Source organism: Notolepis coatsorum, assembly GCF_963971535.1.
Source record: "Notolepis coatsorum genome assembly, chromosome: 13".
Lineage (NCBI taxonomy): Eukaryota > Metazoa > Chordata > Actinopteri > Aulopiformes > Paralepididae > Notolepis > Notolepis coatsorum.
In genome coordinates this window covers 30,025,291-30,097,379 of record NC_140177.1, presented here as the reverse complement: position 1 = coordinate 30,097,379, position 72,089 = coordinate 30,025,291, and the positions used below count along the sequence as shown (strand labels likewise).

At 43.1% G+C, this 72,089-nt stretch overlaps 3 protein-coding genes across 3 annotated transcripts in view; all 3 read right to left on the bottom strand.

The window, feature by feature from the left end:
* LOC311239310 (rho GTPase-activating protein 29-like) overlaps window positions 1–30,544 on the bottom strand; it is a gene marked incomplete at its 3' end in the record, with an annotated part of 43,230 nt that extends 12,686 nt beyond the window's left edge. Inside the window, exons 1-2 of the mRNA XM_084327616.1 lie at window positions 30,408–30,544; window positions 28,796–29,226 (exon numbers count right to left, since the gene is read on the bottom strand). Of these exons, the coding sequence (XP_084183742.1) occupies window positions 28,796–29,111 (316 nt within the window). The 5' untranslated portion in view covers window positions 29,112–29,226; window positions 30,408–30,544. The remainder of the gene's footprint in view (window positions 1–28,795; window positions 29,227–30,407) is intronic.
* Window positions 30,545–36,084: 5,540 nt separating this feature from the next.
* LOC311238910 (activin receptor type-2B-like) lies at window positions 36,085–61,387 on the bottom strand. The gene is made up of 11 exons (XM_084327104.1): window positions 61,223–61,387; window positions 58,728–58,935; window positions 57,734–57,846; window positions 56,000–56,151; window positions 49,860–50,003; window positions 49,018–49,161; window positions 47,535–47,683; window positions 46,048–46,162; window positions 44,802–44,940; window positions 40,679–40,809; window positions 36,085–36,335 (listed from the first exon to the last, which is right to left on the bottom strand). Exons 1-11 carry the CDS (start codon window positions 61,272–61,274, stop codon window positions 36,141–36,143), a joined length of 1,542 nt encoding a protein of 513 aa, XP_084183230.1. The 5' UTR covers window positions 61,275–61,387; the 3' UTR covers window positions 36,085–36,140.
* Window positions 61,388–65,562: 4,175 nt separating this feature from the next.
* LOC311239026 (gamma-crystallin N-A-like) lies at window positions 65,563–69,531 on the bottom strand (the record flags this gene model as incomplete). The annotated part of the gene is made up of 4 exons (XM_084327247.1): window positions 65,563–65,698; window positions 67,011–67,156; window positions 68,738–68,986; window positions 69,511–69,531. 4 exons carry the CDS (start codon window positions 69,529–69,531, stop codon window positions 65,563–65,565), a joined length of 552 nt encoding a protein of 183 aa, XP_084183373.1.
* Between the last annotated feature and the right edge of the window lie 2,558 nt (window positions 69,532–72,089).

Genomic DNA, 72,089 nt, shown 5'->3' with positions numbered 1-72,089 from the left:
CGACTAGTCGATGTAATAAAAAGAGAATCCCTCAAATTGAATTACCCGCGTAATTGTCCTGCAAATTAACACTATTTGCATTTCACCAAATCTCATAGCTGTGGTCAGATCTCTGTGTGTCTGGTAGATAAACACATAAAACCCAGTCTTGAGACGCCAGCCAGGTGCCGCAGGCACTTCCCCCCCTCTGATAACAACAGGCTGATTGGCCTGTCTGGACATGCAGCCCCTTCACATGCAACAAGCCCCAGCAACCCCGGTGACACGATGCCGCTGAAGGAGAAGCCACAGAGCTGAAAGGCCCGGCCCCTCCGGCAGCATCCCCTCTGCTCCGCTCTGGGAGAAGGGGCGGGACCGATCATACAGGATCCTAAGTGGGGACGTTGTTCCCAGCTGACGTGGATCCATCCATCTCATTCCAGGGCAGTGACACACCGCTCTCCGTGCCGAGTCAGGCGCCACCCGAAACTCAGCCAGTCCCCCGAAACAGCTGCCGCTCTCTACTCTTTCCTGGGAGAAACCTGTGGATCAAGCCGGTTTAAAAAACCCTCTGATTTACGACTACAAACGGCACGGCGCTGACTGCTCACTGCCGTGGATCTCTCTGGCGAAGGGAAGAGCTGCAACCTGATCTGCAACAGGTGGAATTGTTTGGTCAGGATTCCATCTCCAAACACTCATTTCCTCCCTGTCCAAACAAATGTAGCTTTGCTGGGTTCCTTGGTGTCTTTCCTTTACCTTGTCTGGAGGACGGAGTGGCCTCCAGACATCACACAGACAGTAAACAACAGGATACTCCATAAACAGCTCACCTGCTCTCAACCTGACGGTCGAGTGACTCTTTGTGAGGTCTGGTATGTCCTCACTCACAGTTCAGACTATTTCATTAATGGTTACTTTACCACAGGCACTTGGTGAGTCACAATTCACCACATAAACCTCCTAACTGAAAAGAGGACATGTCTCTGACGTGGCAACACGACACCTATGTGTAGCCTATTGGGTTTGGTTGTAGTAAGCTAGCACAATGGGTAACAGTAAGCTAGCACAATGGGTAACAGTATGCTAGCACAATGGGTAACAGTAAGCTAGCACAATGGGTAACAATAAGCTAGCACAATGGGTAACAGTAAGCTGGCACAATGGGTAACAATAAGATAGCACAATGGGTAACAGTAAGCTAGCACAATGGGTAACAGTAAGCTAGTACAATGGGTAACAGTAAGCTAGCACAATGGGTAACAGTAAGCTAGCACAATGGGTAACAATAAGATAGCACAATGGGTAACAGTAAGCTAGCACAATGGGTAACAGTAAGCTAGCACAATGGGTAACAGTAAGCTAGAACAATGGGTAACAGTAAGCTAGTACAATGGGTAACAGTAAGCTAGCACAATGGGTAACAGTAAGCTAGCACAATGGGTAACAATAAGCTAGCACAATGGGTAACAGTAAGCTAGCACAATGGGTAACAGTAAGATAGCACAATGGGTAACAGTAAGCTAGCACAATGGGTAACAGTAAGCTAGTACAATGGGTAACAGTAAGCTAACACAATGGGTAACAGTAAGCTAGCACAATGGGTAACAGTAAGCTAGCACAATGGGTAACAGTAAGCTAGTACAATGGGTAACAGTAAGCTAACACAATGGGTAACAGTAAGCTAGCACAATGGGTAACAGTAAGCTAGTACAATGGGTAACAGTAAGCTAACACAATGGGTAACAGTAAGCTAGCACAATGGGTAGCCTATTCTTTAATCCCAGCCGAAGAGTGCTGCCGAGTGCTTCCGCGTTTTCCCTGATTGGCTGCGACACGCCCCGCGGCAGCGGCAGAGCTTGCGGCATTATGTAGCCGTAATCCCTGCTGTTTTTCCATCGACGCTTAGCTCAACTGGTACGCCGCCGTGCTCTGGAGTTGGTCACAAGTTCTAATCACTTCAATTTTTTTTTCTTTTTTACGTTTATCATCTCTCGCTATAAACGTGCATTCTTTCGCTGGTTAAGTTTAGGCATTCTTTCGGAGTTGGTTAAGGTTAGGGTTAAGTTAAGGTTAGGATTAAGGTTAGGCATTATTTCGGTTGGTTAAGGTTAGGGTTAAGTTAAGGTTAGGGTTAAGGTTAGGCATTATTTCGGAGTTGGTTAAGGTTAGGGTTAAGTTAAGGTTAGGGTTAAGGTTAGGCATTCTTTCGGAGTTGGTTAAGGTTAGGGTTAAGGTTAGAAATTATTTCGGAGTTGGTTAAGGTTAGGGTTTGTCGCAGAGAATGCCTGTCTGTCTTTCTTGACGTGGAGGATGCAGCCTATTTCCGCACTGCCGCTCTCTCGCGCTGCCGCGGTCACATGGCCAATCAGAGAAACGCGACGCACTCTTCGGCTGGGATTAATATAGACGCCAATGGGTAACAGTAAGCTAGCACAATGGGTAATAGTAAGCTAGCACAATGGGTAACACATTGGACAATTTAAAAATAAATATGCTTAATATATATAAAATATATTACACATAATGGGCTGAGTTTGTCAAGTCAAAACGAATCATATCTAGATTCAGAATTCAGTATTCTAGAAAACAACAGTCTGGCTCACAAAAGAGTCCCACTGTCAGTAGGCTGCCTGCCCCCCCCCCCCCCCCCTCCTCCAGGCCTAATTATCCATAGCTGTAAATTTCAGCAGGTCGACACAATTGCCATCAGCAACGTCTCCCCGAGCAGGAACTCCATAGGCCCATCCACCCCTCGCCGGGACCGAGCTCCCGAGCCAAGATCCAGGCCCCAGAACCATAAATCCCCACCCCAGGAAACACATCCAAACCGCAGGTCCGTACAAAAACATCCTTCAGCATCACAGGGAAAGTTACTGCCCAACAAATCTCTCCTTTCTCTCTGTTAAGAGCAGCAGGCCATTAAACCATTATGAGCAGGGGCTTCTGCTGTTCTCGCGGGCAGTAAAGGCACCACCCGCAACCATTCGAGAAGCGGTCACTTGGCTGCACAGCCGGAGGCGTGGAGAAAAGCCGGGGGGGGGGGGGGGGGGGGGGGGTGTTAGTGGTCAGGAATGTTTGATATGTCATGGTGGCCTATTAGGATTTTATGTTCTCGATCCGGATGGTGAATAAAAACCTGCCCCATTCATCTGCAAAGTGGGGATAAAAAGAATGTTGTGTCGGCACTTACTCTAATTAGACTGCATGAAGGGAGGAAGTGAGACAGAGGGTTCCTGGGTGGCTGCAGCCCGACGTCCAGGTAAACTACATATTCTTGTAAAAGTAGCCCTGTGTAATCATAGTAATCCTAATAATCACAACTACCTACCTCATACTATAGTCTACCCATATAACTCTGTATGATAGCATACAATAGTGCTGTAATAACCCTTGTTACATATATGTAGATAGATACTAGGGGTGGGGGGGGGAATCGATACATAGTAGTATCGCGATACTTTGCGTGGCGATACTGTATCGATACAGGGACGCCAAGTATCGATATTTAATTATTCATAAGAAAATATATATATATATTTTTTTTTTATAAGGAAGTTGCATTGTTCATTTCAATACCTGTAATAGTACAGTAGTCCACACACACACATGTGCATTCAGTTAAGTTGGAATATGACTGTAATACAAACAGTTCAGTTTGTCAGGTACATGCAACACAGATTAGTGTTACTGTTTACATCTGTCTGCTTGAGAAAATACCATGTTCTGCAATAAAAATTATTGAAGTGAGATGAACAGACTGAACTTTATTTTATTAGATAAAATATGTTGACAAAGTTTTACTTTGCAGTTGAAAAAGGTAATAAATTAAATTTAAAAAAGAAAAAACGCAATATTAATATCGCAATACTCAGTGTATCGCGATATATTTAGTATCGCGATACTATCGTATCGTGACGCAAGTATCGCGATAGTATCGTATCGTGAGGTCTCTGGCGATTCCCACCCCTAATAGATACTATATCTATATCTGTACATCCCTTATCTATGCTGCTGGCCAGTATGACTTACAATCATAGTTTCTTTATACCTGTATCACTGTACATATTAATACTACAACTCTGTACATACTAGGGGTGTAAAGATACACGTATCCGTAGTACCGAACCGAACCGTTTCAGTGTGTACCGTACCGTACCAAACGGCTGTGTAGTGTACCGAACTAATACAGCGGTATGTTAACCACTAACGACCGCCCACCGGGGGCTGTGTTTTTCACAATCTAATATAGTAATTTTTTTTAATTTCTTTTACAAGTCGATTATTAATTTCAATATAGAATATTCGTTGACAGCCCTACAAGTACAATTAGTTACTGCACACTACATCACCCCTGAGTGGAACATGGAAAGCCAAACTTTCCCCCACTGTACCGAAAACCTGACCGAACCTTGACTTCAAAACCGAGGTACGTACCGTACCGTGGTTTTTGTGTACCGTTACACCCTTAGTACATACAGTACATCTGATTAGCACTATTACTCAGTTAGTACTAGGGGTGGGAAAAAAATCGATACGTAGTAGTATCGCAATACTTTGTGTGGCGATACTGTATCGATACAGGGACGCCAAGTATCGATATTTAATTATTCATAAAAAGAAAAGAAAAATGTGTATAAGGAAGTTGCATTGTTCATTTCAATACCTGTAATAGTACAGTAATCCACACACCAGGGCTCCAGACTAACTTTTTTCACCACCGTCCCAGAACCGTCCCGAAATACAATTTTAATCGTCCCAAAGTGAATGTAACCGTCCCAAAAATCAAATGTTGTTTCTTTACTTTGGTTTTGTCGTCTATAGTTGTTATTGCCATAAGAAACACCATTCATAGAAGGGGAGAATAAATTGATTTAGTCAAAAGGCTCCCAGGTGGAAAGATTTCACAAGAATAATTATGATTAAAAATAAATAAATATATATATATAAAAAAAAGTGTTTAACAAGGTGCTAGTATAGGGATATTTGGTCATGGTGCTGTTATAGTCAACCAATTGGAGCCATGTTGATTATTCCTTCCATAGGAAAATATATTTAAATGTATTTGTATTTTATTTCGTTTTAGTTTTTTTTGTTATTACAAATGTGTGTGTTTATGGTTGAAAATGTTAGAGATAAATAATGATCAAATCAAATCTAACTGAATAAGTTATCACTCTTCTAACAAGAAAGAAAAACGAAGTTTAGCTTTACACTATATAATGTCATTGCGTCCAGAGATTCCACCTTTGATAACTAAAGTAATGACACTTGACTAGTAATGAAACATGTCCCTTAGATCGCGCTGTCCTCCTGGTCGATATTAATAACTGCTGCTAAAATAAAATAAAATAAGTCCCGAGTCGAGACTCTGTGCTGCTCCCAACGAATCCCAATAGTATGCAACTGCAGAGCCAGGGGCGCTTTCAGGTCCGGTCACAGGCCAGCTCAACAGCGCCCCCCACCCAACGGCTGAATTGCCAATGGCTGAATTGCCAATGGCTGAATTGGAGTATTGCACTGTGCAATACTCCAATTCAGCCATTGGCAATTCAGCCGTTGGGTGGGGGGCGCTGTTGAGCGGGCCTGTGACCGGACCTGAAAGCGCCCCTGGCTCTGCGGCTCTGCAGCTGCATGCTATTCGCAAATCCAGCATGAGCCAGCTCCCGCTGCAGCCGTCGTTATCAGAACACTACACACATATCATAATGTTTACAGCAAACTGTAGTTGATCACCAGGTATGTTTTATTAACGTAGAATAATTCATATATATATATGCGCGCACTGACAGTCGGCTAATTGACATTTCCTGTGAAAAAAATAAAATCCTCTCCGTCCCGTTTGCGTCCCAAAAAAGATTTCCGTTCGTCCCAAATCAATATTTGATCGTCCCCGGGACGACGGGACATCGTTAGTCTCGAGCCCTGCCACACACACACATGTGCATTCAGTTAAGTTGGAATATGACTGTAATACAAACAGTTCAGTTTGTCAGGTACATGCAACACAAATGACAGTGTTTACATCTGTCTGCTTGAGAAAATACCATGTTCTGCAATAAAAATTATTGAAGTGAGATGAACAGACTGAACTTTATTTTATTAGATAAAACATGTTGACAAAGTTTTACTTTGCAGTTGAAAAAAGGTAATAAATCAAATTTGATCCAAAAAAAAAAAGAATTCTCGCAATACTCAGCGACAGCGTATCGCGATATATTTAGTATCGCGATACTATCGTATTGTGACGCAAGTATCGCGATAGTATCGTATCGTGAGGTCTCTGGCGATTCCCACCCCTAGTTAGTACTAATTTATATATCTTATACCCAGTTTAATCACCTGTACATTGTATATTACTATTACTGTTGCTCTGGTTGGATGGCAAACCTCTTCTCGTTGTACTGTACTTGTGCTGTATAATAATGAATGACAACAAATCTGAATCTAATCCAATCTAATCAATGGGGTTCCAAACCATTTTTCTATCCTCCACTACACACAGAGGTCTGCCCTTCTTCGATCAGAGTGGCGGGTTCAGTGAGAGACTGAACAATGCTGCTCCACTGGAGTCCAGCCAGATCTTATCATCGTGTCATGATGACACCAGCCGTTGAGAGAAAAAAGAAAAAAAGAAAAGAATAAGCCACGGCATTCCTACTGGAAGGAGGACGCTGCGTGAGTCAGTCCGACGTGTTCCTCTCTACGCTGAGAGACACTGTGTGCTTCTTGCCATCCGCCACACTGTGTTACTTTGTAAATAAAATAAAATAATAAATTCACTTGGGCAAAGGGGGTGGGCAAACGTATTCCAGACCACCTGTGTGTTTAAGCAAACTCAACAAATGCCTCGTACACACTGAGCAAACAGGCCCCAGAAACCACACGCTCAACAAGGTACAGTATGTTGACTAAACTCTGCAGTTTAGTGTTGTTTTGAAATGCTTTCGCTTTTTCCCCTCACATGAATCCTAGCGGACTGGGGCTTTTAGGAGCAAACACCTCAAAGAACCAGACTATTGACCGTATACGCACACTGGCAATTTCGCTCTTATGTCATGCTCAGGTTGGGATTTCTTTCCACTCCGTTCCCAACCTGAGCATGATATGAGAGCAAAACGGCCACCATGTGAATATGGTCAATTAGGCTGTGTCCTGACAGTCATGCAACTATTAAATGTAACTATTAAACTACAGCCTCATAGTGGCTTAGGCACCATCCATAACTTATGGATACCACACTTGCATTCCTAAACCTTTTTTTGGCCGATAATTAGGGTGAAACCGCAGAGCCTTTTGCAAATATGTGAAGAATTCCACTCAAATGTGGGGCGGAGAAGCTACATTTTTTTACATAGAACTTATTGACTGTATGTTCCAAGTAGAGATGTTCCGATACCATTTTTCCCTTTCCGATCCGATTCCGATACCTAAGCTTTGGGTATCGGCCGATACCGATATTTATCCGATACCAGTGCATAAAAAAAATTTAAAAAAAAAATTATATAAATTATACTTTTTTTTTTTTCAGATACTGTTATACTGTTTTTTAGTAATAACTAGAACGTATAGTATTTATTCAACAACAGGTGATTGTATAGATTTGTATTAGTATCATTAATCAATGAGTATGGGCTGCAGCACTGCAGATATACCCTACTCCAATGATCCACACGGACATTAAACGGTGTTGCACTCGCTACTCAGTGGCTCTGCAGATATACCCTATTCAGTCTGTAAGCTAGTGGCAGATAGAACGTTCATGTTGTGATTTTTGATGCAAAATAAATATTCAACATTCTCTTTTGAAACTCCGCCTCAGACTCTTATCCTTTGGCACTTGCTGTACTTTGCTTGCAGGTCTGCAGCCATTATTGCTGGATTATGTGAATAGCACCAACTTTAGACACGGTAACGTTATCAAGCTAAGCTAACTGACCTAGCTCGTCTTCCCGCATTGGCATTAAGATAACGTTAGTAATAGTCAGCTAACGCTAGTCCGTAGCTACTTAACTTAAATACAATTCACCGTGGGTGCATTATTGTTGATAGACGGTCACGGACAGTGTTAGGTCCTGGAGAAAGGACAGGCGATCATCTGATTTGATGTAACGTTAAAAGCGGATGTTGTTCCAACTAGCTATCTTTCCAGCTAATGCTATCATAACACCAGCCAAACACATCCCGATTCCCGTCCGAGCTCCCCGTCACACCGCACTGTCGGGGACAATGGAATTTAAGAAAGTGTATCTGCTGTTAAAATGACACAGCATCACACTTTAAAACATGTTCATTTTATAATCCTCACTCTCCGCAGGACTCGGCAGGAGATAAATTACATCATGGGATCGGAGGCTAGAATTTACGTGTACTCGCCGATACCGATACCAGCATTTTAGGCAGTATCGGCGGCATTTCCGATACCAGTATCGGTATCGGAACAACTCTAGTTCCAAGTGGTCAGCGGTCACCCAAGTAAACACGAACCATGTGATAGATGTCAGATTAGATGAAGCCCAGAGCTAGTGTCTGAATGTCCGCATTAAAAAGTATTTTCCCAGGTGATAAACGAGACATTCATTGGCTTACAGTAATTTACAAAACCCTCCTTGGTCTGACCCCTCCTTACTCGATACACATGTTCAAATTGTCATCTACTCACTGTAACACCTTAGCTGCTCACCATGTCTCGCTAGATGTTCCCCATGTTAACACTTCCTTTGGCCAATCGTCCTTCCAATTTGCTGCTCCCAGCAGTTGGAACGAGATGAAAAAGGACAGATTGATCCCCCTCACTACCTTTAAGGACTCTATGGCAGAGCTGTTTGCACACACCTGCAACTGCCACCCAGCCTGTTATGCTTCATGTATTACATACCTTGTAATTTCATTTGATTGTTCATTTGATTGATGTGTGTTCTAATTATTTCCCTTACCTCTGTGATGCATGTATCGTCGTCTCTTCTATTTAATTTGTCCTCTCGCCAGGTTGTCATTGTAAATATGTAAATGTATTCTAAATTTACCATTAGATTAGATTAGATTCAAATGTATGGTCATTATACAGCACAAGTACAGTACAACAAAAAGAAGTTTGGCATCCAACCAGAGTGCAAATGTAACAGTAAAGTGTAATAATAATATACACTGTACAGGTGATTAAACGGGGTATAAAATATATAAATTAGTACTACTGAGTATAGTGCTAATTAGATGTATGTACACAAAGTTGTAGTATTCTTATGTACAGTAGAGAAAACACTATGGTAGTAGTCATACTGGCCAGCAGCGTAACTAGTAAGAGTAGGTAAGGGATATGTATAGATATAGATATAGTACCTATAAACCTGCCTGGTTAAATAAAGGTTAAATAAGCATGTCTTGATAGAGGACATGTCTCTCTCTCTCTCTCTCTCTCTCTCTCTCTCTCTCTCTCTCTCTCTCTCTCTCTCTCTCTCTCTCTCTCTCTCTCTCTCTCTCTCTCTCTCTCTCTCTCTCTCTCTCTCTCTCTCTCTCTCTCTCTCTCTCTCTCTCTCTCTCTCTCTCTCTCTCTCTCTCTCTCTCTCTCTCTCTCTGGGGGAAAAGTCTGCTGTCTGGCGCTGCCATCCTTTGAGATATTCCCTTTGGACTATTTGTAAGAAGACTCTAGTCGCCCATTCCCCCCCCCCCCCCCCAAACCGTCTCCAATACGAACAATTCCCGCTAAGCGTATAGGCTCAATATTTTAAATCGATACGATTTGTAAGAGTTTTTTTTGGAAAGAAAATCTACATCGTCACTGACGTTAAATAAAAGCTGTGACAGGGTGGGTCTGACACCTACCATGGGTCTGCTGAAGGCGCCATAGCCACAAGTGAACATTTGTTCTAGAGGAATGCAGAGCATGCGGGAGGGAGGGTGGGGGGATGGGAGGGGGATGTCAGCCTGGCTGTGTGTGGAGGACTCCCTTTTCATCCCCATTCAAACCATTAGCCAAGCTGTCTTTTTTTGTGTGTGTGTGTTTTTTTTTAAGTAATTTTTTTTGTAAAATGTGGACTAAAGTTGAAATTCAGACTGAATAAAATATAGCCTTGTGAGCACGAGTCGCTCTGTTCCCAATGCGAAAAGCCAAGAATGATAATGTTGTTACAAAATGCCCAAGGCCCTAAGCTACTTAAACATACTAAACCCATAACAATGTATTGGTTGAGTCGCTCAAATAAGGACTGGGTTTTTTCTTTATGAACGGGTAGAAACGGGAGGTTTGGGGACGTCGTTGTGACTAGTGCTAGTGAGTACTGTGTACTAGTGAGTGCTGTGTACTAGTGAGTGCTGTGTACTAGTGAGTACTGTGTACTAGTGAGTGCTGTGTACTAGTGAGTACTGTGTACTAGTGAGTGCTGTGTACTAGTGAGTACTGTGTACTAGTGAGTGCTGTGTACTAGTGAGTGCTGTGTACTAGTGAGTACTGTGTACTAGTGAGTACTGTGTACTAGTGAGTACTGTGTGCTAGTGAGTACTGTGTACTAGTGAGTGCTGTGTACTAGTGAGTACTGTGTACTAGTGAGTGCTGTGTACTAGTGAGTACTGTGTACTAGTGAGTACTGTGTACTAGTGAGTGCTGTGTACTAGTGAGTGCTGTGTACTAGTGAGTACTGTGTACTAGTGAGTGCTGTGTACTAGTGAGTACTGTGTGTACTAGTGAGTACTGTGTACTAGTGAGTGCTGTGTACTAGTGAGTACTGTGTACTAGTGAGTACTGTGTACTGTGTACTAGTGAGTGCTGTGTACTAGTGAGTGCTGTGTACTAGTGAGTGCTGTGTACTAGTGAGTGCTGTGTACTAGTGAGTACTGTGTACTAGTGAGTGCTGTGTACTAGTGAGTACTGTGTACTAGTGAGTACTGTGTACTAGTGAGTGATGTGTACTAGTGAGTACTGTGTACTAGTGAGTGCTGTGTACTAGTGAGTACTGTGTACTAGTGAGTACTGAGTGTGTACTAGTGAGTACTGTGTACTAGTGAGTACTGTGTACTAGTGAGTGCTGTGTACTAGTGAGTACTGTGTGCTAGTACTGAGTACTGTGTACTAGTGAGTGCTGTGTGCTAGTGAGTACTGTGTACTAGTGAGTGCTGTGTACTAGTGAGTACTGTGTACTAGTGAGTACTGTGTACTAGTGAGTGCTGTGTACTAGTGAGTGCTGTGTACTAGTGAGTGCTGTGTACTAGTGAGTGCTGTGTACTAGTGAGTACTGTGTACTAGTGAGTACTGTGTACTAGTGAGTGCTGTGTACTAGTGAGTACTGTGTACTAGTGAGTGCTGTGTACTAGTGAGTACTGTGTACTAGTGAGTGCTGTGTACTAGTGAGTACTGTGTACTAGTGAGTACTGAGTGTGTACTAGTGAGTACTGTGTACTAGTGAGTACTGTGTACTAGTGAGTACTGAGTGTGTACTAGTGAGTACTGAGTGTGTACTAGTGAGTACTGTGTACTAGTGAGTACTGTGTACTAGTGAGTACTGTGTGCTAGTACTGAGTACTGTGTGCTAGTACTGTGAGCGGCACTGCAGATTTACCCCACTCTTGGAATTCTGAAAAGTGCATTACCGGCCAGATCCTCGTAGGGGCGCTGTCTCGATAATGCAGTGTTCCCTGTTACTTTGAATGGAGTTTACTGTTAGCTGGAATCTATACGTGTAGCCTGTAGCTTGGAATATATCATCAGCCAATGGAGATATCGATCTACCAGATGGCGCTCGATAACTGGGAAATCCTTTTGGGGATCCAACCGGCCCACGGTAAGATCTTTTTCACGTAAATTACATGCTGATCAGGCCTTGTTATCATAGCCAACCAGGCGATCAGCGAATGTGGCTACTGAGGCTAACGCAGTTATTGGTAATCAATAATCAGAAACGACGTCCCCCGCCCCCCCCCCCTTTCATGCATTCATGGTGGACCATGAATACCGACAATATGCATTTTGAGTTTTAGCTCTCGATTTAATGTTATTAGCTTAGCGCCCTGTATCTCGCCTTCCAGGAAATATCCCAGACCAAATCCCATATAACGCTTATATTCACGAGGCTATAAAATGAGAACGTATTGATGAAAAAATGATTTCTTTAAGCCATTTTGAAGGGACGGTTTATGGTCTCAATTGACAATGAGAATGGACAGATAGCAATACTATAAAGTATCGATTTAGCTCTACAAACAGCCTCACGCACAATGCAAGTCTGTTTTGAAATGCTGGCCTTATAGAGTGAGATTAGACGGCCCCCAATGGCCGGGAATGTGTTAAAAAGATAAGAAAGACATTTCAAGTGTTTATGGTTCGATGGGGAAATGACAAATGTCAAATATACTATATAGAAGGACTGGGAAATGAGTAACATTTTATTTTCAATTATGATTTTGGCTTCAAACGATTATGAAAACAAGATAATTGACTTTTAGCTGGGTCATGTTTTTAAGACAGGTCATGTTTTTAAGCTAGATTAAAGAATTTGAGCCAGATCATGTTTTTGTTTTTCAAACGTTCAAGTTTTTTCTTTTCTTTTTCAACAAATGCACAATGTTTACAAAGTCAGCGAGCAAATCGTGTTAAATAATCACAATATCAATATTGACCAAAACAATCGCGATTATGACGTTTGCCATAATCGAACAGCCCTACTAGACTAGACTAGGACTAGAATTGCATTCTAACGAAGATCAATAGCCTGATGTGGAGTGGCGAGAAAGGTGGGTTCAAAGGTCAACGACGTGTGTTTGTGAAACGCGCGAGCGGACCCAGATCATCTGGCGGGGACGGGGGACTGGGGGGGGGGGGGGGGGGGGGGACAGGAGGTCATCCGATCAGTCAAAACTCATAGAGCCTCAGCATTCTTCTCCCTCTCCAGTGGACATTCCTCGACAGCTAAAGTTATTGTTGAACAGGCGAAGCGACCTCAGCGCCGCGACCGCGCACTTCTTTCTGAAGCTCCAGATGAGGGTCTTTATGGAGGCCCGGGGTAAAAGTGTAAATCAATACCCCACGATCTGACCCCTGGAAGCCTCTAGGTGTGACTCTCGGCGAGGGTAATGCCTGTGGTGGGTCTGGCTGAACTCAAGCGTAAGCTTTACGGTCACAGATACCGTTCCCCCGCGGCTCTCTGTCAACTGCGCCCGCTGCGCCCAGCGCGTACCGACCCTGGCCCCCGGCCGGCGCCGCGTACCGACCCCCGGCCCCCGGCCGACTTCTGGGGAAAATAAGCATTGTGACCCGCTAATACCTCTGCAAAGTCTTCCCTGTGTGTTATGAGAGAGAGGGGCACCAAAACGTCAAAACCTTCCTCTCTTTATGAAAGGAACATGAGCCCAGACGAAGACGCAGGTAGAGGAGAGAGCATCGTGTGGGTTTTCACACTGTACTCCGGTGACACGACCCGTCTGAGTATGAAAGGAGGGAACAGCATGCGCCTCTGCTTCCTGCTGCTCTCGGCTTTCTCCGAGCACACGGGACCCCCGCCGCCGCAGCACTCCGCTCGTTTCGTCTCGGCACAAAGGGCAGACGCATGCTCCCGGTCCCCTCGCCGCCGCGGCGACACCGTGGGTGATGAAACACCGCTGTGTCGTCATGGGGACGCGGAGCGGAGATGAAGGTGCCAAACCACCGAGAACACCACCAGGCCGACACACAAAGACAAAGCCGGTGCGTCGATGTGTACTCGGTTCATATTTGCGTTTTTTCCACAATTGACCCATCTCAAACCACGCCCCCTTTTTCTTGATCCTCCAATCACAACTGTTGCTTCCCTAACGGAAAGAAGGGGCGGGGTTTGAGATAGGTCAATTGCAATTTTCCACACAATGTGCAATTCTATACTGTAAAAGACAGGGGTGTTGTTTTACCGTTGAAAAGCATAACAAATGTTTATCTTTAGAATAGAAATTTAAAAAAAATTAATGGTTGTTGAATTTACATATTACTTGACAAAATGGGGTCGCACACGTGTCGACAAAGATTTGTATCTGAATGCTTATTCCCAAGGTGGACAGAATGGCCTTCATCAGCGTCTGCAGTTCTTACATTCAGCTTTTTTCATTTTTTTGTTTTGGTTTTAAGGTTATACTTAACGTTACTTAGTAGCCTAATTATGAAAACAAATAAATAAATAAAAACAAATTCTGACCACTTTAATAACCATCGACGTAGACAAAGTAGGCTAATAAACTATAACGTAAAATATAGATAGGCCTAGATAGCATCGTTTCTTTAGCACCCCCCCCCCCCCCCCTTAACTGTATATTTCCCTTTCCAGCTGAATCTCTTTCACCATCATTACAGCTTGTGCTGCTTGTCCGTCTAATGTGCTTATCTCCAACTATAGAGCTACTTTAAATCACAAGAAAACAGTCCCTTTGTGTGCTGCTTTCTCTAGACTAGGCCGACCTGCCCGACAGTGCCCGACCTGCCTGACCCCTCGCACCACAACAACAAACAAGCCATTAATGCAATCCAATTACCACCGCAAACCCTCTCAGAGACGCGCACACAAAAAACAAACGCAGACGACCATCGGTTTGCGCGTGAAAATGTGCACTTTGATTTAATGAAGTCTGCCGTATTATAGTCCTAAGGATTCAGGCGTTTATTATTATTATTAATTATCTAGCAAACGAAGTGAAGACTCTTGATAAAAACGGATTTCCAAAGTAGCCTAACTAACTCGTGACCTACTTTCGCCAGCGCTCTCCCAGCATTGGCCCCTGGACGTGGTCAGACACACCTGGTTCGGGTTTTAAAACCTTCAATTAACAGGGTTATGGGATGACGGGAGACGGCGGGTGACATAACGTGAGAGGGAGAGACTTGGCTTCAACACCTGGCTTCCATTTTCTTATACGTTGTTATAACAGTAGAGATTAGAATTAGAATTCAAAGTTGAACCTCCAGTCCACACCAAGGGAAAAGGAACCCATTGGAGGAGAGAAGGAGGAAACTCTGCTCAGTTCATTTGGACAAACGTTCGGTCACGAGGTCTTCGTATTAACGTCAAAACGTTTTGTTTAAAAAGGTGCTGTGAGTGATATTTTCTTTGTTCAAATAAGTGGTCTACATGTAAAAAAAAATAATAGCTCTACACTCCATCAGCCATCACTGGTATAGAGTGTTTGGTCAGTAATATGGGTCTCCCAGTCCCTCCGCTATGCAGTAAACAGAAAATACATTTCCTGGCATCCCGTCCCCACTTTATCCAATCAGGAGATGGTCTGTCAAAAATAATAAATAATAAACGACTTTTAAGCAAATATGAGCTTGAAACAAGTAAAATAATCTGCTGGTGCAATAAGCAAATGTTGCTTGGTAAGAGTTCTTGAAATAAGTAAAAAGAAAAATATCTAGGGTTCTCTCTCCTGATTGGATAAAGTGAGAAGGGATACCAGAAAATGTATTTTGTGTTTACCGCAGAGCGGAGGGACTGAGAGACCCATGTTACTGACCAAACAGTCTACATCAGTGATGGCTGTCAGAATGTAGAGCTATTTAACACTTGTTTTAACAAAGAAATACCAAATAATACCACTTACAGCACCTTTAACCTATGGGAGCACTGTGTGAGGGTCTCTCCTCTTTAGACACAACACAACGCGGCAGCGTAGTTGCATCACACATGAGTAACGTGGCGTTCATCCAAACCATTTAGCAAGCGTCACTGAGACACAAGAGAGTAATAATGTGAACGCACCAGTCATGCGGAAGACAAATGGCTCGGGAGAGACATCACGGGTCACGCGGGACGACTCCCACCCCGCGAACGAAGAGAGACCCCCGATGTCTCGCGGGGAGGGCGAATATCCCAAATGTTTCTGTGACGGCTCGGAGCAACACTCGGCACGACGCAAGCCGGTAAACCGTCCGCCGAGAGGCCTCACTCCTCCAGCCAGAGGAATGGGAAAACAATCCACTCCCATAATTCCCAAAGCGGGACCTGTGTGTGTGTGTATGTGTGTGTGTGTGTGTGTGTGTGTGTGTGTGTGTGTGTGTGTGTGTGTGTGTGTGTGTGTGTGTGTGTGTGTGTCAGTGACCTAGCGGGCAGACGGAGGCCTCTCAGACACGTTGGCAGAGAGGCCGTCTGTCAACCCACTCTAAACGGACACTACACAGTGTTGGCCTGCATGGTTCTCCCTGGTACTGTATCTCAGTAGTACAGCTTTGTGTGGTTTCTGGTTACACTGCTGCATCATGAAAACAGTGATACCATCGATTTTGGGAAGAAGTTCGCTAATTCAAGAAGTGGTTCCTTCAGGAGCCTTTCTTCTCCGGCGTGCATGTTCTCTCTTCTCTACATGTTCTCTCTTATCTACATGTTCTCTCTTCTCTGCATGTTCTCTCTTCTCTACATGTTCTCTCTTATCTACATGTTCTCTCTTCTCTGCATGTTCTCTCTTCTCTACATGTTCTCTCTTATCTACATGTTCTCTCTTCTCTGCATGTTCTCTCTTCTCTACATGTTCTCTCTTATCTACATGTTCTCTCTTCTCTGCATGTTCTCTCTTCTCTACATGTTCTCTCTTATCTACATGTTCTCTCTTCTCTGCATGTTCTCTCTTCTCTGCATGTTCTCTCTTCTCTACATGTTCTCTCTTCTCTGCATGTTCTCTCTTCTCTACATGTTCTCTCTTATCTACATGTTCTCTCTTCTCTGCATGTTCTCTCTTCTCTACATGTTCTCTCTTCTCTGCATGTTCTCTCTCTTCTCTGCATGTTCTCTCTTCTCTACATGTTCTCTCTCTTCTCTGCATGTTCTCTCTTCTCTACATGTTCTCTCTTCTCTACATGTTCTCTCTCTTCTCTGTGCATGTTCTCTCTTCTCTACATGTTCTCTCTTCTCTACATGTTCTCTCTCTTCTCTGCATGTTCTCTCTTCTCTGCATGTTCTCTCTTCTCTGCATGTTCTCTCTCTTCTCTGCATGTTCTCTCTTCTCTACATGTTCTCTCTTCTCTACATGTTCTCTCTCTTCTCTGCATGTTCTCTCTTCTCTGCATGTTCTCTCTTCTCTGCATGTTCTCTCTTCTCTGCATGTTCTCTCTTCTCTACATGTTCTCTCTCTTCTCTGCATGTTCTCTCTCTTCTCTGCATGTTCTCTCTCTTCTCTACATGTTCTCTCTTCTCTACATGTTCTCTCTCTTCTCTACATGTTCTCTCTCTTCTCTGCATGTTCTCTCTTCTCTACATGTTCTCTCTTCTCTACATGTTCTCTCTTCTCTACATGTTCTCTTCTCTACATGTTCTCTCTCTTCTCTACATGTTCTCTCTCTTCTCTACATGTTCTCTCTTCTCTACATGTTCTCTCTCTTCTCTACATGTTCTCTCTTCTCTACATGTTCTCTCTCTTCTCTGCATGTTCTCTCTTCTCTACATGTTCTCTCTTCTCTACATGTTCTCTCTCTTCTCTGCATGTTCTCTCTTCTCTACATGTTCTCTCTTCTCTACATGTTCTCTCTTCTCTACATGTTCTCTCTTCTCTGCATGTTCTCTCTCTTCTCTACATGTTCTCTCTTCTCTACACGTTCTCTCTCTTCTCTGCATGTTCTCTCTTCTCTACATGTTCTCTCTTCTCTGCATGTTCTCTCTTCTCTACATGTTCTCTCTTCTCTACATGTTCTCTCTTCTCTACATGTTCTCTCTTCTCTGCATGTTCTCTCTCTTCTCTACATGTTCTCTCTTCTCTACATGTTCTCTCTCTTCTCTACATGTTCTCTCTTCTCTACATGTTCTCTCTCTTCTCTACATGTTCTCTCTTCTCTACATGTTCTCTCTTCTCTACATGTTCTCTCTCTTCTCTGCATGTTCTCTCTTCTCTACATGTTCTCTCTTCTCTACATGTTCTCTCTCTTCTCTACATGTTCTCTCTCTTCTCTACATGTTCTCTCTTCTCTACATGTTCTCTCTCTTCTCTACATGTTCTCTCTCTTCTCTACATGTTCTCTCTCTTCTCTACATGTTCTCTCTCTTCTCTACATGTTCTCTCTCTTCTCTACATGTTCTCTCTCTTCTCTACATGTTCTCTCTCTTCTCTACATGTTCTCTCTCTTCTCTACATGTTCTCTCTTCTCTGCATGTTCTCTCTTCTCTACATGTTCTCTCTCTTCTCTGCATGTTCTCTCTCTTCTCTACATGTTCTCTCTTCTCTACATGTTCTCTCTTCTCTACATGTTCTCTCTCTTCTCTACATGTTCTCTCTTCTCTACATGTTCTCTCTCTTCTCTACATGTTCTCTCTTCTCTACATGTTCTCTCTCTTCTCTACATGTTCTCTCTTCTCTACATGTTCTCTCTCTTCTCTACATGTTCTCTCTCTTCTCTACATGTTCTCTCTCTTCTCTACATGTTCTCTCTCTTCTCTACATGTTCTCTCTCTTCTCTACATGTTCTCTCTCTTCTCTACATGTTCTCTCTCTTCTCTACATGTTCTCTCTCTTCTCTACATGTTCTCTCTTCTCTGCATGTTCTCTCTTCTCTACATGTTCTCTCTCTTCTCTACATGTTCTCTCTCTTCTCTACATGTTCTCTCTTCTCTGCATGTTCTCTCTTCTCTACATGTTCTCTCTCTTCTCTACATGTTCTCTCTCTTCTCTACATGTTCTCTCTTCTCTGCATGTTCTCTCTTCTCTACATGTTCTCTCTCTTCTCTGCATGTTCTCTCTTCTCTACATGTTCTCTCTCTTCTCTACATGTTCTCTCTCTTCTCTGCATGTTCTCTCTTCTCTACATGTTCTCTCTCTTCTCTGCATGTTCTCTCTTCTCTACATGTTCTCTCTCTTCTCTACATGTTCTCTCTCTTCTCTACATGTTCTCTCTCTTCTCTACATGTTCTCTCTTCTCTACATGTTCTCTCTCTTCTCTACATGTTCTCTCTCTTCTCTACATGTTCTCTCTCTTCTCTACATGTTCTCTCTCTTCTCTACATGTTCTCTCTTCTCTACATGTTCTCTCTTCTCTACATGTTCTCTCTTCTCTACATGTTCTCTCTCTTCTCTACATGTTCTCTCTTCTCTACATGTTCTCTCTTCTCTACATGTTCTCTCTCTTCTCTACATGTTCTCTCTTCTCTGCATGTTCTCTCTTCTCTACATGTTCTCTCTTCTCTACATGTTCTCTCTTCTCTACATGTTCTCTCTCTTCTCTACATGTTCTCTCTTCTCTACATGTTCTCTCTCTTCTCTACATGTTCTCTCTCTTCTCTACATGTTCTCTCTTCTCTACATGTTCTCTCTTCTCTACATGTTCTCTCTTCTCTACATGTTCTCTCTCTTCTCTACATGTTCTCTCTTCTCTACATGTTCTCTCTCTTCTCTACATGTTCTCTCTCTTCTCTACATGTTCTCTCTTCTCTACATGTTCTCTCTTCTCAACATGTTCTCTCTTCTCTACATGTTCTCTCTCTTCTCTACATGTTCTCTCTCTTCTCTGCATGTTCTCTCTTCTCTACATGTTCTCTCTCTTCTCTACATGTTCTCTCTTCTCTACATGTTCTCTCTTCTCTGCATGTTCTCTCTTCTCTACATGTTCTCTCTTCTCTACATGTTCTCTCTCTTCTCTACATGTTCTCTCTTCTCTACATGTTCTCTCTTCTCTACATGTTCTCTCTTCTCTACATGTTCTCTCTCTTCTCTACATGTTCTCTCTCTTCTCTACATGTTCTCTCTCTTCTCTACATGTTCTCTCTTCTCTACATGTTCTCTCTTCTCTACATGTTCTCTCTTCTCTACATGTTCTCTCTTCTCTACATGTTCTCTCTTCTCTAATGTTCTCTCTTCTCTACATGTTCTCTCTTCTCTACATGTTCTCTCTCTTCTCCACATGTTCTCTCTTCTCTACATGTTCTCTCTTCTCTGCATGTTCTCTCTTCTCTGCATGTTCTCTCTCTTCTCTACATGTTCTCTCTTCTCTACATGTTCTCTCTCTTCTCTAATGTTCTCTCTTCTCTACATGTTCTCTCTTCTCTACATGTTCTCTCTCTTCTCTACATGTTCTCTCTTCTCTACATGTTCTCTCTCTTCTCTGCATGTTCTCTCTTCTCTGCATGTTCTCTCTCTTCTCTACATGTTCTCTCTTCTCTACATGTTCTCTCTTCTCTAATGTTCTCTCTTCTCTACATGTTCTCTCTCTTCTCTACATGTTCTCTCTCTTCTCTACATGTTCTCTCTTCTCTACATGTTCTCTCTTCTCTACATGTTCTCTCTCTTCTCTACATGTTCTCTCTTCTCTACATGTTCTCTCTTCTCTACATGTTCTCTCTTCTCTGCATGTTCTCTCTTCTCTACATGTTCTCTCTTCTCTACATGTTCTCTCTTCTCTAATGCTCTCTCTTCTCTACATGTTCTCTCTTCTCTAATGTTCTCTCTTCTCTACATGTTCTCTCTTCTCTACATGTTCTCTCTCTTCTCTACATGTTCTCTCTTCTCTACATGTTCTCTCTTCTCTACATGTTCTCTCTTCTCTGCATGTTCTCTCTTCTCTACATGTTCTCTCTTCTCTACATGTTCTCTCTTCTCTACATGTTCTCTCTTCTCTACATGTTCTCTCTTCTCTACATGTTCTCTCTTCTCTGCATGTTCTCTCTCTTCTCTACATGTTCTCTCTCTTCTCTACATGTTCTCTCTTCTCTACATGTTCTCTCTTCTCTACATGTTCTCTCTTCTCTGCATGTTCTCTCTTCTCTACATGTTCTCTCTTCTCTGCATGTTCTCTCTCTTCTCTACATGTTCTCTCTCTTCTCTGCATGTTCTCTCTTCTCTACATGTTCTCTCTCTTCTCTGCATGTTCTCTCTCTTCTCTACATGTTCCCTCTTCTCTGCACGTTCTCTCTCTTCTCTACATGTTCTCTCTCTTCTCTACATGTTCTCTCTCTTCTCTACATGTTCTCTCTCTTCTCTACATGTTCTCTCTCTTCTCTACATGTTCTCTCTTCTCTACATGTTCTCTCTCTTCTCTACATGTTCTCTCTTCTCTACATGTTCTCTCTCTTCTCTACATGTTCTCTCTCTTCTCTGCACGTTCTCTCTTCTCTACATGTTCTCTCTCTTCTCTACATGTTCTCTCTCTTCTCTACATGTTCTCTCTCTTCTCTACATGTTCTCTCTTCTCTACATGTTCTCTCTCTTCTCTACATGTTCTCTCTTCTCTGCATGTTCTCTCTTCTCTACATGTTCTCTCTTCTCTACATGTTCTCTCTTCTCTACATGTTCTCTCTTCTCTACATGTTCTCTCTTCTCTACATGTTCTCTCTTCTCTACATGTTCTCTCTCTTCTCTACATGTTCTCTCTTCTCTACATGTTCTCTCTCTTCTCTGCATGTTCTCTCTCTTCTCTACATGTTCTCTCTTCTCTACATGTTCTCTCTTCTCTGCATGTTCTCTCTTCTCTACATGTTCTCTCTTCTCTGCATGTTCTCTCTTCTCTACATGTTCTCTCTTCTCTGCATGTTCTCTCTTCTCTACATGTTCTCTCTTCTCTACATGTTCTCTCTTCTCTGCATGTTCTCTCTCTTCTCTACATGTTCTCTCTTCTCTGCATGTTCTCTCTCTTCTCTACATGTTCTCTCTTCTCTACATGTTCTCTCTTCTCTACATGTTCTCTCTCTTCTCTACATGTTCTCTCTTCTCTGCATGTTCTCTCTCTTCTCTGCATGTTCTCTCTTCTCTACATGTTCTCTCTTCTCTACATGTTCTCTCTCTTCTCTACATGTTCTCTCTTCTCTGCATGTTCTCTCTCTTCTCTGCATGTTCTCTCTTCTCTACATGTTCTCTCTCTTCTCTACATGTTCTCTCTTCTCTACATGTTCTCTCTTCTCTACATGTTCTCTCTTCTCTACATGTTCTCTCTTCTCTGCATGTTCTCTCTTCTCTACATGTTCTCTCTTCTCTACATGTTCTCTCTCTTCTCTACATGTTCTCTCTTCTCTGCATGTTCTCTCTCTTCTCTACATGTTCTCTCTTCTCTACATGTTCTCTCTTCTCTGCATGTTCTCTCTTCTCTACATGTTCTCTCTCTTCTCTACATGTTCTCTCTTCTCTGCATGTTCTCTCTCTTCTCTACATGTTCTCTCTTCTCTACATGTTCTCTCTTCTCTGCATGTTCTCTCTTCTCTACATGTTCTCTCTCTTCTCTACATGTTCTCTCTTCTCTGCATGTTCTCTCTCTTCTCTACATGTTCTCTCTTCTCTACATGTTCTCTCTCTTCTCTGCATGTTCTCTCTTCTCTACATGTTCTCTCTCTTCTCTACATGTTCTCTCTCTTCTCTACATGTTCTCTCTTCTCTGCATGTTCTCTCTCTTCTCTACATGTTCTCTCTTCTCTACATGTTCTCTCTTCTCTACATGTTCTCTCTTCTCTGCATGTTCTCTCTCTTCTCTACATGTTCTCTCTTCTCTGCATGTTCTCTCTCTTCTCTACATGTTCTCTCTTCTCTACATGTTCTCTCTTCTCTGCATGTTCTCTCTTCTCTACATGTTCTCTCTCTTCTCTACATGTTCTCTCTTCTCTGCATGTTCTCTCTTCTCTACATGTTCTCTCTTCTCTACATGTTCTCTCTTCTCTACATGTTCTCTCTCTTCTCTACATGTTCTCTCTTCTCTACATGTTCTCTCTTCTCTGCATGTTCTCTCTTCTCTGCATGTTCTCTCTTCTCTACATGTTCTCTCTTCTCTACATGTTCTCTCTCTTCTCTACATGTTCTCTCTTCTCTACATGTTCTCTCTCTTCTCTGCATGTTCTCTCTCTTCTCTGCATGTTCTCTCTTCTCTGCATGTTCCCTCTTCTCTGCATGTTCTCTCTCTTCTCTACATGTTCTCTCTTCTCTGCATGTTCTCTCTCTTCTCTACATGTTCTCTCTCTTCTCTACATGTTCTCTCTTCTCTACATGTTCTCTCTCTTCTCTACATGTTCTCTCTTCTCTACATGTTCTCTCTCTTCTCTGCATGTTCTCTCTTCTCTGCATGTTCTCTCTCTTCTCTACATGTTCTCTCTTCTCTACATGTTCTCTCTCTTCTCTACATGTTCTCTCTTCTCTACATGTTCTCTCTCTTCTCTACATGTTCTCTCTTCTCTACATGTTCTCTCTTCTCTACATGTTCTCTCTCTTCTCTACATGTTCTCTCTCTTCTCTACATGTTCTCTCTCTTCTCTACATGTTCTCTCTTCTCTGCATGTTCTCTCTTCTCTACATGTTCTCTCTCTTCTCTGCATGTTCTCTCTTCTCTGCATGTTCTCTCTCTTCTCTACATGTTCTCTCTCTTCTCTACATGTTCTCTCTTCTCTACATGTTCTCTCTCTTCTCTGCATGTTCTCTCTTCTCTACATGTTCTCTCTCTTCTCTACATGTTCTCTCTCTTCTCTACATGTTCTCTCTTCTCTACATGTTCTCTCTCTTCTCTACATGTTCTCTCTCTTCTCTACATGTTCTCTCTCTTCTCTACATGTTCTCTCTCTTCTCTGCATGTTCTCTCTCTTCTCTGCATGTTCTCTCTCTTCTCTACATGTTCTCTCTTCTCTGCATGTTCTCTCTTCTCTACATGTTCTCTCTCTTCTCTGCATGTTCTCTCTCTTCTCTACATGTTCTCTCTTCTCTACATGTTCTCTCTCTTCTCTACATGTTCTCTCTCTTCTCTACATGTTCTCTCTTCTCTGCATGTTCTCTCTCTTCTCTACATGTTCTCTCTTCTCTACATGTTCTCTCTCTTCTCTACATGTTCTCTCTTCTCTGCATGTTCTCTCTCTTCTCTACATGTTCTCTCTCTTCTCTACATGTTCTCTCTTCTCTACATGTTCTCTCTCTTCTCTGCATGTTCTCTCTTCTCTGCATGTTCTCTCTCTTCTCTACATGTTCTCTCTCTTCTCTACATGTTCTCTCTCTTCTCTACATGTTCTCTCTCTTCTCTACATGTTCTCTCTCTTCTCTACATGTTCTCTCTCTTCTCTACATGTTCTCTCTCTTCTCTACATGTTCTCTCTTCTCTACATGTTCTCTCTCTTCTCTACATGTTCTCTCTTCTCTGCATGTTCTCTCTTCTCTGCATGTTCTCTCTCTTCTCTACATGTTCTCTCTCTTCTCTACATGTTCTCTCTCTTCTCTACATGTTCTCTCTTCTCTACATGTTCTCTCTCTTCTCTACATGTTCTCTCTCTTCTCTACATGTTCTCTCTTCTCTACATGTTCTCTCTTCTCTGCATGTTCTCTCTTCTCTGCATGTTCTCTCTCTTCTCTACATGTTCTCTCTCTTCTCTACATGTTCTCTCTTCTCTACATGTTCTCTCTCTTCTCTACATGTTCTCTCTCTTCTCTACATGTTCTCTCTCTTCTCTACATGTTCTCTCTCTTCTCTGCATGTTCTCTCTTCTCTACATGTTCTCTCTCTTCTCTACATGTTCTCTCTCTTCTCTACATGTTCTCTCTTCTCTACATGTTCTCTCTTCTCTACATGTTCTCTCTCTTCTCTACATGTTCTCTCTCTTCTCTACATGTTCTCTCTTCTCTACATGTTCTCTCTCTTCTCTACATGTTCTCTCTTCTCTGCATGTTCTCTCTTCTCTGCATGTTCTCTCTTCTCTACATGTTCTCTCTTCTCTGCATGTTCTCTCTTCTCTGCATGTTCTCTCTTCTCTACATGTTCTCTCTCTTCTCTACATGTTCTCTCTCTTCTCTACATGTTCTCTCTTCTCTACATGTTCTCTCTTCTCTGCATGTTCTCTCTCTTCTCTGCATGTTCTCTCTCTTCTCTACATGTTCTCTCTCTTCTCTACATGTTCTCTCTCTTCTCTACATGTTCTCTCTTCTCTACATGTTCTCTCTTCTCTACATGTTCTCTCTTCTCTACATGTTCTCTCTTCTCTACATGTTCTCTCTCTTCTCTACATGTTCTCTCTCTTCTCTACATGTTCTCTCTCTTCTCTACATGTTCTCTCTCTTCTCTACATGTTCTCTCTTCTCTACATGTTCTCTCTTCTCTGCATGTTCTCTCTTCTCTACATGTTCTCTCTTCTCTACATGTTCTCTCTCTTCTCTACATGTTCTCTCTTCTCTACATGTTCTCTCTCTTCTCTACATGTTCTCTCTTCTCTACATGTTCTCTCTTCTCTGCATGTTCTCTCTTCTCTACATGTTCTCTCTTCTCTACATGTTCTCTCTTCTCTGCATGTTCTCTCTCTTCTCTGCATGTTCTCTCTTCTCTACATGTTCTCTCTTCTCTACATGTTCTCTCTCTTCTCTGCATGTTCTCTCTTCTCTACATGTTCTCTCTCTTCTCTACATGTTCTCTCTTCTCTACATGTTCTCTCTTCTCTACATGTTCTCTCTCTTCTCTACATGTTCTCTCTTCTCTACATGTTCTCTCTTCTCTGCATGTTCTCTCTCTTCTCTGCATGTTCTCTCTTCTCTACATGTTCTCTCTTCTCTACATGTTCTCTCTCTTCTCTGCATGTTCTCTCTTCTCTACATGTTCTCTCTCTTCTCTACATGTTCTCTCTTCTCTACATGTTCTCTCTTCTCTACATGTTCTCTCTCTTCTCTACATGTTCTCTCTCTTCTCTACATGTTCTCTCTTCTCTACATGTTCTCTCTCTTCTCTACATGTTCTCTCTTCTCTACATGTTCTCTCTTCTCTACATGTTCTCTCTCTTCTCTACATGTTCTCTCTTCTCTACATGTTCTCTCTCTTCTCTACATGTTCTCTCTCTTCTCTACATGTTCTCTCTCTTCTCTACATGTTCTCTCTTCTCTACATGTTCTCTCTCTTCTCTACATGTTCTCTCTTCTCTACATGTTCTCTCTTCTCTGCATGTTCTCTCTTCTCTACATGTTCTCTCTCTTCTCTACATGTTCTCTCTTCTCTACATGTTCTCTCTTCTCTACATGTTCTCTCTTCTCTACATGTTCTCTCTTCTCTACATGTTCTCTCTCTTCTCTACATGTTCTCTCTCTTCTCTACATGTTCTCTCTCTTCTCTACATGTTCTCTCTTCTCTACATGTTCTCTCTCTTCTCTGCATGTTCTCTCTTCTCTGCATGTTCTCTCTTCTCTGCATGTTCTCTCTTCTCTACATGTTCTCTCTTCTCTACATGTTCTCTCTCTTCTCTGCATGTTCTCTCTTCTCTGCATGTTCTCTCTTCTCTGCATGTTCTCTCTTCTCTACATGTTCTCTCTCTTCTCTGCATGTTCTCTCTTCTCTGCATGTTCTCTCTTCTCTACATGTTCTCTCTCTTCTCTACATGTTCTCTCTTCTCTACATGTTCTCTCTTCTCTGCATGTTCTCTCTTCTCTGCATGTTCTCTCTTCTCTGCATGTTCTCTCTTCTCTACATGTTCTCTCTCTTCTCTACATGTTCTCTCTTCTCTGCATGTTCTCTCTCTTCTCTACATGTTCTCTCTTCTCTGCATGTTCTCTCTCTTCTCTACACGTTCTCTCTTCTCTACATGTTCTCTCTTCTCTGCATGTTCTCTCTTCTCTACATGTTCTCTCTTCTCTACATGTTCTCTCTCTTCTCTACATGTTCTCTCTTCTCTACATGTTCTCTCTTCTCTACATGTTCTCTCTTCTCTACATGTTCTCTCTTCTCTGCATGTTCTCTCTTCTCTACATGTTCTCTCTTCTCTACATGTTCTCTCTCTTCTCTACATGTTCTCTCTTCTCTACATGTTCTCTCTTCTCTACATGTTCTCTCTCTTCTCTGCATGTTCTCTCTTCTCTACATGTTCTCTCTTCTCTACATGTTCTCTCTCTTCTCTACATGTTCTCTCTCTTCTCTACATGTTCTCTCTCTTCTCTACATGTTCTCTCTCTTCTCTACATGTTCTCTCTCTTCTCTACATGTTCTCTCTCTTCTCTACATGTTCTCTCTCTTCTCTACATGTTCTCTCTCTTCTCTACATGTTCTCTCTCTTCTCTGCATGTTCTCTCTTCTCTACATGTTCTCTCTCTTCTCTACATGTTCTCTCTCTTCTCTACATGTTCTCTCTCTTCTCTACATGTTCTCTCTCTTCTCTACATGTTCTCTCTTCTCTACATGTTCTCTCTTCTCTGCATGTTCTCTCTCTTCTCTACATGTTCTCTCTCTTCTCTGCATGTTCTCTCTCTTCTCTACATGTTCTCTCTTCTCTGCATGTTCTCTCTCTTCTCTACATGTTCTCTCTCTTCTCTGCATGTTCTCTCTCTTCTCTACATGTTCTCTCTTCTCTACATGTTCTCTCTCTTCTCTACATGTTCTCTCTCTTCTCTACATGTTCTCTCTTCTCTACATGTTCTCTCTCTTCTCTGCATGTTCTCTCTTCTCTGCATGTTCTCTCTTCTCTGCATGTTCTCTCTCTTCTCTACATGTTCTCTCTTCTCTACATGTTCTCTCTTCTCTGCATGTTCTCTCTTCTCTGCATGTTCTCTCTTCTCTACATGTTCTCTCTTCTCTACATGTTCTCTCTCTTCTCTACATGTTCTCTCTCTTCTCTGCATGTTCTCTCTTCTCTGCATGTTCTCTCTCTTCTCTGCATGTTCTCTCTTCTCTGCATGTTCTCTCTTCTCTGCATGTTCTCTCTCTTCTCTACATGTTCTCTCTTCTCTACATGTTCTCTCTTCTCTGCATGTTCCCTCTTCTCTGCATGTTCTCTCTTCTCTACATGTTCTCTCTTCTCTACATGTTCTCTCTCTTCTCTACATGTTCTCTCTCTTCTCTGCATGTTCTCTCTTCTCTACATGTTCTCTCTCTTCTCTACATGTTCTCTCTCTTCTCTACATGTTCTCTCTTCTCTGCATGTTCCCTCTTCTCTGCATGTTCTCTCTCTTCTCTACATGTTCTCTCTCTTCTCTACATGTTCTCTCTTCTCTGCATGTTCTCTCTCTTCTCTGCATGTTCTCTCTTCTCTACATGTTCTCTCTTCTCTGCATGTTCTCTCTCTTCTCTGCATGTTCTCTCTTCTCTACATGTTCTCTCTTCTCTGCATGTTCTCTCTCTTCTCTGCATGTTCTCTCTCTTCTCTACATGTTCTCTCTTCTCTACATGTTCTCTCTTCTCTGCATGTTCCCTCTTCTCTGCATGTTCTCTCTTCTCTACATGTTCTCTCTCTTCTCTGCACGTTCTCTCTTCTCTGCACGTTCTCTCTCTTCTCTGCATGTTCTCTCTTCTCTGCACGTTCTTTCTCTTCTCTGCATGTTCTCTCTTCTCTGCATGTTCTCTCTTCTCTGCACGTTCTCTCTTCTCTGCACGTTCTCTCTCTTCTCTGCATGTTCCCTCTTCTCTGCACGTTCTCTCTCTTCTCTACATGTTCTCTCTTCTCTGCATGTTCTCTCTTCTCTGCATGTTCTCTCTTCTCTACATGTTCTCTCTTCTCTACATGTTCTCTCTTCTCTGCATGTTCCCTCTTCTCTGCACGTTCTCTCTCTTCTCTACATGTTCTCTCTTCTCTGCATGTTCTCTCTTCTCTGCATGTTCTCTCTTCTCTACATGTTCTCTCTTCTCTACATGTTCTCTCTTCTCTACATGTTCTCTCTTCTCTACATGTTCTCTCTCTTCTCTGCATGTTCTCTCTCTTCTCTACATGTTCTCTCTTCTCTACATGTTCTCTCTCTTCTCTACATGTTCTCTCTTCTCTACATGTTCTCTCTTCTCTACATGTTCTCTCTTCTCTGCATGTTCTCTCTTCTCTACATGTTCTCTCTTCTCCGCATGTTCCCTCTTCTCTGGAAATGCACTTGGCATCTGTGACACACACTTACACTTTTCTAAGGGTGGGTTAAGTGAGTCAGGTCACACGTCTCATCCCCTCCAACAACAACAACAACACGCCTCTCGCCCAGAACTCACCTTTACAGTGGAAAGCCTCCTTGAGGCCGAGCAGCACGTCAGCGAACCTGCGGACGTCGTTCACCAGCTGCAGGACGTAATCGGGGTCCACCCCCGGGGCGCCCACCATTTGGGTCTCTAGCCCGATGCTGCTCAGGGGGTTGGGGCTCTTGGAGCTGCGGCCCATGTCCCAGGTCTTGGTGGAGCCGGCGGACAGAGACCCCGTGTGAGGGTTGGAGAGGTGGCGTGGTGACCCCTGGGCACGCTTAATCCCTCCACCACCACCACCACCACCACCGCCGCCGCCGCTGCTACTGCTGCTGCTCTTCCGCAACATCCCGGCGGCCAATGCCGCCGCGGCCAGCCCCCGGGCCGGGCCACTCTACCCAGAGTGCACCAGGCCAGCTAGCCTCTGAGCTCAGTCTCCTTCTTCAGAGCCTGGACAATTGACTCTGGTGAGACAGCAGAAAGAGAGAGAGAGAGCTGAACAAGATTGCAATAGAGATAAATCTCACACACCCTCTGCACTCTGTTATGAATAAGTAAAGGCTTATAAGCCTACTGTACACATAACTGTACCATATCTATTGACTCTGAGACAGCAGAAAGAGAGAGAGAGAGCTGAACAAGATTGCAATAGAGATAAATCTCACACACCTCTCTGCACTATCTTATGAATAAGTAAAGGCTTATAAGCCTACTGTACACATAACTGTACCATATCTATTGACTCTGAGACAGCAGAAAGAGAGAGAGAGCTGAACAAGATTGCAATAGAGATAAATCTCACACACCTCTCTGCACTATCTTATGAATAAGTAAAGGCTTATAAGCCTACTGTACACATAACTGTACCATATCTATTGACTCTGAGACAGCAGAAAGAGAGAGAGATTAACAAGATTGCAATAGAGATAAATCTCACACACCCTCTGCACTATCTTATGAATAAGTAAAGGCGTATAAGCCTACTGTACACATAACTAATAGTAATACCATATCTATTGACTCTGAGACAGCAGAAAGAGAGAGAGCTGAACAAGATTGCAATAGAGATAAATCTCACACACCCTCTGCACTATCTTATGAATAAGTAAAGGCTTATAAGCCTACTGTACACATAACTAATAGTAATACCATATCTATTGACTCTGAGACAGCAGAGAGAGAGAGAGAGCTGAACAAGATTGCAATAGAGATAAATCTCACACACCCTCTGCACTATCTTATGAATAAGTAAAGGCTTATAAGCCTACTGTACACATAACTGTACCATAACTAAAATAAATGAGGGAATTGTTGGCAATTATTATTATTTTTTTTTTTAGATATGGGCGACAGCACTTGCAAATCTAGAATGATGTCGCTTCAAAAACACTAGTATTGTAATGAACTCAGATAAACAAAGTGGGGAAAATACCTAAATGAATAGGCTAAGAGGCACATAGGAGGACTAGCAGTAGCTATGCAGCGATGTTGATCAAAATACAAGAGCAACGTGTCAACATTGTTATAAACAGTGGAGCTACGCTCTGAAGTCGGTGTCAGTCAACCTCACTCACCGGCCAATGCCGTTTCGTTCGAGCGCAAAATCTTGAGCTCTAAATAAAATAAAAACACTATATGAACTCACCTGCTTTGCTTTTTAATGGCATGATGATGAGAAAGATCCCGAGAAAACGTTACAAGATATATCCGGGTGATGAACAAAAGAGACGTATTTCGAACCAAAACAAAGGCAAAAAAGTTTTCCGTTTTTAGACGCACGGCACTGTACAGAGAAGTTCCCTCAGCGACCTCACTCTCCGTTTACTATTCAGCGCTGAGCCACGTGACCCGTCGGGCTCATCGTCTCATTGGCTGTCTCGTCTCGACCAATCCTCTTAACCCTTTCACTGCCGCACTACACCCTTTCACTGCCACGCGACAGAAGGTTAACCCTTTACTATCACACACACACACACACAAAAAGTAAGTTATGGGGGAAAATACTACTTTAATATTTCTAGTTTGGATTGCATCTATTTTACATTTCTTTGTGAGGGTGTTGTGTCGTTACACTGCAGTTGCCAAATATCTTTGACCAAATGCTTAAAATGTTGATAGAGTTGAAAGTATTGAGGATCATCTTCATCACGGAATAATGAGCCAAAGACAATGGAAGGATGTCAACACATCATTACAGATGATTCCATTTAAATAAATAATAATAGTAATAATCGTAATTATCATCATCATTATCACCATCATAATCATAATAAATAAATAAATAAATAAATAAATAAATGCGACTGTCTTTAGTTTTAAGTACAACTACTGCCATCTAGTGCATCGATGCAAGATTGGTTGTTGCTGTGCTTTGATGCCTGATTCCAGAATGGGCAGATGAAGCTGACCCCGAAAATAAATAAATAAAATAATAAATACATTTCAGAACATTTTACAAAGAATAAACACCCTGAACATTGGCTTTGAGCTCAGACCACCTGGATTCTCTCCTGCATGCGTTGAATAGGCTGTCAAGGTTCAGTGGAGGCCTCTGGGTAAACCTTGGTCACATCTCTATAGATCTATACGGCTGATCAATAAAGCAACTAATTGAATTCTGACATTGGTAACAAGATGCCTTTATTTTATGACGGAATGATAAAAAGTCCAGTATAAGCCCAGTTTTATCTACCAAATCAAATTTGGACCTCCAAAGGGTTTCTACCTGTTAGGTCTGCCCAGTCACTTGCCACTTTTCAGCCTGGCCTTCTAAATCCCTTGTAGAGTATCTGCGTAGTTTTAATGTATGTTTTAAATGGTTTGATATGGTTTTTCAGTATAGTACCTTGAATTTTATGCAAATTGTTGAGCACTTTGTCAACTGCTGTTGTTTAAAATGCGCTACATAAATAAAATTGACTTGACTAGAGGTTTGGTGTTTTTTTTTTTTTACACATTTTTATTAAGCTATATTTGATATATATTATATTACTTATTAAAAGGCATAATTTGCTGATGCCTTGTTACATTTTGATAAATACTCTTAATATCCCTGATATCTCCAATATTTAAAGACAGGACCAATGTTAACACCATTCATAGCATCACAAGCCGTTGAAAACATTTAGCTGCCCGTCATCTCATCACGTGTTCACTCAAGTAGACATTAAGATAAAGTCATGATCTCACCAGGTAATGTGAAGATTACCACAAACCACAAAAGTGCATCCTTTCCGAAAAGGAAACACCCCCCATTCCCAAGACAATGGCAGCAGTGTATGTGTGTTCAGCAGTCAGCAACAGAACAATAACATCACAAAGGACCCCCTTTCATGGTTAATCAGTGTTTTGCCTTTATTTTAATATACAAAAAGATGGATGTACTCTCATCTAGTTTATATTTCTAAATGTTTTAGCTCACAGATAGTTACCATTCATACTTTTCTTTAGTGAAGACACACATACATACACTCACGCACACACTCATCATTCAATGGGGTGAGATCACAAGATTCACCCCAAGCACGTTCATTCACACCACAAGATAAATGAACAATAGACTGTAAAGAAAAAAAGAAAAGAAAAAAAATAATTTTCACAGGATTCAAACATGAAAAGGAAGAAACCCTTTACATTGTCAAGTAAATATATACACGATACTTCGTACTGTTTTTTTATTTCTTTTTTTTTCATTTTTCTTTTTTGAAGAGGAGATTCTCTCTGCGTTAGTGAGAGCGTTTTTACTAATAATGAGGTACTGCATGAGGTAACTGGTTTACTGTTCAGAAGAGCTGAGAGTGTAAGACACCATTTTGTTTGTTTTTCTTAGGGGAGAAACGAACGACCGGTCGCGCCGGATTTCGCCCCACCGGCGCGACCCCGTCGTCTGTCTGGCACGACATGTGAAAGCACCCGGGTCACGGTTAGGTCACTCTTGGAAAACACACGCTCAGACGGAAAGTGGTCTAGAGCGTCCCGACACGTCCCTTTTTTCGGAAGGTTTCAAACTGTTTCTCAATCTGAACACGGGCCAGGTACAATGAGATGTCCGCTACAAAAAAAAAACAAGTATCGCGGTAGCGTTGGTGGTACTAGTGTAACGGGGCTGATATTGTCACCCTTTTGCGTTGTTAAACTTCGATGCCCCGGAGTTTCGAACCCGGGTCTGCCGCACCACAGACCGCTATATCAAAGGTGAATTTACTTCTTGGTAACGTGTCGGTGTCTTTTTTTTTAAGGGGGAGTTTAACTCGCAGTACCGCTACTTGCCAGTCACTTCACAACACTTGGAAGTCCATCGTGACTGTGCCTCGCGGTACCATCTGTTACACTCACCGCTCAAAAACTCACTCCACCCAAGGCATCCGGGTCTTACGGCACCAATGTAACGGGGCCGATATCAACTTCGATGCCCAGAGGGAGTTTCGATCCCGGGTCTGCCACACCACGGGCGACAGCACAGACCGCTATACCAAGAGGTGATTTCACTTCTTGGTAAAGTGTCTATGTGTCTTTTTTAAGGGGGAGTGAGTTTAACTCGCAGTACCGCTACTTGCCACAGTCACTTTACAACACTTGAAGTCCATCGTGACTGTGCCTCGCGGTACCATCTGTTACACTAGTGTAAAAGTAATAGATTACCGTGGTACCACTTTTGTACCTAATACCATGGTAACAATCACGGTGTAATCCAATCGAAACCATGATCCTGACGGTGCAGTGACCCGTTTTTTGGGGGGTCACAACAGAAATACCATAATACTGTTTTTTCCCCTCTTTTTTGTAAGGGGTACTTAATTGATCCCCAACAGGAAAACAATTTATTGAGTAACAGCTAAGTGTTATGACTAGAACTATGATATTACAAATTACTATTGCTGTATAATAAATATTGCTGGACCCATAGACCGCTCATGTGCTACTGCCAATTTGTAATGAGGCTGCAGTATCCGTCGATATCATCATATAGATTCCAGATACGAAATATTGTACCGTGGTGTTTTTTGTAATTCAGTTTTCTTTTTCAACAATCAGGCTGGAAAGGTGCAGTTGCTACAGACCGCTGTTTTGAATTTGCCGCCTGGCCACAAAAAAAAAAGAAGAATCCAAACGACTAAAACACGGCGGGTCTTGCGTATTGTCCAACTTGGCTAAAAACTATAACGGATCAGTTCTTTTTTTGAACACCACATCATCATCAGCAGAGGAATATTGAGGTAATACTGTTCAAACTGGCATTTTGAGTGAGTGACCAACGCAGTAGCCATCAACACCCGACAATCGCCTTCTTTTAATTTTTTTTTCTTATTTTTTTTCTTTTTTTTGCTGAAAGAGACAATGTAACTACATACTAAAAGGTTCCTAATGTTAAGTGCTACCTACACACAGCTTCTGACCCAGAGGAAATTATACCAATATATCAGAGAAATCAGTAACACAACCACCTTCTTGAAAATGCAATAGAAAACACATTTGGGGGGGGGGGGAATTGAGGGGACAAAGAAAAAGAAAAACTAAAAATCACGGGGCTTAAATGTCAAATGGACTCTTTTTCTTTTTAAATACAGAGGGTGAAAGTGAGACGTCCCTTATTCTTGTGAGATGAAAACGATAATACCCCCAGTTACTGTAGAAAATCAGTGTTCGGCAACTGTGTGTACAGGTCTATTTACAAGAATCTGCCTCTGTTCTCTAGGGTCTGTACAGCATTAACACCTTGACGACTGGTCAGGCTCTGTTAAAAAAATCTCCATCGACAGAGGCAAACCGGCAATAAAATATTTCCAACTACTAAAACACAATAAAATACTTAACAAAACTTGAGATATACATGTAGAAAAGCCTGAGGTACTTGTCGTCAGAATATCTGAGGTCAGTCTGGAGGAGTAAGCAGCTGAGAGCTTACCTAGTCAAAAAAAATATTAGCTTCACATAATATCATGGAGAGTTATCACTTGTTAGAATTATATTAACAAAGAACACATGTACATCTAAAAATCCTTGAGTATCCTGGAATAGTCACAGCAGCATAACGGACATTCAATGTTATAGTCATGTTATGGTCATGTTATGGTACACTATGGCATTGCATTTTGAGACCAAGGCAACCAAATGAGCTCTCTCTCTCCTTGCATGACATACGCTGACTGAGGTATCTGGGACTGGTGTCTTGACTGAGTCTAGTGACGAAAAAAACACCAATGAGAAAAGAAACAAAAAGATAAAAACACAGACATGTTGCCTACTCAAGTATGGCCCTCGTGAGGACGAGCTGAACCGCCCCGTCCAATAGTTCTGACCCGCAGCCCACCCCGCACCCCCGCTCGCCCTCCACGACAGTGGAGCGCCACTTAGTCCTCGGATTCACACACGCACGCACGCACACACACACACACACACACTCGTAGTTAAAAATCAAGAATGTGTAACATTGCAACTCCAGACAGCATCCATCACTGGCACAGGAGTTAACTCTGCATTTTTTTTACCAACAAAAATTATAATAAAAAATAAAATAAAGAATCCAGGAATAGTCCATGGTAGCTAGCTAGATAGCTTGGCTCGTAACTTATAGAAAACGCTTCCAAAGTAGGCCTACTGGATACCTGAGAGGTAGTTCCCAAGGAGACAAGGATACATTGTCCCGAATCTTCAAAAGTCCAATCGTCAAATACAACTGCCCCCCCACCCCCTGCTTGCTCCCTCCCTCCCGCTCTCCCTCTCACTAGAAAAGGTGAGCTGCTGTTTTTATCCCTCTCTCTCCTTTTCTAGGGTATTCACAGATCAAAATAAGGGAACACACTCGAGTTGAAAAGGAGAAGCTTCAGTCGCCCGAGGAAGATACATCTTGTCTTAACAGTCTGAGAAGGGTTCCTCCTGGGCGTCGTCCGAGGTTTGAGCATGGGTTTGTTTGTTTGTTTGTTTGGCCGTAGACAATCATGACCAGATGGGAAGAGAGAAAAATAAAATAAAAAAAACAACATCAACACAACAAAAACATGAGGTAATAAAATATAGACTAACAAAAAAAAAATAAAAAAAATACATGAGGTAATGACAGAATTTTAAGATTTTGACACATGGGTATATCAGATCGTGCCCATCGTATAGCTTATTACTACTTCTCTTTAACTACAGCAGACGGATGTGTTAGTAAAATCGACTCAATCCTTAAAAACACAAAACAAAAAAAAAACATTAAAAAGAAAAAAAAGAAAAGACCAATATTGAGATAAAAATAGCAGCTGCATTCAAGTTGTTTTCTTTTTCTTTTTCTTTTCTTTTCTTTTTTTAAATATTCACGGAGATCCGCTGAGTTTGGATTTGAGAAAAAAATTAAAAGTCAGGAGCTTGGGTGTGATGGTGGCCGTCACCCCACTCAGGTACTGGACTCTTTGGGAGGTAGGTCCTCGTCGTTGAGCGACGTCACTATGGAGACGGGGCTGTCTGAGGTAGTGCTGCTGGTCGTCCGGGAGATCTGCCCGATGCGCTCCTCCACGCAGCCGGCCGAGAGCCGCGCCTCCGCGTCGTGGTCCCAGCACTCCTCGATGGTCTCGCACATCTGGCTCAGGCCCTGCAGCCGCGAACACAAGAGCACAGGAAGGTTACAGGAAGCCATGTTTAATCTGGTCAGACAAGCGCTACCGGAGTCTCATGGCCGGTACAGAGAGACTCAAAAGGAGCTTCTATCCCAAGGCCATCAGGATGCTCAATGACAACACTATGCAACACTAACTCACCCATTCTACATGCATTGCACACACATGCACACACTCACTTTAAACATTCACCTTTAACATTCACTTTAGACACTACACCATATTTTATCTATTTATTACAAAAATATTTGTACTACATCTCTACCTCATTTTTGTATTTGTTGCATTTTGTACTTTAGTTTTGTATATTGTATGTTTTGTATAGTGTTTGGTCTTTATTCTTTTTTACTGTATGAAGCACAATCTCAGGAGGGTCATACAAAACCAAGCATTTCACTGTAATGTACATGTACCTTATCCTGTTAATCTGTAGACCGTTTTCGCCTAAAGGTACATGCCTAAGTAAATGAAAGATTGCTCCACTTCTGCAAGGTCAATTTGCATGTTCTTGGTATCTAGGAACATCTAGGGACCTGGGGGTATGTATTTCCAGTGTCAGAAATATTGTGTCTGTTACTAGGAGTAAATTGTAATGAAGAAAAGGAGAATATGGATTATGATTTATGCATCTTTGATCATGTTAAATCTGCGGGGCACGAGAAAATGCTCACTGAGCTCATTCACCACCTTATTGAGATCACGTGTAAAACAAATCTAAGCAAATGAACCGCGGGAAGATGATTAAACAGAAGGATTTGTAGATACAGTAATTAATGATAATCGATTTTAATTATAATTTCATATTTGACCTTGAACTTGACCTTATTATGGCCAAATCATACATCTATGGATAGGGAAATGCTCCTCTTTCCAATGGCAGGGTTGAATCTGGATTTAGTAATTTCCTTGCGGTTTTTTTCTTTTCTGTTCTCCCAGCCGTTAACAGACTGTTATGCTACATGGCTACCAAGTGAGCTGTATCGAGTAGGGATGGGCGTGAGTAATCGATTACTCGTAGCTATGAGAAATCGATCTTAAATTATTAATAATTTTTTTCTTTTTCTTTCACATGTATGTGTAAGATTATAACTGTTTGTTGGTTTCCTTAAACATATGTGAATGAACAAAAGTAAGTAAAAAAAAAATTAACAAAAATGTAATTTTTTAAATGTATTTATAAATTGTTTGCGTTTTTTCCCCTTTTCGAGTAATACACGATCACTCGAGTATAGCATGCGATCAATCTATCTGGATTCTTCTTAAAAATGCCCATCCCTAGTATCCAGCATGCCGTTAAGCTGTGTAATTGAGAGGGTCCCCTCTCAATACACTACACAGTGTAGGTGCAGGTAAAAAAAAAGGGGAAATATATATTTTTTAATAAAACGATATTCACATGAACTATTCGATTTCTTATAATAAAATTTTGAATATTAAAAAGGTCGATGCCCATCCCTACTCTTAACAAACCAAACTAGAAGGGCACTCTGAGGTTACACCTGTGTTACAGCACACATTGTCCCGTCAGCACACCTTCCAGGAGGAGAACTCCAATACACAAGAGGAGAGCCATAATATTACGTAGTCTGAATGATGTCACAGGGACAATTGCTGGAGAGCAGTTGGTGAACTTGAGAACTGGTAGGACTATCTGACTCTTAATAATAAACACTGCACAGACTCTGTGCACAAATCCCATCTTAATAAATATTTCATATATTTAATATAATTGAATCTTCCGACAGCCCTGTGCAAATTAAATTTAAGACTTTCTAATACCGGGACGAGATTTACTTCACGTCACTAATGGATCAATACAATCCGTATTAAGTGGTGTTGCCCTATCAAAACAGCAGTCAAAGTGTATATTTTCAGCACTAGGTTTGTTTACCAATGATTTTAAGTGTTATTAGCAGAATATGTTTATGAACATCTCTGCGCATTGCACCGGAAAACGGACGGTTTAGACGAGAGGACAGGAAAGCAGTCATGAGATCGTTGTAGTCCTAAGAAAGAGGAGACCCAGGGCTTTCGATGGACGTCTACATTTCATAAAACTACACTACCCAGCTTACACCAGCCGCATACAAACATAGGCCAACCATTTTTCTCTTACAAATATTGACGTGAATATATATATATATATTTCTGACACTCCCTGAGGTCCATAGATGTCCCTAGATACCAAAAACATGCAAATGCCCCTTCCATTTACTTGGGTATTTAGGCGAATTTTCGGAAAATATGGCTAGGGCTTAAGAGGTTAAATTGAGAATTATGAATTTAATACTTAATACCCTGCATTACTACTGTTTGATTAAATCCTGCTACACTACTGTTCACTACTACTACCGTTATCACTATCATTACTAGGTGCATTTACTACGTCCACTTTGTTCTATGTTCTATTATTATTACTACCTATCACACCTGTACCCCGCAATGCTGCCATGACACTTGAATTTCCCCAAGGGGATTAATAAAGGAACACTTGACTCGACCGTAACAAAGGACACTATAAAAGAAGGAAGGGTCATCACGTCACTGTGTAGCACGTGAAAACGCACATTGGCACAAGTGCGGAAACTTTCAGTTCGCCGACTTCGAGTTGAATGGGATCAGCCATCTCCTCATTTAAACAGGTTATTACCTCAGATGTCAGAATCAACAGCAATTTGTTGCATAGTTAACTAGCTAACGCTTGATATATTGGTTGATGTATATTTCCCCAGATAGCTAGTACATTTTGGATTTTTAATACAGGCTTCCACAGAACTGGCACCAAAGTCTGGCACCAAGCAGAGTATAAAACGCTGTTATTCTGACTGACGACCCTTCCTTCTTTTATAGTTTACAGTTTCCTCCTAGAACCCTGACAGGTTGAGCAGCACCACAGGACGCCTCCAGCAACATGAACGACATCATCCTCGATGAGCGACGCAAAACAATCAATGGCGCGAGTCTGCACACTTCACCGGGCCGTCCCGCTGGCCGAGTGAGGAAACGGATTCATCCTCTGTCTGAGAGGCCGGCATCCTGACTCATTCAATGAGTTTAGACGGGAGGAAATTAAATGCCCTGCCTTTTCCAATAGCCGACTGTCGAGTCCATCGCTATGTAATACAATCACACACAGACAGAGCAACTGCTCGCTAGCAGGGCTGCTGCTCCCGTTTCCATACGGTCAGCGGACGGTGTACATAGCTTGGGGAATGAAATGACGAGGCAAAGAGTGATACCACCGATTACCGTCGCTACCTCAGCTAACGTTATACAAGCGAGCTACAAACACCACTGCTCACAGCCCCCCAGGTGTTGCCGTTCATATATCGTCGTGGTGAGACCTGGTCGTACAAACAAGGTTTGTTGGAAACCCGTCAAAATTAGCTTCTCCTTCATTATCGATTGGTTTGTTTTCATGTCGATTTCTCTTCAGATACCTCCGATTTGTAATCCCTCCCCTCGCTTGATTTGATCGGTCCGTCGACAAGAAGGCGACATTGACGTCCGTGCGCTCCGCGGCTAAAGATGAAACTGTTTCAACCGAGCGCGCCCCGAAAAAGAGTCTCTTGAAAACCGCGAGGCGTGTCGTTTGGAGGCGTGCACCTGGCTCAACAAAACCACTGTAAAAAGGCGCAGATGCGTTCAAAAAGGCGTCCAATGTGATCAAAGCCGTAGGGTTTAAAAAGTAGAACACCAACAACAACAACATGATGTGCCTATAAGAGGAAGTCCAATATTAGATTCAAGCTATCGCCTGAATTTCATAGGGATTGACATTACGGACCCAGCCAAAACATAAAGATTTCCTCTCGTATATCAGACAGATACATTTTCAGTTCTGGCTTTTTTCCGGCATCGAAACAGGGAATCGAGTATTTATTGTGACATCAGACCTAGCGGCAACCTCGCTTGTGTGCCCAGCTTCCCTCAGTCAGAAATGTTGCTGACACACACACACACACACACACAGCTAAAACCGATGAAAAAAAATCGTGTAGGTCTTTGTCTGACTGTCAGCCGATCCACCAAGTCTGAGCCAATTCAGATAAGACACGCACAAGTTATCAGGGCTGTCACAGGCGGGTGTCGATTTCCACCCCAACCAATAAAAGCACATGGTACGCAATCTGGTCAAAATATGTCAACGTTAGATCAACCCTGGATCATTTCACGTTTGAAAAAACGCCTCGAGAAGGCCATGAAAGAACGCTGCGCCACGCCCACTGGCCGACCAGTAATGAGGACTGGGAAAGGGTGCTGCAACATCCTGCCCCCACCCCGTAAACACAGTAGCCATGTTTCCACCGTTACTCACAGGATGCTTGAGCCAGCAGTCCTTGATGGCTGGACGCATCTTCTTGTGCACGACCACATCCTGCAGATCCTCCAGGGAGGGATGCTGGCCTATTTCTTCCTCAAACGGCAGCATGTACTCGCCGGTCGAGCCTGGAAACAAGGGCAGGGGTGTCAACAGGATGGAAAGTGCATCGGGCGGCAGTCTAGTCCAGTAGATTAGATAGTAGTAAGATTAGATACACAAATGTATTACGTCACTATACAGCACGAGTACAACAAAAAGAGGTTTGGCATCCAACCAGAGTGCAAATGTAACAGTAAAGTGCAATAGTAATATACAATGTACAGGTGATTAAAACGTATTCATTAAAGGGTTGTAGTATTAATATGTACAGTGATACAGGTATAAAGACACTATGGTAGTAAGTCATACTGGCCAGCAGCATAACTAGTATGAGTAGGTAAGGAATATGTACAGATATAGAATCTACAGGTATGTAAAAAGGATTGTATGTATCTACAGGTATGTACAGACAGATGTGGATAGATATATAATACAGTAAGAATAAATATATATATATACAGCAATATTGTACATGCTATAATACAGATGTTATATGGGTAGACTATAGTCTGAGGTAGGTAGTTATGATTACAGTGTAGAGCAAAGACAGTGAAGGCAATAGGTATAAATTCAGTATAGGCAACTAGTCCATCAATGGTGGACGTTAGGCAGTAGTCTCTAGTCTACTCAATGGTGACGCGCTGGAGTTGGAACGATAGCTTAACACTAGATCCGTACTTCACCGGTGAGTGACCGCAGGCCGAACATTCAATATAGACGCTACTGTACCTTAACACCAATTAATCTGCATTCCAACACAAAAATAGAGAAGGACTTACATTTAAACCAGCACATTGTAACTTTCATAAACGTACACAATTGCGGCCCACTGTGGCCGTTAGAGGTAACTGCTCAGTGTTTACATGGACTGCATTGATATAGCGCTTTTATCCCAAGCAACTTATGCCTCACATTCACACAGATGGCAGAGGCAACCTGTGCAAAGTGCCAACCTGCTCATCAGGAGAAGTTAGGGGTTAAGTGTCTTGCTCAAGGACACTTCCACACGCTTCCGGGAGGAGCCGGAATCCAACCGGGAACCATCTGATTAGCAGACAACCGCTCTAGCGCCTGAGCCACGTGGCCGCCCCACAGGTCGCAAACAGTTTTTTTCTTTTATTCTGTCAAACATAATGAATTAATACCCGCCCCACAGGTCACAACCAAAAAGGTTAATTGGAAACGGCCAATTCCATTGAGTTTTCACGCATCGCCGACGGGTGGGTTCTCTCTCGCTCAGCCCAACTCTCATTTGCAGTATATGGTATTTTTCCATGAAGGTTTTTCTCTCACTCAGCCTAATGGTATTTTTCCATGAAAATGTTCCACAGCGCTGGTTTAATAAATGAGTGTGGAGGCGGAGGACCTTTGAGCCCCTGAGACGCCTGACTTACTGTCCCCATCTGTGCAGCGTGACTTACTGTCTGTGCAGCGTGACTTACTGTCTGTGTAGCGTGACTTACTGTCTGTGTAGCGTGACTTACTGTCTGTGCAGCGTGACTTACTGTCTGTGTAGCGTGACTTACTGTCTGTGTAGCGTGACTTACTGTCTGTGTAGCGTGACTTACTGTCTGTGCAGCGTGACTTACTGTCTGTGCAGCGTGACTTACTGTCTGTGCAGCGTGACTTACTGTCTGTGTAGCGTGACTTACTGTCTGCGCAGCGTGACTTACTGTCTGTGCAGCGTGACTTACTGTCTGTGCAGCGTGACTTACTGTCTGTGTAGCGTGACTTACTGTCTGCGCAGCGTGACTTACTGTCTGCGTAGCGTGACTTACTGTCTGTGTAGCGTGACTTACTGTCTGTGTAGCGTGACTTACTGTCTGTGTAGCGTGACTTACTGTCTGCGTAGCGTGACTTACTGTCTGCGTAGCGTGACTTACTGTCTGCGTAGCGTGACTTACTGTCTGCGTAGCGTGACTTACTGTCTGCGTAGCGTGACTTACTGTCTGCGTAGCGTGACTTACTGTCTGTGCAGCGTGACTTACTGTCTGTGCAGCGTGACTTACTGTCTGTGTAGCGTGACTTACTGTCTGTGTAGCGTGACTTACTGTCTGTGTAGCGTGACTTACTGTCTGTGCAGCGTGACTTACTGTCTGTGTAGCGTGACTTACTGTCTGTGTAGCGTGACTTACTGTCTGTGTAGCGTGACTTACTGTCTGCGTAGCGTGACTTACTGTCTGTGTAGCGTGACTTACTGTCTGTGTAGCGTGACTTACTGTCTGTGTCTGTGCAGCGTGACTTACTGTCTGTGCAGCGTGACTTACTGTCTGTGTAGCGTGACTTACTGTCTGTGTAGCGTGACTTACTGTCTGCGTAGCGTGACTTACTGTCTGCATAGCGTGACTTACTGTCTGCGTAGCGTGACTTACTGTCTGCGTAGCGTGACTTACTGTCTGCATAGCGTGACTTACTGTCTGTGTAGCGTGACTTACTGTCTGTGTAGCGTGACTTACTGTCTGTGTAGCGTGACTTACTGTCTGTGTAGCGTGACTTACTGTCTGTGTAGCGTGACTTACTGTCTGTGTAGCGTGACTTACTGTCTGCGTAGCGTGACTTACTGTCTGTGTAGCGTGACTTACTGTCTGTGTAGCGTGACTTACTGTCTGTGTCTGTGCAGCAGCGTGTGACTTACTGTCTGTGTAGCGTGACTTACTGTCTGTGTAGCGTGACTTACTGTCTGTGTAGCGTGACTTACTGTCTGTGCAGCGTGTGACTTACTGTCTGTGTAGCGTGACTTACTGTCTGTGTAGCGTGACTTACTGTCTGTGTAGCGTGACTTACTGTCTGTGCAGCGTGACTTACTGTCTGTGCAGCGTGACTTACTGTCTATGCAGCGTGACTTACTGTCTGTGTAGCGTGACTTACTGTCTGCGTAGCGTGACTTACTGTCTGCGCAGCGTGACTTACTGTCTGCGCAGCGTGACTTACTGTCTGTGTAGCGTGACTTACTGTCTGTGTAGCGTGACTTACTGTCTATGCAGCGTGACTTACTGTCTGCGTAGCGTGACTTACTGTCTGCGTAGCGTGACTTACTGTCTGCGTAGCGTGACTTACTGTCTGCGTAGCGTGACTTACTGTCTGCGTAGCGTGACTTACTGTCTGTGTAGCGTGACTTACTGTCTGCGTAGCGTGACTTACTGTCTGTGTAGCGTGACTTACTGTCTGTGTAGCGTGACTTACTGTCTGTGCAGCGTGACTTACTGTCTGCGTAGCGTGACTTACTGTCTGTGCAGCATGACTTACTGTCTGTGTAGCGTGACTTACTGTCTGTGCAGCGTGACTTACTGTCTGTGCAGCGTGACTTACTGTCTGTGCAGCGTGACTTACTGTCTGTGTAGCGTGACTTACTGTCTGTGCAGCGTGACTTACTGTCTATGTAGCGTGACTTACTGTCTGTGCAGCGTGACTTACTGTCTGTGCAGCGTGACTTACTGTCTGTGCAGCGTGACTTACTGTCTGTGTAGCGTGACTTACTGTCTGTGTAGCGTGACTTACTGTCTGCGTAGCGTGACTTACTGTCTGCGTAGCGTGACTTACTGTCTGTGTAGCGTGACTTACTGTCTGTGCAGCGTGACTTACTGTCTGTGTAGCGTGACTTACTGTCTGCGTAGCGTGACTTACTGTCTGCGTAGCGTGACTTACTGTCTGCGTAGCGTGACTTACTGTCTGTGCAGCGTGACTTACTGTCTGTGTCTGTGCAGCAGCGTGTGACTTACTGTCTGTGTCTGTGCAGCAGCGTGTGACTTACTGTCTGTGTCTGTGCAGCGTGTGACTTACTGTCTGCGTAGCGTGACTTACTGTCTGTGTCTGTGCAGCGTGTGACTTACTGTCTGCGTAGCGTGACTTACTGTCTGTGTCTGTGCAGCGTGTGACTTACTGTCTGCGTAGCGTGACTTACTGTCTGTGTAGCGTGACTTACTGTCTGTGTCTGTGCAGCAGCGTGTGACTTACTGTCTGTGTCTGTGCAGCAGCGTGTGACTTACTGTCTGTGTCTGTGCAGCAGCGTGTGACTTACTGTCTATGTCTGTGCAGCGTGACACCAGCTCCCACAGCACCAGGCCCAGGGCGTACATGTCTATCCTCAGGAAGGAGTCCCGCTGGAAGTTGATGGCCCCCTCCAGCACCTCTGGAGCCATGTAGCGCCTCGTCCCCACCTGAGAACACAGGAAGTACTGTAACGAGGGAGAGAGGTCAGCCATGTAGCGCCTCGTCCCCACCTGAGAACACAGGATGTGTAGGGTGTAGACTACACTACTGTCGGGTCTGGGGAGGGTGTAGACCACCCTACTGTCGGGTCTGAAACCCCAAGCCTCTGATGGTAGGCAAGTGAAAACCAAAATGATCTATACATTTTCATCTAATATATAATAAAATAAGTATATGGAAATCGCACACTGCAGAAGTATTATAAAGTATTTGGAACGGAAATTGGATGACAAGACAATTTTGAATAAAGTACAACTATGACAATTATAGGTACAACTATGATCAAAAATCGCATTGTAATTTGTAGTGTAGAAAAACAAAACAAGGAAGAAAAGAAATTTGACCATATATGGCCCAGTCCTACATAAATGGACTGCATTTATATGTCATTATTATATATTTACAACATATGCCTCACATTCACCCATTCACTCGCACACAGATGGCGGAGGCGACCATGTGTAGCCGGGGCTCGTATTGCCATCTCTGCGTTGTGTTTAAAGTTCGACCCCTGTTAAGGGATTGCCCCGAGTGAGTCTCGAACCCCGGGTCTCCGGCACCACGCATCGCAGCCCACTATACCAAGAGGTGAATGGACCTGTCTCAAACCCTGCCCCTTTTCTTGATCCTCCAAACCAAGTTTGTCCGAGGTAAGCGACAGCTGTGATTGGAGGATCAAGAAAAGGGGCAGGGTTTGAGACAGGTCCATTCACCTTTTGGTAACGTGTCTGCATGCCTTTTATGGGTGGATGAGTTTACTTGCAGTACCGCTACGTGCCACAGTCACTTCACAACACTTGAAGTCCATCGTGACTGTGGATATACTCACAGACCTCCGTTACACCTGCAAGGTGCCAACCTGCTCATCGGGAGCAGTTAGGAGTTAAAATGTCTTTGCTCAAGGACACTTCAACACACTGCCGGGAGGAGCCGGAAATCGAACCGGGCACCTCCTGAGCCACTGTTGTGCCACATGACTGTTGTGCATGAGGACTGTGTGTGTGTGTATGTATAGCCCATGTGCATGTGAAAAGTAACACGTAGGCGTCAGATACCTGGCCGTGAGTGTCTCCGGGGGGCTTTCCTGGCTCAAACCGCACAGCCAGCCCAAAGTCTCCAATGATTGCAGTCAGATCATCTCGAAGCAACACATTCTTGCTCTTGAAGTCCCTGGGAAATGACATTCAGTACAAAGGACAAGTGAGGTCACAGTCATAACATTTGATTCAATTACGTCAACTCTTTTATTTGAGGTTGTTACTTATTTGTAATACCTGTATCACTGTACATATTAATACTACAACTCTGTACATACATCCGATTATCACTATACTCAGTAGTACTAATATGTATATTTTATACCCAGTTTAAATCACCAGTACATTGTATATTACTATTGCACTTTACTGTTACATTTGCACTCTGGTTGGATGCCAAACTTCTTTCAGTTGTACTGTACTTGTGCTGTATAATGACAATACATTGGAATGGGATCTAATACATTTTAAATCCAATAGGCTTTGGAGTTCGGAGGACAGATCACTGAGACAGGAGCTAGGAATTCACAGCATCGCCATGACGACCAGTATGACACAATGCCACGGCGTTGGCCACAGTTGTTAAATGAGAATCTCCTGCAAACTGATCACAATCGCACGTTGTTCTGTTGACCAAGACGCCTCGTGATGGAATTATGATCAATACCGCCAATACCATCCATATTCACATGGAGACGCGCTGCCAAAGACCCAGACGGGTCGAAACATTGTCTCTGCGTTTAATCAATGAAAAGGTGCATCGGAGTAAAGCTCAAGTTAGCCTTCCACCAAGGTTCTTAGCCGTCGGTGGTAGTTGCGGGGGTTTGAGGGTTTCTCCTTAGTGAAACAACATGGCAAACGTTGCTACAATGCAACATCTCCGGTCTCTCCTTCTTCATCTTTTCTGTTCTGTTCAGCTGAGCCTGTTGCCAGACTGTTATGCTAGTCGGCTAGCTAGCGAGCTGTACCCAGCATGGCATACAGTATTTTTTGAGACAGAACGATATTCGCTAAAATAATAGTTTCACTAAGCTCACACATTTCAAGCATCAGTGGTGTAACATTCAGAATGAATGCTTTTGTTCCCGGAATTACGCTAGATTGGTCCACTAATGTTAGCAATGACAGCAGCCAGAGAACTCGCTTGTTTGACTACGACACGTCGCTATTTAGTAAAAACAAAATCATATGTTAATATGGGGGAGGGGGTCCAATTAGAATGTGAATAGTTCCCAGTGACTATCGAATAGTCATTTTGTGAGTTTTGCCCATCCCTACTAACAAACACTCCCAAGTAAAGGCATCCATACCTCTGCAAGACAATGGTGTCTATAGGCGAACACTAGCAAACCCTCCCAAGTGAAGGCATCCATACCTCTGCAAGACAATGATGTCTATATGCTAACACTAACAAACCCTCCAAGTGAATAGTGTCCATACCTTTGCAAGACAATGATGTCTATAGCCCATCACTAACAAACCCTCCAAGTTAACAGCATCCGTACCTGTGTGCGATGGTGGGCTTGGGGCCCTCTCCCTTGTAGCTGGGGATGTCCTCGTGGAGGTAGGCCAGGCCACAGGCCATGGTCTCTGCTATGTGACACAACTCACTCCAGCTAATAGGGTTGCCTTTCAGGTGGTCCGTCAATGAACCCTGTGTTCACGCCACAAAGCAGAAAGAGCCAGGTTATGACACAGGAAACACGTTGTGATGACCGGAGAGGAAAGGACACAAAAGGGAGTTGAAGGTCAACGTCTCTTTCTTAAATCAAGCGTATTATGTTGAGCTCAGCTGTGACTACACTTCTCTTGTAATAATTACTGAGGCAGTATGGAACACATGGTTATGGTAAATTACTGATTTAATATGGAACACATGGTTATGGTAAATTACTGATGTAATATGAACACATGGTTATTATTGAGGTTTCATGGAATACATGGTTGAGATAAATTAGAAGTAAATAAAGGTCTGAATTAACAGATCAGCTTCAAATAATCATGGCTTTCTCTTCTCTACTGCCTTCTCTCTCTCTGAGGTATCTGAAGATAAATGGACAGCTGTCGATGTTTAAAATAGTATCGATATAGTTGCCAACGTTGGTTAGCGTCAGCCATCAATGCTAACGGTAGTAATGGATGTAACTTATGTAACGTTAGCTGAGGTAGCAACGGTATTCAGTGGTATTGCTCGATGCGAAGGCATCCAATCTGATCACAGCCTAACAAGTTGGTACTAGTGGTCAAGAGCATCGCGACGGCTTTGATTACACACAGACACACACTTCACTCAAACATCAACTTGATAAGGGCAAGAGACGCACAACAGACTGAAGTTTCATTGCGATTGATCTGAAGCATCCCTATTTGACAAGAGAAGACATCTGATCCCGGATCTGTTGGTTACATCAATCTCGGTCCCTTTTCCAGTGAGAGAGCAGGCTACTTTTTCCAATTTATCCATATTCTCCTATACTTCCTCTCAGCAATGTCAAGACAAGCGTTGCAACAGCAGTATAATCCTCACACACCACAGATGTGCCGAAATACAAAAGAAATGCCAGACAGACAACAATATCTGGTGGCGTTTATGAGATGTATAGAGGAGGTCACTGCACATGAAGATTTCCCATCAACATATAAAGAATGACTACTGAATATAATTTGAATCAGTCAACAAATACTGAAACGGGACGACCTTGTACAATTATGTAGCTGTTCATCCAGTGGCTGGGGGGGGGGGACCTTCAAATCGAAGCTGACAATCTACTTAAACCTCGAAGTTATACATCATTAAACATCCAGGATAATAGGAGTATGAAGCCTAAAACACGAAACAATATTGTCACTGTCAAACCGGTTACGGCACTCGCAGTACGTTATCCCAGTGGCCACTTAAGACACAGAAACCCGATCAGTGAATGTTTTATCTCAGGGATTGGGCCACTGTGCTCTCTCTCTCTCACACACACTCTCTCCCTCACTCACCCTTTCGTGGAACTCCATGATGAGCCAGAGCTCCGTCTCCAGGTTGGCTCCGTGTTTCTCCGCAGCGATGTAACGCAGTAGGTTCTCATGTCGCATCCCAGGAGTCAAGAATATGTCCCGCTCGTTGTGCCATGACTGCTTGTCCTGCACGTGCACACACACACACACACACGACAACAAAGACCCCCTCAGTCAGTCAAAGGTAAAAGCACTACAACAATATGCGGCGAATGTTCTTGGCCGTCATCAATGCACATAGTGATGGTTCAATACATTTACATATTGAATGTATATATTATATTTACAATATGATCTAGCATAAATAGATTTTTTTGGCCAATTTGTCTTTGGCTTCACCATGGTTGCAATCAACAAGACAATACAGTACAAACACCATACAGGCACAAAAGACATTGGCCCAAAACAGCCTAATACATAGACAAATGAAAAACAACAACACAAACACAGACAGATATTCAGCTACCTAACCAGTACCGTTGTTAAAATGAAAAGCTAGGAATTCATCAGAGCAATGACATGTGGGATGAAAGACGTCTTAGGGGAACTCTATAGCGCCTTCCAGATGGAAGCTTGTCAAACTCACTATGAAGGGGATGCAAAGGATCAATACAATATTTGCTGAGCCATTCCGAAGTACATGTAAGTCAGACAATTGTTTTTGTGGTTTCCCTATGACTTTACTAGCCACTTTACTTACACTGTCCTGTGGGGTCATATAGCCCTTGTGACCGTTGTTGACAGCATCAACGTTACAGAGACAGGCTCCCCGTACAGTCATTTTACTCTGTGCGTTTCCGATTACCACTCAGATTTCGACTCACCTGAATAGGGAAGATCTTCACAGCAACATATTCACTCATCAGCTGGGCCTTCCACACGCAGCCGAAGCGGCCCCTTGCTTTGATCTCCAGTAGTTGCAGCGGTTTCAGGCCCACCGAGGGGGAAGGAGGCGTGACCCCAGGATCCTGAGGAAGACACGGGGAGAAGATATGGTCAAATACACCGGCCTCATGATTAGATTACGATTCAGCCGTCCACAATTCGATTCGGTTGGATTCTACGATGCATCTCGATGCAGCTCAATAATATATTACATCCTCAATTTTATAATCTATATTACTGCACTTTTTCATCAATTAATACAAGCAGTCAGATAAATAAACTTCTATTTAGAAAGTTCTTAAATCAGAATGTCAAAATAAATGTCTTTACTAGTGTTGCATATACTAGAAAGGTATCTCGATACCCAGCTGTTAAAAAAAACGATTCAATACTAGAATAGTCTGATGCTGTATTTTCGATAAGTTGAGTGGATGCAGAGCACTAGCTTTAATAATACAATAATAATAATAATATATTTGATTTTTAGGGCGCTTTATAGTTGTGGAGCAAATCCCAAAGCGCTACATTGTAAAAGAACATAAAAGCTAGCAAGAGAGTAAAAATTATTACATTTTAATAATCGATTATGTTCCGTCACTGCATCGATGCAGAATCGTCCACATCGCGATGCATCTTAGAATCGAGAAATGTCCACACCCCTAGAGGATATGGTCAAATACACCACGCTTTATGGTCATGTACAACACCCCTAGAGGATATGGTCAAATACACCACGCTTTATGGTCATGTACAGGGTCTCACCCCTAGAGGATATGGTCAAATACACCACGCTTTATGGTCATGTACAACACCCCTAGAGGATATGGCAGGGGTGGACGGTATGGTCTAAAATGTATATCACGGTATAATTTGAAGCATAGACGGTAACGGTATATATCACGGTATCAGTGTTTCCGTTAGAATAATTTTTTTGCCTGATAGGCAGGCTATATAAAGAATGACATCCTCAAGGCATGTAGATTTATAATATTTTAACTTAAAACTAGGCTACTTTTGCGTATAAAGTCATTATATTCCAAATAAAATAAGTCCCGAGTCCGTGCTGCTCCCATTGCAAACAGCCGGGCTGGATGCTGGATTTTGCTAGAAGCATATGTAGCTGCAGAGCCGCAGAGCCAGCGGCGCTTTCAGGTCTGGTCACAGCTTTCAGCCGTTGGGTGGGGGGGCGCTGTTGAGCGGACCTGACCTGAAAGCGCCGCTGGCTCTGCGGCTCTGCAGCTGCATGCTATTCGCAAATCCACTGCTGCCTGCAGCCGTCCTCCCGGCTCCCGCTGCAGCCGTCGTTATCATAACACTACACGCATATCATAATGTTTACAGCAAACTGTAGTTGATCACCAGGTATGTTTTATTAACGTAGAATAATTCATATAAGAAAAACGATAGGGACATCTCTTACCTTTCTCCACTGGTTAAAAATGCCAGGAACTGAAATTGAAACTTGCTGTGCGCCGCGGTGATATGTGTTTATTATGAAATGACAATTGCGTGTTGACACGCCCACTGCGCGAAGCCTCCTAAATAACTTTTTCCAGTTTGCACATATCTATTATCTATGACTAATTCTATCTATTTTTAGGGGCAAATGCGATTGAAATAGTCACGCTGTGGTTACATGACGTCATTGCTATTTTAGAGCTGCTCTACCGGTTACACGGTATAGTCAAAATCCATACCGTAGAGCAAATTAATACCGTTTATACCGTATACCGTTTATACCGTCCACCCCTAGGATATGGTCAAATACACCACGCTTTATGGTCATGTACACCCCTAGAGGATATGGTCAAATACACCACGCTTTATGGTCATGTACAACACCCCTAGAGGATATGGTCAAATACACCACGCTTTATGGTCATGTACAACACCCCTAGAGGATATGGTCAAATACACCACGCTTTATGGTCATGTACAGGGTCTCCCCTTGGATTGTTTTTTGGACGGTGGCGGCGAGGGGTCATTTTTGGCGTTTGTTCCACATCTATCCCTGTTGCCGTTAAGTGTTGGTTGTAGCACTAGAACGGTTCAGATTTGGATACTTCATTATGACTAAAGCACTAGCTCTAAGCACTGGGCCTATAGGCTCCCTTTGTGCCTTTTGAAAGAAATTATTATGTTTTGTTAATTTCCCATTTTATCTAGCGGTGGCGGTCCACCACTGTAAATTAATGTAGAGGAAAAACACTGATATCATCTTTAACAGATTGTGTTTTGCCAAATGCCCTTTTCATTTAATTTCAAACTCGAAGGGCAACTGAGGTTTCCCTCATTTACAATCACGTCATAAAGAAATGAGCAAAAGAAATGTAAAAATCACACAGCATATAAAATCATAACGTAAGACAACAAGACGAGGCAAAAAGCAAGGATAACAAATAAATTAAAACACATACAACTTGATCGACAAAAGGTTGGAGATCAAGGTTTTAAACTCTGCAACATAGGAGAGCATCTCAAGCTTTAAGGAGTGTTGGAGTTCATCCCATTAATAAATGGTAAATGGTGCATCTATATAAAGCTTGTATCCAAGGCACTTTACAACTTATGCCTCACATTCACACACCGATGGTGGAGGCAACCATGCAAGGTGGCAACCTGCTCGTCGGGGGCAGTTAGGGGCCTTGCTCAAGGACAGGGAACCTTCCGATAACCATGAGCGCTCTACCTCCTGAGCAGTGTTGCGATGCTCATATCCACACTGGTTGCACACACGCTAATGACGCCACGTGCACGCCGCGCTCCCAGGCGCGTGCGCGCATAAATGTTCCCTCGCATAAGGACAGACTAAAAACAGTGCCCAATTGCCTCTACGAATGGAATGCAACACCTGACGACCGGCGCTATCGATATGCAAAGTAGCCAGGTGGGTACTGCGAGTTGGCGCATCAGTCGAGTGCAGCACATTCCTGTGTGGACGCGCGTGCACAATCCGTGCGTGTGCCAGGGTTTCCGTTGTCCGGTAATTACCGTTTTTTTACTGGAGAAATCTGTTGAAGTCCGACATATTTAAATATCTCCGGTCATAATGTCCTGTGAAAATAATTCCTTCGTGACCTGTGGTTTGCTGATGAGAATGGCGGGGCGGGAGCTTGATGCTGGATTAGCGAGAAGCATGCAACTGCAGAGCCGCAGAGCTCACAGTTGTGCCCGCACAGTGCAATACTCTAATTCAGCCATTGGGTGGTGGGTGGCGCTGCTGAGCGGTCCCCGGGAGGCCTATTGCTTATTAACAGCGGAGCAGTGCTGCCGTTGCTTCCGCGTTTTCCCTGATTGGCTGCGACACGCCCCGCGGCAGGCGCGGCAACCGCAGAGCGGAGCGGCAGAGCTTGCGGCATTATGTAACCGCCCTAATCCGCCATGATTTTCATTCGAAGCACAGCTCACCTGGCAGCGCAGCGGTCCTGCGGTCCGTTGTTGACAAGTTCAAATCCCATCAAATTTTTTTTTAACGTGTATTCTTTCGCCGGTTAAGGTTAGGCATGGTTAAGGTTAAGGTTAAGCATTGTTTCGGAGTTGGTTAAGGTTAGAACGGTTAAGTTTAGGCGCTGTTAAGGAGCTGGTTAAGGTTAGAGTTTGTCTTAGAGAATGGCAATATTCTTTCTATGGTTAAGGTTAAGGTTAGGCATGGTTAAGGTTAGGCATTGTTTCGGAATTAGTTAAGGTTAGAACGGTTAAGTTTAGGCGCTGTTAAGGAGCTGGTTAAGGTTAGAGTTTGTCTTAGGCCCTGTCCACACGAGAGTTTGGATTTAATATGACCGAAGTTTGAAAAAATAAAACTCCGTCCACACGGTGAACACAGGTGGACAACCGTGTATAACTGCGTACTCACGGCAGAGCTGGAACCCAGCAACCGATACATTTAGTACAATGTAATACAATGCCAAAGCAGTAGGCGGCGATGTTGTTCAGACATGAAGGCCATTTCAACCAATCAGAAAAGACTGAACGCTCACTAAACTTCCTGTTGGGTCGCGATCTGCCATTAATTAACTGAAGAAGAAGAAGTAAACTTCCTGTTTAGAAGCACAGCTGGACTGGATCATTTTGCCAACGGAACATATTATTTTCAGCAAAGAAAGAAACTGCAATAAACAAACGGATACATTCACTGTGTGTTCTGCCTCTCATTTTGTTGATGAAACAAAACCATCAGCAACACAATTTACCACCAAGAGCGGATAGTTTCGTCTCACAAAAGACCGCCGGTGTTGTTAGCTACATCATGCTAAATTGAATGGCATTCTCCATGTATATAGTTAGCATCGAGGCTATTAACGTAGTAACGTTAACGCTAGTAGAAATGGATGAAAACTTTATTTAACAGATTGCAGAATGGGTACAATACGGCTCAATACACACAATTGTTAAGGGTATGCAGACTGTTGTAGTTTTGGACTGGGCTCCTTATAACAATAACTTGACAACACGTTGGTAGCCGCAGCTACTTGGGACAGCTCTGCTGTAAACACTGGAAATAACCGTGCGTGTTACACATGAATAAGCAATCTGAGGAGGACGGCAAATTATATTAATTATAGCGCGATATTGCAAGTGACTCCCAGAAATAGTTCTGATGTTTGGACTAATGGACGGAGTCGAGGTCCAGCCAGGGGAGAATTCGGCGACAAGACATCAGTCGATCACAACACTCTTCAACACAGACGATACGTTTCGAACAAAAGTTTGTTACAATCATTTTCATATAACGCTACTTGGGACTGCTGTAAACACTGGTGTAGCTGGCTCTGCTATGATCTCTCTACCCCGCGGTCTGCCGTGAACATGGGAAATAATTGCGACAGCTCTGCTGTAAACACTGGGAATAACCTCGGTTGCTATGCCCACACGCAACTGCAAAACCGCACAACTTCGCCCTGGCCACCGGTTTCAAAAGACCGCGGTTGCAGTGTAGCAAATCCCCGGTTGTGTGTGGCCGAACAGTGCAACTGCGCACATACAATCACGGTTACATTAAACCCAGCGTTCGTGTGGACGGGGCCTTAGAGAATGGCAATATTCTTTCTATGGTTAAGGTTAAGGTTAGGCATGGTTAAGGTTAAGGTTAAGGTTAGGCATTGTTTCGGAGTTGGTTAAGGTTAGAACGGTTAAGTTTAGGCGCTGTTAAGGAGCTGGTTAAGGTTAGCGTTTGTCTTAGAGAATGGCAATAGACAGCCTATTTCCGCATTGCCGCTCTCTCGCGCTGCCGCGGTCACATGGTCAAATTGTCACATTCTTGCACTCCTCCGCTGTTAAAAAGCAACACGCCCCCAGACCGGACCTGATAGCACCGCTGGCTCTGCGGCTCTGCAGTTGCATACTATTGGGATTAGTTTATCGCTTCGTTGGGAGGCGGAGATTGTCATTGGTTTCAGCGATCACGCAACGTTGAACCCCACGATAATGTTGCAGTCTCTCTCTGCCAAATTTCTCAGTTCTTCGCTTGATATAATTAATACAAATGTCCAATATAACGGAATTCGTTAGCTCATAAAAAAGTTATTATAACAGACTGCTGTTTAATGTCGGGCCGACTGCCCACAGACACCTATTTGATTTCAAGTCAGCAGCAGCACGGAGTCTCGAGGGACTTATTTTATTTGGAATATATTAATGACTGCATACGCAAAAGTAGCCTAGTTTTAAGTTAAAATATTATAAATCTACATGCCTTGAGGATGTCACTCTTTATATAGCCTGCCTATCAATTGTTTTTAAGCTAAATAAACTGACCGGAATTTCTCACATTTGTCCGGGAGATTGAAATCTTCCAGGACACGGAAACCCTGGCGTGTGCGTGCACGCGCTTCTGCTCACAAAACTTTGGTTGCACGGAGTGCAACCTCGTCCCATGAGCAACGCATCACTGCTCCTGAGCCACTGCCGCCCCTGGAGCAAGGAGCACCATAGCAAAATGCAGATTTACCCCATTCAGAGCAAACTCCCCCCCCCCGAATATAAAAACATGTTCTCAGTTTTACAGCCTATACGTTTTGTGTGCTCGAGCACCACCGCTTCACTCCTGTGGAGAAAGATTAGAGAGAGAAGGTCCCCTCACCTCGCTCAGGTCCACGTGTCCATAGGGGGGCTTGCGGTGCCGGTACATCCAGAGGGCCAGCACCAGGGCCAGGGAGAGCACGCAGAGGGGCAGCAGGGAGTAGACCAGCACGTTGAGGAGCGACGGCACCCGGGGAGGAGGCCGGATCTTCACTGGGAGAGGAGAGGGGGACGTCAGTGGATCAAGTCGTTGTGGCTTGGATATATATATAAAAAAGTTATAAAGGGTTTGTTTTTTTAGCCCTCGACAGTGTTTTCGGCCATCTAAAGGCCGCATTTCACACAATCAAATATATTAGTCTGTCTTCTCTGATGCCGTTTAATTACATTTGAGGTGTGATTTTTAAGAAGGTGCTATAAGTGGTATTTTTTGTTAGAATATGTGTTAAATAGCTCTCCATTCCAACAGCCATAACAGATATATTTAGGGATGTCCGATATTATCGGCCTACCGATATTATCGGCCGATATTGGGATTAAAATGTAATATCGGAAAATATCGGTATAAAAATATATATATGCATAATGTTGTGTTAATTAATTAATAACAAGATATATGTAATGTTAATTACCTGAAATTATTACGTTTTATAAGCATATATCAGTATCGGTTGATATCGGTATCGGAAATTAAGAGTTGGACAATATCGGTATATCGGATATCGGTAAAAAAGCCAATATCGAACATCCCAAGATATATTGATCGTCTGGTCAGTAACATGGGTCTCCCAGTCCCTCTCCAAAAAGAAAACACCACTTACAGCACCTTTAAGATGGCCTGCTTTTCACAAGTCATAATTACACCATGATTGCATAATACATATAAACACATTTCCACATAATCAATGTCCAATCATATTCTCTGGCCTGTGGTTCCACACCCAGGTTACATTGATTTTAGCCCTTAGTCCTCCACGTCAAACAGTCTGAGCACCTCTAGGTCTACAGCACAACCAGGTAAGATATTAGGGATGAGCACGAGTAATGTTTCCCCAGATCAAGTACTCGCATTAATTACTCCAGTAGTGCTCGAGTAACTGTTCAGGGAAATCTATATTTAACGCATCTTAAAAAGAGCATGGCAGTAGCAAGAACAAGATATTGTGCGGAGTCACACACACGCTACAGATTCTATTGTCTCACTCCACAAACATAATGCCACGTTCAGCTTATAATGTTGTCCGACTAAGTATTGATAACGCGCTTAGTATTTTACAAATTTGAGGTTTTATTTATTTGATGCACGTGGTGGGCACCGATATGCGCAAATGGACTAAATGGGTTTTATTTCTATAGAAGAAGAAAAAACACAGGTGGGGGGCAAGGGGCAAGTAATGTACTGGGTGGATGAACACCGAGTAACAACCGTGGCATGCATGACTAGTTGGCACCATTTGGAAACTTGCAAACACAAACCACAGTCATTATCTTTTAGATAACACAAACTTTTCACTGTAGCGTCAAGTGTACTATCCCATGCGCCACAGTTTCCCACAATGACTCATGCCTCGTGGAATTTCAGAGGAGGAGATTTCCGTTTCAGTGGCACAAACGAGCACTTTTGGTGGACATAGTATTATGTGTTCGAGCGAGCGCCCTCAAAAAACCGCCCCCGAGTTCAGTTGAAACGGCGAGTACTCGGGTAAGGATGATATCCTCTGCTCCCGGGTCACTGAGGAGGGAAGGAAGACGTTCATATTTCATGGCATTTCGCGCCCCGCCGTCGCCCACTCACCTCGGCCGCTGCCTATGATGTCGGGGAGGTGGGTGAACCTCTTGTTGCAGTAGTTGCCCTCGCAGCAGCAGAAGAAGACCTGTGGGTTCTCCTCCATGGAGACACACTCTTGCCTGTAATAACGGGAAGACACACAGCCCCATTACCGCACATGATTAATGACGCAATTACCTTAACCGAGTGACCGCATTAAGGACACCTCTCGTGAGCGTGAGGGAGCTTCACGGGCCACAAAAACAGAGCTTCATGTTTCTTGTGAGCTGAAATATTACCAGAATTTGAGGAAATGAAAGAGCATTATGTTTACATTTAGTCATTTAGCGGACCCTTTTATCCAAAGCGACTTACAAAATGTGAACAACAAGTCAGCGGGAGGGGTACACCTGGCAGCTAATAGTCAGTGGCATTGTTCTCAAATAGTGTCGAACTTGAGTGTCACACCTCTTGAGCGCATATCAGTATAGACATATTAGCACGATCGGTAGGAGTATAAGTGTATAGTAGAAATAAAATATAAAAAAATAAATCTGATATTTTTTGAAGGTGTGTTTTTAGTCGACAGTGGAAAATTGGCCGTTTAACGTTTGTGTGACATGTGCCATTTGGTGGACCTGCCTATATTACTACCTACTACTATGCCAATATATCAAGACTGTAGCACTCAAGTTCGACACTGGCGCACAATCTTACTGACCCTTAGTTGCCAGAGTTGTACCCTTCCTGCGGACCTGTCGTACAGAACTTGTAAGTTGCTTTGGATAAAAGCGTCAGCCCAGCGACTACATGTGAACGGTGGACACTTGTATCCTATATGTGCCCTCCTATACAATGAGTGCTTTTTTTTAAGTAAGGGCCATCCCAGGGGAAATCGAACCCCCAACCCCTGGCCGTGTTAAGTGTTGTGTACTACCCGTCTACCTACACAAGGCCAGTAGCCCTTTAGTGCCGTGGAACTCAATCCACGTGGTGGAACCTAAGGGGCCGGTGGCCTCACCGGTCATAGCAGTTGAAGTCGTCCAGCCAGCAGCCTTTCTTCACCAGCTTGATGGTCCCGGAGGAGTTGAGCCAGGAGGCGTAACAGTGCAGGCGCTTGTCCTTCTCCCCCTCGCAGCGCTCGAAGCCGCTCTGGTTGGTGCTCTCCGTCCGCCAGTTGTCGTTGTAGTAGACGCACTCCCGGGTCTCCGCTTCCCCCAGACTATACCCTGAGACGGACCAGAGGAGGAGGAGAAGAGGCGGCTTCAAAATGATATATCGCGCACTCAACCCGCCCCGATCCTAATGAATTGAAATGCAATTGCGGACGTGCAGACGGCACTCTGAGATCCGTTTGTTACTATGAGGAACATCTCTCCCGAGCGAGACTTCCATCATCCGGGCTGGCGTGCGGCCAAGCCGTGAGCGCTCTCTGTAGTGGAAGGAGCTTCCTCTCTCTGAGCTTAGTGGTGCTCCTGGATGAAAGCTCGGCATAATTGAATTCACCACAAAATCATTTATGAGCATAACTAGATGGTGAAAAACTATACAGATAAGAACATGCCAACATGATATAGCATACTATGCAAAGACAACGCACGCCGTGGCGACGCAATGCCATGCCACTTCTCTAGATAAGAAGGCTGCCTCCTCCTTGAGTAAAGCACATCTGGAGGGGCAGATAAGATGTTGCGTCTGCATTATTAGTATCTAAAGGACTGCTCTAAATGTTCCTTAGGTCCACAGAAGATAAAAAATATCAGGCAGACAAATGTTTTTTGGCAAGCAAACCACTTGTACCGAGTTGAAATTGACCAAATCTGTCCATTTCCTAATCTATCGATGCCTTTTATTTTCATAATTGTTGGTGTATTATTTGGTGTATAATATGAAGGAACGCCGGCATCCGACCAAAAAGCACAAGGGATGGGTTTGAAAAATGTTGAAATGGGACAACAAGCCAGACAATGGGCAACGATGCCCTTCAAAATATCACTTGAGACATTCATTCCCAAATCTTTGTTCAAAGAAAAAAAAATAGTGCCTGCCTCTTTAAATTCCAGCCTAGGAGGTTGCTGCCCATCCCCCCACGTTACCCCCTCAGCCCAACACAACACACACCTAAATAAATGTATTTTCGCCTATAGCCAGTAGTAGCTACCTGGTCAAACATAATACAATCATTTCTAATGCCATCATACACATTGTAAGCACCTCTGCACGCTCATTATGATAAGAGGGAAGCACAACATAGCAAAGGGGGGAAAACACATGCACCACGGTCCACTGAGCCGAGATGGCATTGCTGATTCCAGTGGTCACATGACCCAAAAAGACTTTTACTACTAGATCACTCCCCAACCCCCCACCATCTCTCACTTAGTGAAGCCCACAACAACAGATCCTGGAGAGACAGCTTTAGCCACACACAGCCTATATATTCGAGCCATAATCTGCCACCATGAAGGTATTATCCTAGTGAAATCCCACACAAAAAAAAAGGAGACAGCCGATCCTCAATAAATAAATACAATTAATAAATACATATATTACAATTTAACGGCACACACACAAAAAGGAGGGGAGCGAAGGCAAGAGAGGAGAAGATCCATTGTTCCCCCCAATTCATTTACATATGATGATGGAATCGAAGTAAACGTGGGGAAATGGATTACATGCTATATGCCTGGAACACAAAAAACAACTATCCCACAGTAAGCACATCGGCTGCATTCCTGAAAATGTGCCAAACAAAAGACAACAAAGCTCATGCTCAATTTCACGTGGTATCACGCCACAGGCTTGGAAACGGATCTGTGTGGAACAGTATAGCAGCCTATAACCCCGATTTTGGGGACAAATACGAAACATTGAGACACGACACGGAGAAATGTCTGATCTGATGATTTTTTTAATCGATTATCATTTATTTGGGGGGCATCAAAGAGCTCCCTCTATTTTAAATGGTGTAGTTTAGACTGCAACCCTGGGATGTAACAGATAATGTGTCAGGATGTTGTTGCAGCTGCTGCCATCTATTCACACCGCAGTCAAGGCTAAAGCAGGGAATGCAACAGTTTCAAAGTGTAGGTGCAATTTTTTTTGCCTTTAATTGGTGTAGTAGACGAGGTAGATCACCCAACCATTTAAATATATATATATATATATATAGTTAACATTTTAAAGATTGATCACAAAAAGAAATAGCCTTAAGGCCTCATGCAAGCAACAGACCATAGTAGAGACAGGACGACAATAGATAAGAGTCTTCCTTTTGGATGGTGGGATCTATGCTTTTATAGGCAAATAAACAACACAAGCAAACAAAGTTTCAGTAGCAAAGAAATAACGCCACCTTCGTCCGTAGAGTTCAAATGTCTAAACGCGATTCTAGGCAGGTTGATTATTATTATTAATACAACAAGAGAGAGAGGGGGGGAAGAAATGCGTGTTTGATGTATCGGGTGATCGGCGAGAAAGTGTTGTAATTACATCCCAGCAACAATGGAAGCCTACCTGCACACAAAGTTCCCAGGAGAAGCGAACAAGTCAGCCACGAAAAAGACATGTTCTCTTTTGAAACAGAAGACAGAGATTTGCTCTCCTTTCCGCCGCGAACATTAAGAGTCAGGTTGTCCGAACATCGGTGCTCTGAGCGCGGATCACACGGAGCGCAGGCCTCGCGGCTCCTCCAGCACCACGGCGCGTGTCAACAGCCCGCCGCGCGGCGCAACAATGTTGCAAAAAAAAAAAAAAAAAGATACAAACGATTAATTGCCTACACAAAGGCTATTAGTCCCGTTAATAATCGCACCATTCCGCGTCGCGACTGTTGAAGTGTCGTTCGAACGATCCGCGACGACGGCTACCGGGCTTGTTTTACGTTTTTTTTCCGGTTGAATAGTGGCAGCAGTGCGTCGGGAGGTCGGTCGGGGTTTACATGCATGTTACTGATCTGTGTCCAAAATGGCTTCTAAATGGGGAAGGGGCTGGGAGCAGGCTCAGCAGGGAGACCCGGATGTGTAAACACAAAGAGGCATTCAGGCAGAGAGAGAGAGGGTGACCTTAGCGCGACACTGGTGGGAGATACAGATCCCCAAAATATACACCCGATTCCAGCCCGACATTTCCAATTAAAATGCTTGATTTTTGATGGGAGTCTTCCCTTATTGCTCCACTTTCTATCTGCGATTAGCCCGTGGGTTTCCCATCATTGGGATACATAATAATATACTCTTTTGCATATTCCAACTATAGTTCCTTCTTGAAGCTGAAAGGGAGAGTGGGTTAGCAGACGTTATGTTATGTCACTTTATTTTTTTTGTGCAGATTCAGATTCAGATTCAGATTCCTTTATTGAGCCATTTGTGTAAAACACATTGGTAATTGTTGCAGCAATACAGTGTATGCATTCTTTCTTTTTTCACAGTAAACAAACACCATTGCATTGTGTGTTTCCGTGGAAAATAAGTGTCCCTTAGGTTTTAGGATCTTCTTAATCTAAAACCGATAGTCTAACCTACGTTTATGCTTTTTTTACACAAACAAACACTTCTGATAGTAAAGGAAATAGGGCCAATTAATTACGTAACGTATATATATATGTATATATATATATATATATATTAAAAAAAACAATGTCAACAACAATATAGTATAATATTAGTTTTAGCACTGGTATACCAGTGCTAAAACTAATATTATACTATATTGTTGTTGACATTGTTTTTTAATTCACATTGACAACGTATTCTTTCAAGTCTTAGTTCAGCCTCAAATAATGCTCTGGACAAACTACAAATTCGAAAAAGACAAACTGAACCACATACATGATAATAAAATAATAATTTTAATTAGCCTTTTATTTGGCAGTTGATCAATAATAATAATAATTGATTTGTTAGTGATTTAACATGATCTGTTCTATCTTGAAGTAAGTGGTTCCATCTTTCATGTGGGGTCAACTTAGTCATTTTCTATACAAACTAGAGCAGTGGCGTCCATTCACTAAAAGGCAAGGTATGGCGAGAAGGGAGGGCGTGGGGGGGGAGGGGGTGAAGGTGGATTTTTTTTGTCAAATCAGTTGTGCAATAGTCACTTTTGGTGAGTTGTTTCTATACAATTCAGTTATATGACATTTAGGTATGACACAGGACTACACAAGCATTTTTAGTATATAAATGTGTCAACAGACTAAAGCAGGGAACCACAATATTTTGCATACGAATTATGCAGAATGTAATATCATAACTGTCTATTACTTTTCTTGCAATTGAGCCAATTTTCCTTAGGTACGGTTTTGAGGTGTGTGTTCAACAGAATGTAGTATCAAAAACACATTCACAAAAAGTATGGGTTACTGAATGCTGAACTGCACTATTATAATCACTAAGCCAGACCTTACCTGTGTCCCTGTATCACTTGTCTCTGCTGCCCTTTGATAAAGAAACGTCCCTATGTCCATTTTCCTTTTTTTGGGGGCATATTTCAGTTAGTCACAGCAAAAGTCACCTAGTAAAAGTGAGATAATTGACAATATCAAAACATGCTAGTGCCATACCTTGCCATACCAAATGGACGCCCCTGAACTAGAGGCAATTCCATTGAGCACTACAGGCAAGTGTAACGAATTCCTACAGATCTGATTAGTCTATTGTTTTATTAGTACTTTTTTTTAATCTCTTGCATCATGTAAAACAGAGATGGCTTATCCCCATGCTTTCTAAACCACGCCACTAACATCCACATTTAGCAAACATTGTTGTCTACTCTAAAATGTCAGTGTTACTAGCCTGCATTATTGACGTGCGTTAACTCAGTATACATATATCTGTCTGTCTGTACCAAGTTTGCTTTACGACAACCAAGGGTAAAAATCATTTCCCGTCGCCCCCTCTCCCCGTCCATATGGAAAACTATACACTATAAGTCCAGTCCGTCACCGCAGGAAATCAAAAATGACATGGAAATGTTGAAATGCTATTAAGCTTCGCCTGCAGCCCTCTCTGCCCTCTGCGTCTCTTGACAGCAAGACCGATGTCAGGTTGGTGACACCAAGGCCGACGCCGGCAGCAAATGGCCTAGGAACAAGGTTAGGTAGGTAATCACTCTCAAAACTAGTACTGCGGAGTGTAACACAAGACAAAGCATTTCCTCATTACGCTATCCTATATTGACCCTGTAATTCAATAGAAGCCATAAGGGAAACTGTGTAAAGACAGATGTTCTGTTGTCACGACAGTCAGAAGAGAAAGCATGTGTGAGCTGCTGCTGCTCATGGTCAAAGGTTCACCACTCACAACCCAAGACATCCCCTGATCTCTTATAGATCATTATTGATCCACTGATCTATTACAGATCATTGTAGGTCATTGTAGATCAGTGGTGACATCGCCGGAAAATCTTTATAGCATGCGGGTATCACTGTATTTTCATGTTCTTTTGCTCACTATACCGGTAGTAACCAAAACATTATGCAGTGAACCCCCGGCATCATGGTTTGAATTATACCATGGGGGGGGCTAACGGCTCACTAAGGATAGACGGATTGTTTGTGAGTGAATAAAACCTGTGTGTCTGCACCACATTATTTCTTAATAGTACACCAATACATCCTTTTGACATGTTCTATATGTGTTACGTAGCCGTTGAAATCCCCCATGGTGATCATATTGAAAACCCTGAGGTTAACATCACCATCTGGACTCCGTAGCAGATTACATTATGACACTAGATGGTAGCAGTACTCCCCAGGGCATGTGCTGGTTTCCACCTCTGTTTAGGAGCTTGTACTAATACAGTATATCTAGATGCTTGTACTAATATATCTAGGAGCTTGTGATAATACACCCTTACAAAGCAGTATCATGGTAGTTTGATGGTATTTTCAGTGTTACCATGGTACCAGCCAGTGATGGAACGCCATTGTATCACTTTTAAATACTTTAAACCATGATACCGATGGTGCACTGCATAATGTTTTGAAAATAAGGGAAATACCATGATACCAAACATAAGCATATTTTTAGGGGGGGTTGCAAGGGACATGTCCCCCTCAATATTGAGAAGAGGTAAATTTGTCCCCCTCCAAAAATATAGCTAATATGAAAGACAACCCCCTTCCCAAAAGAGTTAAAAAAAAATTAAGGGGGTCAAAACATTTATATATCCCTCTTACCTGTAACTATATATTAACCAACAATTGGAGTCACCCCTACAGGACCATACCATCTCAACCTGGCATCTCAACGTTTGGTTATATTCCATTATATTTGTGTCAGCGCGGGTACCTGAATGTTGTCTTTTCCTTTACATAAATAAAGACATTTCCACCATGAATTGATGCAGAAAAGGCACAAATTGGCGCAGAAAAGTACAGCAGTATGCAGGAAATGAAGTGTCTGACACTCAAAGATTTCTGGGGGAGGACCCGCCGACCCCCCGCGGTGTCCCCTGAATGTTGAAACCAAACCCACGTCCTTGATACCAAATACTATGGTCCATCCCAGTGAGAAACGTCATGCTACAGTAAAAGCTTGCCATTTGTAATTGCTAAGCATGGTAGAAGGCAATGAGTTGAACAGGATATAACCATTCATACAGTGGCTGTACGGCGCGAGTAGTAATTTCCATAGTTTCTACATTATGTGTCGAATCGGAAATACGATTGAGGTCAGTGTTGCATCTGTGCTTCATTTCAACCTTCAAAATCCGTTTAGTACAAAAATAAACAGACAAGGCATTGTGAAATATTTTTTTTTCTTCTCTTTTTATTATTTTTACAGTCCCACGGAATCAACGCGTGATTGCGTTTGACAGCATCTCACAGTCCTGTCTGTGTATGTGGGTGACGTGGTCTAGAAGTAGTTGGCCACCCTGCGGATGGACTGGATGTTGGGGTTCTGGGACTGCCACTCCATGTGAGTGCTGTAGGAGCCTCTCTCCACAATGTACATGCGGCCACGGAAGTTAGGCTCTTCATACAGGACCCAGCTGGGGGGGAGAGAACCAAATGTTAAAAAAGATTAAGACATTTGGGGCATGAGTACAGTGTCTGCTGTGGAGTCTGGGTTATCTGGGTTTGCAGGAAGGAGTTATATAGCTATATAGGCTATACCTAATATGTTTTATTTCCAAAGCACATTTAAAACAACTGCAGTTGCACCAAATGATGTATACAGTATATAAATGGCACTATGATAAAACACAGTAAAACATGGTAAAGAAAGCAACACAAATACGACAAACATAACAACAAGTAAGATTAAAAAAAAAAAAAAAACATAAAACAGGGTAGGTGTGAGATCAGACTATCCAGGCTAAAAAGGTCAGTTTAAAAGCTAAAAGGCCTGGTAAACAGGTAGGTTTCTAACCTGGATTTAAAGGCCTCTACATTGTACTTACATGGACACTAAATGAGACACATGATAGAGGATAGAGGTAAGACAAAGGATACTCTCTGACATCTTAATTTGACCAGTACTTGATTATCCCTCTTCACTAGACACTAGTCACCTTGAAGGAATCAAATTAATACCCCTGCCCTTAATTTTCCAACAGTTTTCAATCCACCCAGCTAGAGCTGCAGGCTTCAGGGCGGTTTCCATTAGGAATGAGAATTATGCTAACAAGCCATTTAAAGAAAACGTAAGGACAAATTAAGACACTTTTCTCCCCACAATATAGTGAGTACCCTTTAAAGGGGAAGTTCACCCAAAATAATAAAGCACCCATAGTGTTATATATCCATCCAGATCGGTTTAGTGTGATTTGCCTAGTTTTGGAGAGATGTCTACTGTCACTCCAATACAAAGGAGCTGAATGGCACTCGGCTTGTGGCCATTAGAAAATAAATTCAAAATACAAACATGTTAAAAGCTCAAAAGCGATGTGTCTTTTCAGAAATCATGACCCTGTTACTCAATATAAGCCACAGACCTTGTTGTGAACTTGTGAGCAGTTTCATGTTGAAATTATTTTCTACCAAGCTACACCCCCCATAATGATGAATGGGGCTGTACTTCGGTTGAAAATTGTTCCTACATGAAACTGCTCACAACAAGGTCTGTGGATTTTCCTGAGTAACCAGGTCATGATTTCTGGAAAGAGAGATTGCTTTTGAGTTTTTAAAATGTATTCTTTTGGTGCTTCGAGCGCCACAAACCGAGCGCCATTCATCTCCATTGTATTTGAGTGACGGCCAGCATCTCTCCAAAATAGGCGAGTCACACTGAAACTGTCTACTAGAAATGTGTTTTGGGTGAACTGCCCCTTTTAAAGAAAAATAACCAGCAGAGATACGTACGCTCCATCTCCATAGACTCTGAGGGAGTTGATGCAGTTCTTGGTCAGACCCTTTCCCTGCAGGAAGGGACAGTCCTCGGTCAGCTCCACGCTCTGGCCAACGAAGCTAGCGGCCTCGAACAGCTCCATCCTGTAGTGCTCTCCGTGCTGAGGAAGTGGCATTGTACAGTATTATACACACTGGGAAAGGACACGCATATACACAGTGAAAACATTTACACACACTGCAATAGTATGCAGTGAAAAAGGACACATATTCACAGTGAAAATTATGTGTAGCCTACTCACAAAAAAATTACATGTATAGGCTTACTTTGGCTTTACTTAGCCCATGTATAGATTAGATTAATATGCAAATGTATAGTCATCATACAGCACAAGTACAGTACAACGAAAATAAATGTGGCATCCAACCAGAGTGCAAATGTAACCGTAAAGTGCAACAGCGATATACAATGTACAGGTGATTAAACTGTTTATAAAAAGTATAAATTAGTACTACTGAGTAATAGTGCTAATCAGATGTATCATGTACAGATGCTCTATGTACAGTGATACAGGTATAGAGACACTATGGTATTATGTCATACTGGCCAGCAGCGTAACTAGTAAGAGTATAGGTAAGGGATATATATTGTAGATATAGTATCTACAGATATTTATTATCTTTTTATTATATATAATAATATATATTAAAAAAAATTATTCTTATATCTTTTTATTTGTATTACCCTGCCCGTACCCCCCCCCCCCCCTCCCCTGTGCTTCTATGACCCCAGAACTTCCCCCAACAAATAAAAAGATCCATCGTCTCTCATCCTACATGCTGGAAAATGGCACGTATACGCAGTGAGAAATGACAAGCATATAGCCACTGGAAAATGCTGTGTACTACGCGCTGAAAGATGACAAAACGGAGCCATTTAGCGGTAATAAACGGCTCTGGGTAGAGCTGACGTGTACCATCTATACGCCCTGGAAAGTGACATGCATACACAATGGAGAGGGTTCCAGGCACTCGCAGGGGAAAAAATGTCAGTATGTACGCAGTGGACAATGAGATGCAAACGCGGTGAAAAATAACACTTGGTCACTATCTGTCCTGACATTCCTCTGGAAGGGCAGGTTTCTCCTAATGGTGTGTCAGCACACACACACACACACACACACACGCACACACACACACACACACACACACACACACACACACATACACACACACACACACGCACACACACACACACACACACACACACACACACACACACACACACACACACACACACACACACACACACACACACACACACACACACACACACACACACACAGATACCCCATACATAATATAACTATTTGACAGACACACACAGATACAGATACCCCATACGTAATATAACTATTTATTATTATTATTATTATTATTACATTTGTAGGGGCGCTTTATATTTGTGGAACAAATCTCAAGGCGCTACAGTGTAGAAGAACATAAAAACTAGTAAGAGAGTAGAATAACATAAAATAAGTAGGGTTATAACTAGTAAAAGAGTAAAAAGAACATGAAATGTGAAGGGCTAAAACTAGTAAAAGAGTAAAAGAGATTTGATAGACACACACACACACACACACACAAACATCTGTCTGTCCCCCTTTGTGCCAACCCAGCGGCCCTTTGGTTCCCCCCAGTTCACGGGGGGCAGCACCAGTCCCTCGGGGCGGCGGCCTTACCATCCTGATGGGCTTGCAGGAGCCCATGTGGTCGTTGTGGGCGTTCCAGCGCTGGAACTCGGGGTACTCCCCGTGCTCCAGGATGTACTGCTGGCCCTTGAAGTCGGGGTGGTCGAAGCAGACGAAGGCGCCGCTCTCCACGCGGACAGAGTTCACCCTGTTCATGAAGCCGCGGTCCTGGAAGTTGTCGCAGTCACCGCGAATCTCCAGCTTCCTGCCGGTGAAGCATTTTCCCTCGTAGAACACGACCTGGTGGAAGCCACGGCAAAGAGAACAGTTTGTTTTCCATTAAGAGCTGAGATTTCCTCTATTCGAAGAGATTTCATATTATATTAGATTAGATCCAAATCTATTGTCATCATACAGCACAAGTACAGTACAACGAAAAGAGGTTTGGCATCCAACCAGAGTGCAAATGTAGCAGCAAAGTGCAACAGCAATACACAATGTACAGGTGGTTAAACATCTACACACGTCTACAGTGTGTCGCAGATGATCAGAAATGATCACATGTCAATAGTCATGTGAAACGAGTGTTGTTATTATTACAAGTGTAATGGTGGCATTCAGTGTTACACGGTGAATAGCGACAAAAATCTTTAAATTAGGGTTCGAACCAGTCAGCTGCCCAAAAAGACAGTATTCTCATCGCACGAGGCTCCCAGAGGACACTGTCTTTTGTTCGACGTGGACGAGCTGAGCTGGGGGGGAGGGGGGGGGGGGGGGGAAGGTACCACTACCAAGATGCGTATCACACTTTATGGCGGACTCACCTTTCCTGAGTACTGCGACATTTTTCCAACTGATGTTGTTCGAACTAGTCCCACAGTATTAGAGTTGAAAAATTTAGACACCCTGATATATAAGGCCTTTAGAGAGGGCGGAGGTATCGCGAGGCCTATGGCACAAAGGCGCAACAATGGGGGGTTTAGAGGTTGTGCAACATGGGCAGTTTCCCTTACAGCTGGCACTGCTGATATTGGACTTTGGCTTCTGGGGGGGGGGGGGGGGGACAATGGAGAGAGAGAGAGAGAGATTTTGCTTTGATTGGGTTTTGAGAGTGGTGTTGCCCCGAGGACAGGGGCAGACTAATATTTGGGGTGGCTACGGACACAAGGCCGGGTACCAAATAGACACAACCCAGAGAGTCGAAAATGATGCAGTTGGGTAGGCCTATGGGTTAGGCCAGAGGGTCCATGTTGTTTTTCATAGCAAGGACGCCCAAATAGATACACGTAATGGTAAATGGAATGCATTTATATAGCGCTTTTATCCAAAACGCTTTACAACTTATGCCTCACATTCACCAATTCACTCACCAAGGTCAACCTGCTCATTGGGAGCAGTTAGGGGGTTAAGTGTCTCTGCTCAAGGACGCTTTGACGCACTGCCGAGAGGAGCCGGAATCAAACCGGGAACCTTCTGGTTACCAGACGACCGCTCTATTTTTGACCATGGATCCCTATGTCATCCCAGGGTGGGTAGATATGTGAGGAGATAACAAAGGAGAGAACTCCTACGATCAAAACAATCATTTCTATACATTCCATCAGTATGTTACTTTGAAATATGGCAAATATGACTCCTCGCTTTGCTGTGGATCCCCTGGAACTCCTTTTGGGGCACCAAGATCCTTTGGGACTTGGAACGATAAACTAGAGGTGTACATGGAAAAAGCTAGATGCTATACTGGAAAACCCCTCCCACCCCCCTCTATGAGGAGCTAGCCAGGATGAGGAGCACGTTCAGCCATAGACTTATCCCACTACGACACACCAAAAACCACCTCGACCAGTCCTTACATTTACATTTAGTCATTTACTGTAGCTGACGCTTTTATCCAAAGCGACTTAGAAGACAAGTCAGCAGGAAGGGTACAACTCTATCAGCTGAGTAACAATGTTCATTAAAGTGTTGAGTGCTACAGTGTAGGTTAGTATATTAGGACATAAGTGCATGACAGTAAGGGTTATTATTATTTCTTTTTTTCCTTTCAGATATTGATTGAAGAAGTGTATCTTTAGTCGACGGCGAAAGATTGAATGGGTTTCGGCTGTCCTAACTGTGGTGGGAAGTTCGTTCCACCATTGTGGGGCAAGGACCAAGAATAGGCGGCTTCTCTTTGATGACCCTCCCCGGGGCTCGGATAGGAGTGGGTCTGAGGCGGCCAGAAGATGCAGAGCATTGAGGGTGTGTAGTTAGAGACCATTGGGTCTCGTTCACCAACGGATTTAGGACAAAAGATCTGACAAATCTTGGTCTTAGTGCCACTTAAGAAATTTTCGGGCCGATTTTGGGATTCACCAACCGTCCCTTGTCTTGGATTCGGCCCTAACTAAGAGCAGGATTTAGGATCCCTGAATACCATTCGTAAGTTGACAGACTGGTGTGTGCTGTCTTCTTAAGGGCTTTATTTGGGAGGAATCATAGTGATTCCTTCATGTCAACTCTACAGGCCTCCTTGGAATTAATTAATCATAATTTAAATAAATATGACAATATTTGTACGATAAAGAATTACATTTTATATTTTAAAGTCATGCCTCAATGACGCATTTGATGTCCAAAAATAAATAATAGCACTACACAAACACTGCAAATGACTTTGAATAAATAAATAAATCAGATAAATGTTGTTATTATTTATTGTTGATCTTATTTATATTTTTGGACATTGCTTATTGTATACATTGTAAGAGTCAGTGGATAAACATTCCACTGCTCATCTTACCGGTATGATGTTGTGTGTGACAAATAAAACCTTGACCTTGCAGGTGGACTTGAACAGCAATCATGTACATTGAACCCTGCCATCCAATTAACAGTGAGCAATCGCGCTATTTAAATGGTCAACTCTGCACCCTAGGCTTAGACAATCCGGGTGAAGACGGCATTCTATGGCATTGAAATGACAGTGGATAAATAAATAAGAACTAAAGCTAATCGCGTGGATATATCTATAGTGGAATAGACTGTATTAATATTCCATATTTATACCGTCTTGTTCACTCCTGCCTGGCCACCTGTTCAGCGCACGCACACACACACACACACACACACACACACACACACACAAGCGCGCGTACTGTATAGTCTACCTGCCTAATGAATGAACAGTAGGCTTATATTATTCTAATGACTTGTTTTATTAGGAGATCACAGATACTGCGCTGCCCTATAACTTGGGCAGCCGGATCTGTTGCCAGAACTATCACTGTCACTGTTGAGAACTAGAGACTCACATCACCGTACTGACTATCTTGTATTTTGCACTAGAGACTAATATCACTGGACTCTCATCACTGGACTATCTTGTGTTTGTACTTTTTTTTTTACATTATATTGTACTTGT

Excerpts from the sequence above, each read along its gene's own strand:
- LOC311238910 (XM_084327104.1), bottom strand. The coding sequence starts at position 61,274 with ATGTCTTTTTCGTGGCTGACTTGTTCGCTTCTCCTGGGAACTTTGTGT. Across the intron at positions 58,936-61,222 it reads CCTGGGAACTTTGTGTGCAG|GGTATAGTCTGGGGGAAGCG; the intron begins GTAGGCTTCCAT and ends GGTCCGTCTCAG. Across the intron at positions 36,336-40,678 it reads ACTGCTGGCTCAAGCATCCT|GGCCTGAGCCAGATGTGCGA; the intron begins GTGAGTAACGGT and ends TCGCGGCTGCAG.